The sequence below is a fragment of the Zingiber officinale genome, chromosome 3A (genome assembly GCF_018446385.1).
Source record: "Zingiber officinale cultivar Zhangliang chromosome 3A, Zo_v1.1, whole genome shotgun sequence".
Classification (NCBI taxonomy): Eukaryota; Viridiplantae; Streptophyta; class Magnoliopsida; order Zingiberales; family Zingiberaceae; genus Zingiber; species Zingiber officinale.
This window is the reverse complement of record NC_055990.1, coordinates 77470937-77543025: the sequence shown is the minus strand read 5'-3', so window position 1 is coordinate 77543025 and position 72089 is coordinate 77470937. Positions and strand designations below refer to the sequence as shown.

General features: G+C 37.0%; 1 protein-coding gene across 3 annotated transcripts; it reads left to right on the top strand.

Annotated features, from left to right (window-relative positions):
- The first annotated feature begins 13936 nt into the window (after positions 1 to 13936).
- On the top strand, positions 13937 to 70236 carry LOC122053851 (poly [ADP-ribose] polymerase 1-like). Of its 3 annotated transcripts, none has more exons than XM_042615785.1 (20): positions 13937 to 14132; positions 22326 to 22375; positions 22564 to 22765; positions 32187 to 32359; positions 32479 to 32787; positions 46234 to 46429; positions 46502 to 46660; positions 46855 to 46915; positions 47017 to 47080; positions 47170 to 47427; positions 47695 to 47932; positions 48031 to 48140; positions 48211 to 48287; positions 48387 to 48547; positions 66127 to 66318; positions 66553 to 66658; positions 68729 to 68811; positions 69554 to 69691; positions 69844 to 70026; positions 70140 to 70236. In XM_042615785.1, exons 1-20 carry the CDS (start codon positions 13989 to 13991, stop codon positions 70185 to 70187), a joined length of 2952 nt encoding a protein of 983 aa, XP_042471719.1. In that variant the 5' UTR covers positions 13937 to 13988; the 3' UTR covers positions 70188 to 70236. The 3 variants fall into 3 exon arrangements, with proteins under 3 accessions (XP_042471719.1, XP_042471718.1, XP_042471717.1); XM_042615784.1 differs by having other exon boundaries at positions 32187 to 32376; positions 32493 to 32787; XM_042615783.1 differs by having other exon boundaries at positions 32187 to 32376; positions 32487 to 32787.
- Positions 70237 to 72089: the final 1853 nt, after the last annotated feature.

The window sequence follows — 72089 nt, the reverse complement described above, 5'->3', positions numbered from 1 at the left end:
AACCAAAGCTTGGGAGCTTGGTTTCAGCTGACAAAATTAGTGGTGGTTGTTAATACAGTCTGACATGGTTGTTGTTTTGTTGTTGACACTGATTTAAGTTTGTATCAGATATTAATTAAACTCAGACTGATTAATGGTCAAGGTTGATCATGTGGAGAGGAAAAGTCCAAGTACGGATACTTGGCACGCGAAGTCGGAGAGGGCTCGGTAGCTCGTTCTCTGACCCGGACGTGGAAGTCGGAGAGGGCTCGGTAGCTCGTTCTCCGGACTAGGTCAGAGAGGGCTCGGCAGCTCGTTCTCTGGACCGGATGAAGTCGGAGAGGGCTCGGCAGCTCGTTCTCCGGACTAGGTCAGAGAGGGCTCGGTAGCTCGTTCTCTGGACCGGACGAAGTCGGAGAGAGCTCGGCAGCTCGTTCTCCAGACTAGGTCAGAGAGGGCTCGGTAGCTCGTTCTCCAGACTAGGTCAGAGAGGGCTCGGTAGCTCGTTCTCTGGACTAGGAAGGCATTAGGGTTTAGGGCTGGGAAGCTCTAAAACCAACAGAGGCATTGGATCGGTCTATTGACCGATCAAGTGATACTTTGGTTGTCTGGATCGGTGTGTCGACCGATCCAGTGATACCTTAGTTATCTGATCGGTCTCGTGATCGATCAGTAACCACACAGTAGCTTTCTGTGGGTTATCTGATCGGTTTGGTGACCGATCAGTAAAAGCGATATGATTCAGAACAACCGGGGGATCAATAGGGGGATCGGTCTGTGGACAGATCCACCTATAGGCTGATCGGTCCACAGACCGATCAGCATCATCCCAGACCGATCAGGATGTGTCCTGATCGGTCCAGAGGGTTATGGATCGGTCTGTTGACCGATCCACAACGATGTCGTTTGTCTTCTGCTGTTTCTCTGCGATTTCTGATTCATCTGATCTAACCATCTGCTGCAAGCTTTTTTAGTTACAAGTTGCAGGTGTCGTGCCAATGCTTAAATTCAAATTAACCTCCATTAGAAGAATAAGACCAAGTGCACTTTCTGTTGTGTTTCGCTGCAAATGGTGCAATTGGAGCGTCAACGTTCACTGGTTGCGATCAGTTGGCAACAGCTTGACTCTTGCTTATTGGTTCGAGCTCAGAGACACCAGTGAAGACCATGGATGGTATTGGTGTGAGTTCAGAGAACCAGATGAGGAGGAAGAGTCATTGGCGACGCCTGAGTTGGTCGCAGTGATTCGATACAGGTGACAGTGATTCGGCTCTGGCTGAAGACAGTGAGAAATCAGAGCAATAAGAAGAAGGAAGAAGAGAGGTTTAGAAGATGATTTTGAAAAACTCTCTGTCGATCAAACAAGAGAGCTGTGTGTTTGAGCTCTTGGCTGAGGAACTTCTTCTGTCTTTGCGCTTTGCTTTCATCGTGGCTGTAAGTTCATTGTTCATTCCTTTTAGCCACTAAACTCTGTAAGTCTTGTGCTTCATTTCAAATCTTTTCTAAGACTTTGTGGAGAGGTTACTCCACCGAGAAGGAGAAATACTTAGCCGGAATCTGTCTGGGGTGTGATTTACCGAAAGATCAAGGGATCGTCCACCTTACGGACACGCCGAGGAGTAGGGGCAAGTTATCCCCGAACCTCGTACATCCTTGTTGTGTTAGTGTTGGGTTGTTTCTTTTCCTTGCATCAGTTTTCCTTTTGTTTATTTCCGCTGTGCTAACAAACTTTTGTGAGGAGATTAATTGACTTTTTAGAGGAGGCTATTCACACCCCCCTCCTCTCTAGCCATCCGAAGGTCCTAACAAGTGGTATCAGAGCGAGACGCTCTTCATCCGGATTAACACCCTAAAGAGCAAGAAGATGGCTATGAAGGAAGGTTTTAGCACCAATCGTCCACCCTACTTCGACGGAGCGGACTTCCAATATTGGAAGAGCCGTATGGAGTATTATCTCAAGACCGACATCTCCATGTGGTTCTCGGTCAAGGAAGGGTTCACACCTCCGAAGGACGAAGAATGTAAGGAACTAGAGTCGTCAAGGTGGTCCGCCGAGCAAACTCGCAAAGGATAAGTCGATGCCAAGGCGGTAGTCACTCTACAATATGGGATAGCCAAAGATCAACTTGTCAAGGTAGGTCCATTTGTGAGTGCAAAAGATTTGTGGAACAAGCTCATCGAGCTCCAAGAAGGAACCCGAGACTCTCGGATCGCCAAGAGAGACTTGTTCCTAAACCAACTACAAAATCTCACCATGAAGGAGAACGAAACGGTAAGTGAACTACACGGAAGGTTCAAAAAGATCATCAATGGTCTTCATTCCGTAGATGAACGCGTAGAGAATCGCGATCTTGTAAGGTACGCTCTCAAAGCCTTTCCGAGAAATGCCTTGTGGTCATCTATGGTAGATGTCTACAAGGTCTCCAAGGACCTTTCAATTGTTAAATTAGATGAATTCTTTTGTGAAATGGAACTTCATGAACTTGCTAACAAGGGTCAAAAAGAGAAAGGTATTGCCTTAGTTGCAGGAGAAAAGAGCAAGGATGGAAGAAGGAAGAAAGAAAAGAAGAAGGAGAAAGAGATTCCTACATCCTCATCCTCCTCCGAGTCCGATGATGAAGGTGGATCATCATCAAACGAGATGGCCAACTTCGTAAGGAGAATCATGAGAAGGAGCCGGAGATACAAAGGGAAAGGTAAGTCTATTGATCAAAATGTTGATAAAACTAATGTTACGTGTTATGAGTGTAGCAAGAAAGGACACTATCGGAGCGAGTGTCCAAAACTCAAGAAGAAGGAGGAAAGGGCCAAGAAGAAGAAAGCTCTCAAAGCTACTTGGGATGAATCCTCCTCAAGCTCATCGGAGGAAGAGAAGAAGGAGAAAAGCACTCGTCAATTAGCGCTCATGGCAAGGGAGGAATCAGATTCCGGAAGTGATACATCAGCCGCAGCTTCATCATCTTCGGATGATGAAGAGGTAACTTCTCCTCACTTAGAAAAATGCTATAAAACTATTGCACATTTATCTACTTTGCTTAAGAAATCAAAAACTGAAATCAAATCATTAAAAGATGAAGTAGAACACTTGAAGACTCTTAGGGAAGATGAGGTTGATGACCTACATCAAGAGCTTCTTGAGGATGAAAATAAAGCCTTAAAGAGTGAAGTTGAGAAACTCAAGAAAATGCTTGAGAAATTCTCAACTAGCTCTAAAACCTTAGATATGATTCTAAATGCTCAAAGGGCGGTCTACAACAAGGCTGGGTTAGGATATCAACCTAAGGAGTCTAGTTTCATTTCCCTAGTGTCTAGAACCCAATTTCATAGATCACATGCTTCTAGGGTTCATGAGACTAGGAAGGGTGTGACCAAGGCATGGGTTCCTAGGTCTTTCATTGTAGATGCATTAGGTCCCAAGATTTGGGTGCCTAAAACATCTATCTTTCGTGTCTTGTAGGCATTTGTCAAGGAGGAGCATCTATCAACTTGGTTTGTTGATAGTGGATGCTCCAAGCACATGACCGGGGACAAGTCACTCTTTACTATCCTTCAAAACAAAAATAGAGGTAATGTGTCCTTTGGTAATAATGGTAACCTTAAGGTTATAGGAGTTGGAGATATTCATATATCCGAATGTCTCCAAATAAAAAATGTCCTTCTAGTCAAGGGGATGACCTTTAATCTCCTAAGTGTCAGCCAATTGTGTGATACGGGTTACACAATTGAGTTTCATTCAAGTCAATGTCTGGTCAAACACATTGACACACTTGACACGGTACTAGTAGGCACAAGGGTAGATAACATTTATCAAGTATCTTTTAAAAGTGCTACTAATACCTCTGCTAAGTGTTTCATGTCAAAAGAAGAAGAATCATGGCTGTGGCATAGGAGGTTGGCCCACGTAAACATGAAGAATATTCGAAAGCTGGCCAACAAAGGATTAGTGCGAGACTTACCAAGCATCAAGTACCAAAAGACAAAATTATGTGATGCATGTCAAAAGAGTAAGCAAACAAAAGCGTCTCATAAAGGTAAAAGCGCTGTAAGTACCTCTACTGCTTTAGATTTATTGCATATGGACTTATTTGATTGCAGTAATGTTATTTCATTGAATGGAAGTAGATACTGCTTAGTGATCATTGATGATTTTACTAGATATACATGGACTTTCTTTTTGAAAAATAAGGATCAAACCATAGATATTTTTGTTTCTTTTTGTAGAAGAACTGAAAATGAAAAATCAACAACAATTAAAACAATTAGAAGTGATCATGGTGGAGAATTTCAAAACCATAGATTTTTAGAATTTTGTCAAGAAAAAGGATATAGGCATGAGTTCTCTACTCCAAGGACCCCACAACAAAATGAGGTTGTGGAGAGAAAGAACCGAGTCTTACAAGAGGCTGCACGAAGCATGCTCAATGAGTACTCACTACCGAGCTACTTATGGGCTGAAGCTGTAAATACCGCTTGCTATGTGCAAAATCGAGTCTTGATACATAGGTTTTTAGGAAAGACTCCCCATGAACTTTGGTTTGGGAGACCCCCTACAATTAAACATCTTAGGGTGTTTAGTTGTAAGGTGTTAATCTTGAACACCAAGGATCATCTTGGAAAGTTCACGGCTAAGGCTGACGAAGGGATACTAGTCGGGTACTCTCTCATCAGCAAAGCCTATCGAGTCTACAACAATAGGACTAAATTGATTGAAGAATCCTCGGATGTAGCATTTGAAGAAATTCCTAAATCAAATGATCAATCAAGGGATGTAGGAGAAATTCAATTTGAACTTAGAAATCTAAGTTTAAATGATCAAAACATAGAAAGAGTCGAAATTGACTCCGATGATGATGAGCAAAGGCAATAGAGGGCTCAGTCTGATTCTTTGCCTGATACTGAGCCCTTGCCTGTGTCTAGTGAGACCACTCATGAGGCACCGCCAACACCAAGGCAATCTAGGATAGCCTCTAGTCATCCCCAAGACCAGATTGTGGGAGACATTCAACAAGGGGTTAGGACTAGATCATTCTTTAGAAATGAGTCTAATGAGGTCGCCTTGATCTCAGAAATCAAACCAAAATTAGTTGATGAGGCATTGCACGATCCTGATTGGATTATAGCTATGCAAGATGAGTTAGGTCAATTTGAAAGGAGTCAGGTGTGAGACTTAGTTCCTAGACCTAAGAAGACCACCATTATTGGAACCAAATGGGTCTTCAAAAATAAGTTAAACCAAAAGGGAGGAGTCGTAAGAAATAAGACAAGACTTGTAGCCAAGGGCTATAGTCAAGTCGAAGGCCTCGATTATGATGAGACTTATGCTCCCATGACTCGATTAGAGTCCATTCATTTAATGCTAGCTTTTGCTGCACATAGAGGCTTCAAGCTCTATCAAATGGACGTTAAATCGGCTTTCTTAAATGGTTTCATTAAAAAAGAGGTCTATGTTGAACAACCACCGGGGTTTGTGAATACCGAAGCTCCAAACCACGTGTACAAGCTCAAGAAAGCTCTTTATGGGCTTAAACAAGCACCTTGAGCATGGTACGAAAGGTTGCCAACTTACTTACTAGAAAAGGGTTTTGTAAGAGGTCAAATAGACCCAACACTATTTCTGCGTAGAGATGGTGAAAACATATTTGTAGCCCAGGTGTATGTCGATGACATAATTTGTGGCTCAAATAACAAGGGCTATTTGAATGAATTTATCACTCACATGGAAAGTGAGTTTGAGATGAGTCTGGTGGGAGAATTGACATTCTTCCTTGGACTTGAAATCAAACAAACTCGAGATGGCATTTATGTCCATCAAACAAAATACACTCAAGAGATGCTCAAGAAATTCAAAATGAGTGACTCTAAGGAAGTATCCACTCCAATGGCGACGAACACTTGCCTTGACAATGATGAGAATGGAAAATCAGTTGATCTAACGCAATATAGAAGCATGATCGGTAGTCTTCTATATCTCACAGCTAGTCGACCGGACATACTTTTTGCTGTGGGCATGTGCGCTAGATATCAAGTATGTGCCAAGGAATCTCATTTAATTGTAGTTAAGAGAATTCTGAGATACCTTAAGGGCACAATTAGAGTAGGTCTCTGGTACCCTCGTACTGAGTCTTTTGATTTGATAGGTTATACCGACTCCGATTATGCTGGGTGCAAATTGGATCGGAAAAGCACTTGTGGGGGTTGCCAATTTTTAGGTTCATCATTGGTTAGTTGGTCAAGTCGGAAGCAACATTGCGTTGCTCTCTCCACAACCGAGGCTGAATACATTGCCATGGGAGAGAGTGTATCACAATTGTTGTGGATGATCCACACCCTAGAAGATTATGGGCTTTCATATAAGGGAGTGTAAATGTTGTGTGATAACATCAGCACAATAAATCTAACAAAAAATCCAGTCCATCATTCAAGGACCAAACATATTGAAGTGCGTCATCACTTCATTAGAGATCATGTAGCTAGGGGAGACATTGCACTCACATATGTTGAGTCAAAGTCAAACCTAGCCGATATTTTTACCAAACCTCTTTCGGAAAATGAATTTAGTCATTTAAGGAGAGAATTGGGAATGTGTTTGGCTCAATAGGCCATTAGGACTTCATCATGATCGATAAGGACATTAAAACGACAAGAGGAATTGGGAAATTAATTTGGGCAACTTGGGAACATCTCACACAAGCTATAAGGTTTAACAAATTATTTTTGTTTGCTAGAAATGGGGTGAGATGCTAGGATCAGCCGAATTATTCAAAATGTATCATGCATCCCTTGAATAATTAGGTTGAAGAGACATAAATTGAGTATGGGGAAGACCATTACATAATTCATGTGTATTTGGTTCCTAGATCTTACTCATATATTCCAACCAAGGAAACTTGGTTGGACCTTTACCTAGAAATTATGTAACTTTGGTTGATGGACTGTTTGATACCTTTGATCGATACTTTTCATGATTTTGATTGAAACTAGGACAAGTCCTTGAAATAATGATAGCAATTTGGTTATATTTTGACAAACTTGAAACTGAACATAACAAGGTCGAAAATTTCAGTTTTCAAGCCTTGAGTTGCCTGTTTTTCTAAATGTCTGAAACTTTCGGGCTATAAATAATTTCAGACCATAATCTTTAGGAAATAGTTATGCTTGTAGATTCTTCAGGTTCTAGGTACTGAATTTAGAAGTTTTACTGGAGAAACTTCTACGAATTATCGAACACCTCTACGAATTTCAGTTACTGAAATTACTGGAGAAACTTCAGTATCAGACACTGATTGGTCTACAGCCCGATCAGGAGAAGGTGGATCAGTCTGTCGACCGATCCAAAAATCTCTCCAGACTCTTCTGTTTGTAATCTGATCGGTCCAGGGACCGATCAAGTTCGTTTTGTACGCCAGGAAGCCTACTGATCGGTCTACAGATCGATCAGGAGTTCCTTGATCGGTCCGGGGATCGATCAGGTCAGTCTGGTACGCAGAGAGGGCTACTGATCATTTTCTGATCGGTCTACAGACCGATCAGGAGGTTCCCTGATCGGTCCAGAGACCGATTAGGAGGTTTCCTGATCGGACTGGTGACCGATCAGGAAGTTCTTGATATCTCTTGATCGGACAGCCATCCAATCATTTCAACACCTGTACACCGATCTCTCTTAAATCTTCTCGATCTTTTCTCTTCTCCTTTCACGCTGAAGCCCTAGTCGACACTTTCCTACACCTCAACTCTTCTCTTCTCTTTGCACGCCGAAGCCCTAGCCAAAGTCCTAGCCAAAAGATACTTCAATGGCACCAAGGTAACTCCATACTTCCCTAGAACTACTCACCTTGGTATTTCAGTTTCATTTCTCATCATATCTGTGCATGTTGTTTTGGCTTTCGGTTGTTGGTGGCTCCGGTGCTCACTTATTTGCCCCATTGTATCACATTGTTTAACCTTAGGAAGAAACAAGTTGGTGAGGGAACTTCTAAGTCATCAACTGAGAAGTCTAAATCTAAGGCTCCCTCCCGACCTCAACCATCTGTTTCGGGAAGATTTCCAAATCATCACTTTGAGTAAGCCTTTAAACAAAGAACCTTCAAATTGCTCCCTTGTAGGTCTGTGGATCGAAAATTCATGGACGAATTTTGTCCATCTATGTCCGAAATCATTGCCTATTACAAACTTGATTCACTTGTCTATTTAGAACGAGATATTAATTATGACTTAGTATCTGAGTTTTATAACAACCTTCATCAAACTAATGATGTAAGTTATAAAACAAAAGTTGCTAAGCAGACTCTTGATTTCAGTTTCTCAGCCTTCTTTGATTATCTAGCTTGCCGTAGGTGTTCAGGAAATGTCTTTTCCATATATCCTGACTTACCAGACCCCTTACCTTCACCTTTTGATGTCTCATCTGACTCCATTTATGAGTATTTCTTCGGACATCCTAGACCGGGTGGGCTAGATGAATTAGATGTTAATTTTCCTACTTTTGCAGCCTTGAGATTATCTGTCCCAGATTACATTCTCTTTAAGATTGTCACAAACTGCCTTCTGCCAATCACATCTAAACCCTTGTCTGAGATCCGACCATATCATTGCCTGATGCTTTATGGATTGTGTCGGCGTCTCGACTTTGACATCATGTCTAGCATCTATTCTTCGATCATCTCCTATAGTGAGCCAAACAGCTTCACTGTTTATATGTCTTATGGGCATATACTTATAGATTGGCTTGAGACCCTTCAGATTGATGTCTCCAAGGGTAGAATAGTCAAGATGGTCAGGCAGGACTGCAGACTTGGGAAACGGGCATTTTCCAAGTCTGGCATCATAGGACAGAATGGGGAGGTTCGGTGGAAGGATGGGAGAGCACTAGGTGAGTTACCACGGGCACCTCCACGACAGGTTGCGGCTGCTCCTGTTGCTGCTCCTCCTCCTGCTGCTGCTGACGATGGAGAGGTAGATCCTGATCTACGCTGGCAAATCACCGAGCTGGAGAGTCGCATTGATCAGCACGATGAGCTGCTGGTTGCTGAGCTCCACGGGCTGCGCATTCGGATTGACCAGCGCTACGATGATTTACGCAGTCAGCAGTTGGCGACACATCAGGCGATTATGGGATGGATGGCCAGATACCCACCTCCATAGTATTTCCCGGGCTATCCATCCTCGAGCAGCGGCATGCCACCTCAGGGACCCACTCCTCCAGCTGATGATGCTGATGCTCCTCATGATGAGGAGGTTGATTGATACACATTGTTCTATGCTGTCATTTTGATTATCTATGTTTTGGATGTTGTTTGTTGGATACTTATATCTGACCTGGATACTCTGCTCATTTTCTTGTTTCTCTTTATGTTTCACTTCCTATTGGCTATTAATATGCTGTTCATATGTCATGTCTTGTATGTCTCTTATTTCTTTATTACTGTCTTATAATACACTTAGAGGGCATTCTAGGTGGATTAAGAAAAAGACAGTATGGGTTAAGGGGGAGTCCTTTAACGTTTTCTTACCTAATTCGCACCTTTTCGGTGTTTGACAAAGGGGGAGAAGATAACTAAGTTTAGAGATAAATGAAAGTTTGGCTTTAGGGGGAGGATCTTGATTCCCCTATCCTTACATGGTGTTGTATCTGTCTTAGGGGAGGATCTTGATTCCCCTAAAATTAGGGAAATATGAACATTTCTGATCTAAACTTAAATCGTGTTGTCAAACAACAAAAAGGGGGAGATTGTTAATACAGTCTGACCTGGCTGTTGTTTTGATGTTGACACTGATTTAAGTTTGTATCAGATATTAATTAAACTCAGACTGATTAATGATCAAGGTTGATCATGTGGAGAGGAAAAGTCCAAGTACGGATACTTGGCACGCGAAGTCGGAGAGGGCTCGGTAGCTCGTTCTCTGACCCGGACGTGGAAGTCGGAGAGGGCTCGGTAGCTCGTTCTCCGGACTAGGTCAGAGAGGGCTCGGTAGCTCGTTCTCTGGACCGGACGAAGTCGGAGAGGGCTCGGCAGCTCGTTCTCCGGACTAGGTCAGAGAGGGCTCGGTAGCTCGTTCTCTGGACCGGACGAAGTCGGAGAGGGCTCGGCAGCTCGTTCTCCAGACTAGGTCAGAGAGGGCTCGGTAGCTCGTTCTCCAGACTAGGTCAGAGAGGACTCGGTAGCTCGTTCTCTAGACCAGGAAGATGTTAGGGTTTAGGGCTGGGAAGCTCTAAAACCAACAAAGGCATTGGATCGGTCTGTTGACCGATCCAGTGATACTTTGGCTGTCTGGATCGGTCTGTCGACTGATCCAGTGATACCTTAGTTATCTGATCGGTCTCGTGACTGATCAGTAACCACACAGTAGCTTTCTGTGGGTTATCTGATCGGTCTGGTGACCGATCAGTAAAAGCGATGTGATTCAGAACAACCGGGGGATCAATAGGGGGATCGGTCTGTGGATCGATCCACCTATAGGCTGATCGGTCCACTGACTGATCAGCATCATCCCAGACCGATCAGGATGTGTCCTGATCGGTCCAGAGGGTTATGGATCGGTATGTTGACCGATCCACAACGATGTCGTTTATCTTCTGCTGTTTCTCTGCGATTTCTGATTCATCTGATCTAACCATCTGCTGCAAGCTTTTTGAGTTACAGGTTGCAGGTGTCGTGCCAATGCTTAAATTCAAATTAAGCTCCATCAGAAGAATAAGACCAAGTGCTCTTTCTGCTGTGTTTTGCTGCAAATAGTGCAATTGGAGCGTCAACGTTCACTGGTTGCGATCAGTTGGCAACAGCTTGACTCTTGCTTATTGGTTCGAGCTCAGAGACACCAGTGAAGACCATGGATGGTATTAGTGTGAGTTCAGAGAACCAGATGAGAAGGAAGAGTAATTGGCGACGCCTGAGTTGGTCGTAGTGATTCGATACAGGTGACAGTGATTCGGCTCTGGCTGAAGACAGTGAGAAAGCAGAGCAATAAGAAGAAGGAAGAAGAGAGGTTTAGTAGAAGATTTTGAAAAACTCTCTGTCGATCAAGCAAGAGAGCTGTGTGTTTGAGCTCTTGGCTGAGGAACTTCTTCTGTCTTTGCGCTTTGCTTTCATCGTGGCTGTAAGTTCATTGTTCATTCCTTTTAGCCACTAAACTCTGTAAGTCTTGTGCTTCATTTCAAATCTTTTCTGAGACTTTGTGGAGAGGTTACTCCATCGAGAAGGAGAAATACTTAGCCGGAATCTGTCCGGGGTGTGATCTACCGAAAGATCAAGGGATCGTCCACCTTACGGACACGCCGAGGAGTAGGGGCAAGTTATCCCCGAACCTCGTACATCCTTGTTGTGTTAGTTGTGTGTTGTTTCTTTTCCTTGCATCAGTTTTCCTTTTGTTTATTTCCGCTGTGCTAACAAACTTTTGTGAGGAGATTAATTGACTTTTTAGAGGAGGCTATTCACACCCCCCCTCTCTAGCCATCCGAAGGTCCTAACACCGGTCACTCGAGAGAGTGGTGGCCTTTGGGTGGTACAGTTGTCATCGATCCGGCCTCTCGACCATACAGGGGTCGTGGTGCAGAGAGGTGGGCGGGATGACCATCCATGCATACGCTGTTATTATACTTGCTTTGGCTGCTGCTGTTTGCATATGCTGTTGTTGCTTACTCATGCTGTTGTTGCTAGCTTATGCTACTGTTGCTGACTTATGCTGATATGCTTATATATGTTGAGATATATATATGTCTGTTGTGGGTGCTTAGACTGACTTACCTATTGGAAGTTTGTATATACCTTACATGTTTTCTCTATAGTTATGAGCAGTACTGTAGCAAATTAGTACTACTTCTGAACCTCTATATCTAGCCTAGAATATGGTTTCAGGTATGAGCATTTATTATGGTTCTGTTTTAGTATCTGCTATCCCCTTCATGAGACTGTATACTGTTGGCTCATTCTCTATTCATATGTTATGTTCATGCATTATCTTTTTCTTGCTGAGTTCCAATACTCACCACCCCAAAATGGTTTTCTTTTACTAGGTATCAGGTAGATGAGTCATGGATGCTTGGAGAGTCTCGGCTGCCAGTCCCACGTTACACTCGAGGATATTTTTCTTTTTTGGGTTTTGTTACTGTTTGGGTGGTACGGTAATTTTGCGTATTTTACTTTTGAACAAGTCACTGTGGATTTTTGGAGTCTAGTCTGGTGGTCGCAGGTATTTTTGTTAGTGCTGTTGCTGGTCGTATGTTCGTATTATTTCGTGTTTTCCATTGTGCATGTTTACTTTCAGCCGTGTAGGCTTATTAAATTGCGTGGTTGCGTTTATTTTGTTCCAGCCGTGTGGGCTGATGGTTATATGTATATTTTGTATATATTATTGCTTCAGATTGTCACCCGTATAGGGGAGATGCTGTCGGATTTTTGTCTGGCAAGGACTCCTCTGGGGTGTGACAGATATGAAAGAAAAAAATAAATAAATATATTTTGATATTTGATATTAGAGAGAAAATTTTAGTTTTAGGTCAAGGGTATTTTTTGAATAAGAGAATATTTTGATTGATGAAATAGGGTAATGACTCATTGAAGTGGAGATACATGAGAATGAGTTATTACCCAATTTCAAGGATTCATTCCCTTATTTGTATTCCTATTCCTATAATCCAAACATTAACAATGACAATCAATAATTCTCATTCCCATTTCCATTCTCCATCCCCTAAACCAAACACCCCCTTAGACTTCCTACCTGCCCATAAAGGCAGAGGATGGTGATAGGTAATTCTTAGTGCATTAATTAGCGTCACAACGAAATCGAATTCCTAGAATACTTCCTATGACCAAGTTTCCTCAGCCAATTCTCTTTCCTAGCTCTTTTTTCTCTTTACTTCTCTCTTAACTTATTATGCATAAATTTACAACTTTCGATCATTTAGTTAATTCACTATGCTAAGTTGTTAGTGCTTGTACTCAATCCCTGTGAATTTAATATCTTTTATTAATGATGATATAGCCATATGTGCACTTGGGGCCTCGTAACAGTCAACTTACCATTGATTTATTTTTTAATATTAGATTTGTATTTCATATTTTAAATTTATGCATTTAAAATGGATTAAAAAAATTTAGAAAATCAAATTAAAACTATTAAAATTAACATTTCGTATGTGTGGTCATATCCTAAATAATGGGATATAATGAAATAATAAGATAGATTTTATAAAATTTATGTCATACTTAAAAAATTTTGATGTTAAAATTCATTTATAAATTATTTTAAGATTTATGCCAATATAGAAAATTATTGTGTTCATTTTTTTAAAAAACTAATAATACCAATGTATATTTAATTTTACACTAATAAAATATATGTAGTAATATTTATAAAATTTTAAAATATTTAACAATGTAACTAAATAACTATCCCATATTTATTATTATACTTAATGAATTTTTATGATATATTTTTTATTTAAAATGATTTTTTATCTCGTGTTTTTACAATGAAGACAAAATGAGAAAATATTTTTATCACTTATATTTATTTAATTGTATTTGTTTCACGTCTTAGACTTAAATTAGATTTTTTACCAGGAACGGAATTATATAGTATGATGCTTTATTTTTTTAAAAAAATTCTTAGTGCAAAATATTAAAATAATAGTATTTATAAGAATTGTAGTTTAAATATAGATTAGAAGGTAAATGAGTTTAAAATAGAAAATATTAGTAGCATTAATAATTTAAAATTCATAAAAATATATTTTTTTCCATTAAACGTCCCAACCCATTAACAAAATTTATCCGTTAATTTCTCTAAACCGTCATAATGTCAATTTTGAATCTTGGGTCGGTGTCTAATCTCAACGGTATCCCGATGATCGTGAAAAGTTTAGGGTTTTGAAATAAAAAAGGAAGGAAACTTTGGGGGTTATTTGAACATTTGCTTGCCTTTAAAATAAGCTACAGAACCCTAAACTCTTAAGCCCGTTCCTGTTTTTCTCTAGGTCCGGGAAGAGCTCCTCAATCGTCTCGCTAGCGATGGCAAATCCTCCGAAGCCATGGAAAGCCGAATATGCCAAGTCCGGACGGTCTTCGTGCAAGACCTGCAAGTCCCCCATCGACAAGGAACAACTACGCCTTGGCAAGATGGTCACTGCCACCCAGTTCGACGGATTCATGCCCGTAAAATCGAAACCCTACTTTCTCCTCCCCTTCTCCCCTTCATCCTTTTCCCCTCCCTCTCCCCATCTCGTAGACTCAGAGATACCAGCATTATGGTTTTCTGCCACGTAGAGATGAATTTCTTCCTAACCCTTGTCTGCTCTTCTCCTGCTTTTCATATTGGGGAAAATGTGTGTTTGATTGTCAAATCTAAAATATTATCTTTACAATTTTCATATGCGAAGCCATCAATATCTTTTCTTTCAGTCTTTTCATTGCGAGATCATATTAGTTACTTTGGCTCGTAGCACATTATTATAGTTCATTCTATTGTATAGCTTTTCTTTATCAAGATGTTTCCAGACATGAATTTTCTCTAAAGAGATTTTAGTGGGTTTCAGATCGGCAGCTGATAGTTTAGAATATATTGAGCTGATGTGATGCGAACCTCGACGAACAATGCCGCGAGACCCAGCGACAATAAGATTGGAATTCAGTTCCGGGATCACCTAAAGGAGGTTTCGGAGGGATGGAATATTGACCCGTTAATTATAGAGAATCAAGAACTAATATTATGAGAACAATGGAGAATATCGACCCAATGATTATAACAAAACCAAGAACCGATATTATAAAAGTGCTGAGAATTACAAGTGCTCACCCGTAATTCCTGCAGAGTTGCTAAAGAACAACAAGGAGGAAAACTCTCTCAAAATATAATGTTTTCTACCCCCTTTGATATCTACTTAAGACATTATATAGAACTGAAAATGGTAGTTTCCAAGGCATGGAAAGAGAAGATAATAAATGCAAGTCTTCATGCACACTTCCTTTACAACAAATGGTAGTTTCCAATGCATGGAAAGAGAAGATGATGAATGCAAGTCTTTATGCACACTCCCTCTAGCTGTCCTCCAACTTGGGAATTCGTCCAAAATATAGGTGACATTAAATGACACACCAATTCCAACCAGAATGGTGTGTTTTCCCACCATTCTAGTATGGTATTTGGCTAGGAACATGTTGCATCATGATATTCTATTCTTCCGCAGCTAATTGTCCCATTTTAGGGTCGACTTGTATGAAGTTGATCATTCGGCATGGCATCGACTGTAACTCCATATCCTGCCCTTCCAAGATACGAGATGTCAATGCTTGTACAACATGTTGAACTTGCTTGACCTCTGTTTTCATTATCAGCTTGGTTGGCACGTGCAAGTCCTCTTCATGCTCCTCGTGGTTCGGGACGTACATCTCGACTTGCAGTCCTGTCTCATTGACTTGGAGCTGATCCAGAGTTGTATCATCCCCCCCTTCCTCAAAAGGATTCATCCTCGAATCTGAAACAACAAAAGGGGAAAGATCAGAAACATTAAAGGTAAAACTCACTTGGTACTCACCTGGAAGATCCAACTTGTATGCATTGTCATTGATTTTCTCCAGTACTTGAAATGGTCCATCACCACGTGGGTTCAGCTTGGATTGCCTTCGTTTGGAAATCGCTCCTTTCGAAAATGAACCCAGACCCAGTCTCTAGGTTGAAAAGTAATCGGCTTTTGTCCCTTGTTGGCACGGGTTGCAATTTGCTCATTCCTCCTCAGCATGTGTTGCCTTGTCGTGTCATGGATCCTTTTCACCAAATCAGCCTTCGCTTGACCTTCAAGGCTAGCAATCTCATCCACATGTAATGAAATTAAATCTTATGGAGTTAATGGATTAAAACCATAGACAATCTCAAAAGGTGAATACTTAGTAGAAGAATGCGTAACCCTATTGTATATAAATTCAATGAATGGTATGCAATCTTCCCATGCTTTCAAATTCTTCCCAATGGCAGAACGCAACAAATTTCCCAAGGTTCGATTAACGACCTCGGTTTGTCCATCAGTTTGTGGGTGACAAGTGGTAGAGAATAACAACTTTGTCCTAAGTTTTCCCCACAATACTCGTCAAAAATGGCTGAGGAACTTCACATCTCGATCACTAACAATTGTTCGAGGGACCCCAGGCAAACGGACCACCTCCCTAAAGATTAAATTTGCCACGTGTGTAGCATCATCAGTTTTATGGCAAGGGATAAAGTGTGCCATTTTTGAAAATCGGTCCACAACCACAAGAATACTATCTCGGTCATTCCTAGTCCTAGGCAAACCTAACACAAATCCATTGACATATCAGTCCAAGGGTGGCTAGGCACAGGCAAAGGCATATAAAGTCCATGTGGTTGCACCTTAGACTTGACTTTCTTACATGCAAGGCACCTAATGCAAATCCTTTCAACATCTCTTTTCATATGAGACCAGAAGAAATGTTCTTTCAAAATGTCCAAGGTTTTCACAGCTCCAAAATGCCCCATTAATCCACTCCCATGTGACTCCCTAACAAGCAACTCACGCAAAGAACTTTGGGGAATGCAAAGTCTATTTTCTCAAAACAAGTAACCATCATGCATATAGAACTTATCAAATGCTCCCTTTTCGCATGCTTTAAAGATATCAGTAAAGTCAGCATCATTCACATACAATTCCTTCATGTGCTTAAATCCAAGAAACTTTGACCCTAAGGTAGAGATAAGGGTGTACCTACGTGACAAAGCTTCTGCTACCACATTCTCTTTTCCTTGCTTGTATTAGATCACATAAGGAAACATTTCAATGAATTCAATCTAACGAGCATGTCTACGATTCAATTTACCTTGGCCTTTCAAATGCTTCAGTGACTCATGGTCCGTGTGAATAATGAACTCCTTGGACCACAAGTAATGTTGCCATGTCTCCAAAGCTTGCACCAATGCATAGAGCTCCTTGACATATGTTGAGTAGTTCAACGCTGCACCATTGAGCTTCTCACTGAAGTAGGCAATTGGCCTCTTTTCTTGCATAAGAACAACACCTATACCAATATCAGAATCATCACATTCGATTTCAAAAATCTTAGAAAAATCTGGTAGAAGTAGTAAAGGAGCAGTACTTAGCTTTTCTTTTAATGAAGGCTTTTTCTTGTGCCTCTTCCCACTTAAATCCAATATTCTTCTTGATGATTTCCGTTAAAGGGGCAGCGATAGTGCTGAAATTTGGCACAAACCTCCTATAGAACCCGGCTAAGCCATGAAAACTCCTTACTTCAGTGATGGTGCTAGGGGTAGGCCATTCCCTGATAGCTTTCACCTTCTCCTCATCAACTTCCACGCCTCTGGAACTAACAACAAATCCAAGGAAAACAACCCTATCTACGCAAAAGCTGTATTTCTTAAGGTTAACAAACAATTTTTCACGCCTCAAAGCTTCAAGCACACATATCAAATTATCAATATGGTCATGCAAACTCTTGCTATAGATCAGAATGTCATCAAAATAAACAACAAATTTTCCAATAAATGCACGTAGCACATAGTTCATGAGACGCATAAATGTGCTAGGAGCATTCGTCAATCCAAATGACATCACTAACCATTTATATAACCCCTGTTTTGTCTTAAAAGCTGTTTTCCACTCATCCCCTTCCTTAATTCGAATTTGATGATACCCACTCTTCAAATCAATCTTAGAAAATATAGTGGATCCATGTAATTCATCAAGCATGTCATCTAAGCGAGGAATAGGGTGACGATACTTTACTGTTATCTTGTTTACAGCTCGACAATCCACGCACATCCTCCAAGTCTCGTCTTTCTTTGGAACCAGCAGCACCGGCACAGCACAAGGTCTCATGCTTTCACGAACATGTCATTTGGTCATAAGTTCTTCGACTTGCCTTTGAAGCTCTTTGGTCTCTTCTGGACTACTTCGATACGTTGGTCGGTTTGGAATGGAAGCTCCCGGAATGAGATCAATCTGATGCTCGATTCCTCTTTTGGGTGGTAACCTAGGTGGCGTATCCTCGGAAAAGACATCCTTAAAATCCTGCAAAAGAGACATCACACCACTAGGCAAAGAAACATTATGGTCAGCCAAAGAAAGATAGACCTCCTTGTATAGAAACAAGATCATCGGTCTATCGGAGTTAAAAACACTTTTGATCTCTCTTTCTTTTGCATAGAAGCTCATTTTTTTTTCTTCTTTCTTTTTCAAGGTCGAACTCTCAATCTTTTCTTTTTTTCCACTCTCTTTTTTTATTCTTAGTCCACCATCTTTTTTTTTTCATTTTCACTTTCATTTTCTTTTTCTATCTCAGCCACACCTTTTCCTCTTGCTGCAACGGACTTTTTGATCTGGAGTTGTTCCTCAAATACTTGACGAGGTGTCAAAGGTGCAAGTGCAATGTTCCTACCATCCTTGCTGAAGCTGTAGCTGTTCTTGTTCCCATCATGTGTGGTCCGTCTGTCAAATTGCCACGGTCTTCCAAGAAGCAAATGGCTAGCTTGCATGGGTACAACATCACACAGAACCTTATCCGTGTACCTTCCAATCATAAATGAAACAAGGACCTGCTTGGTTACCTTCATTTCTCCACTGTCATTGAGCCATTGGAGTTTATACAGCTTTGGATGCTTCAAGGTAGGTAGGCCAAGCTTGTCCACCATTAACTTGCTTGCCACATTAACACAGCTGCCACCATCAATAATCAAACCGCATACCCGATCTTTCACATGGTAGCGGGTGTAGAAGATGTTCTCCCTTTGCAGCCCGTCATCGTCTTCTTTGGCTTGCATATGGAGAGCTCTTAGCACAACAAGAGCTTGGCCATCAACAGCAAGCTCAACATCACTAGTATCTTCAATTGATGGAGTGAACTCATTTCCTTCATCTTCCTCTTCAGTTTCTATCTCCCCATTATCCAACATGATCATTGATCGCTTGTTTGGGCATTGAGAAGCAATATGACCTGATCCTAAACAACGAAAACATTTGATGTCACGATTTCTTTGAGGTTGGGAAGATGAGTTACCCTTATCTTTGTTGCTAGGTTGTGTCTTGGCCATATTCGTCTCTCCCTTTGATTTTGAAACTGCTTTCTCAGTTGGTTTTGATGATCCCCACTTCTGCTTCCAAGGGGATGAACTCGCAGCCTCATACTTGGAAGATGATCGCACTCCTTTCTTGAGTTGTCTTTCAACTTTCATTGTCATGTGTACCACATCGTCAAGCTCCACGTAGTGATGCAACTCAACAATATTAGCAATCTCACGGTTCAGGTCACAAATGAACCGAGCCATGGTCGCCTCTCGGTCCTCCTCAATGTTAGCCCGAATCAAGGCTATCTCCATCTCCTTGTGGTAGTCTTCCACAGTCATGGACCCCTGTTTTAGACTTTGCAATTTCAAATGTAAGTCCCGATAATAGTGAGATGGAACAAACCTTCTTCTCAGAACGACTTTCATATCCTCCCAATTGTCGATGGGAAGCTCACGGTTCCAATGTCTACTCAGGGTCAGCTGATCCCACCAAATAATGGCATAGTCGGTAAAAGCCACCGCAACAAGCTTCACTTTCTTCTCCTTCGAGTAATTGTGACAATCGAATACCAGCTCAACTTTCCTCTCCCATTCAATATAAACATCAGGATCATTTTTACCTTGAAATAGAGGAATGGACAGCTTGATGGTGCCCATGTTACGATCTACAACTTCCCTTTCTCAGTGTTGCCTTTGAATATGCCTTGGCCTTTCGGGTCTGATAGCCCTAGCCCTCCTCCAAGTAGCATTGGAGACCACTTCATTGCTCGCTCCATCATCATAGTCATCATCTGGGACATTTGGAGCAAAATGTGGCCGCTGGTCGGGTCTCCGATGCCTAGGTAATGGCTCTTGCTGAAGTTGTTCGAGCTGATCCTCATGCCTATCCAACCGATCTCGAATCTCATTGAACACGACATTCATGCGCTCAAATTGTTGCTGCATAGCCCGCATGATCGTAGTCTGATCAAACCCTCCTCCATCACTTGGATCAACCCTGCCACCGTGCTCTCGAGACATAGTGAGCTGCAACTGAAATATTATGAACAAAGGAGGATCCTCACTCACTCCCTCACGTATTTGCACTCAGTTGGATGTCACAAAAACACTCGTGTTTCACTCAGAAAATTGAGTTCTGCTCACTTGTTTTCCTCCAAAAAGTTCTAGAGAAACTAAGCAAACACTTATTCAACCCAACAAACTCAGAATACCGATTCTAGGCTCAGTTGGATCGAGGTTACGATGTCAATCAAGGAACGATGGAAAGAAGATATGAAGCAAACAGAAATGATGATATGATGAAGCAAAATAGAATTGATGATAAGATAGAGAAAATCAAATCAAAGCAGCACAATGGAGATGGTAAACAGAGTTGAAAAGAAACATGCAAATGGAAACGGAATCACGGCAGCCACAGATGACACTAGATGTATATCACGAGATGCAATCAAAACAAATCAAATGATCTTTGTTCTTCATTTTCTTTTCCGCTCTCTCTTTTTTTTTGTTTTTCTTTTCTGTTCTTTTTTTTTTTTGTTCTTTTCTTTTATTTTTTGCAACAATACTAGAAAGTAGATGAAGATAACAAGATGAGTATGAACTGATTGTGATGATAAAAACAAAATAAACACTAGGAAAGATAGATAAACCTGATTTAGAACTTGGCTCTGATACCAAAGATGATGTGAACCTCGACGAACAATGCCGCGAGACCCAGCAACAATAAGATTGGAACTCAGTTCCGTGATCATCCAAAGGAGGTTTCGGAGGGATGAAATATTGACCCGTTGATTATAGAGAATCAAGAACCAATATTATGAGAACAATGGAGAATATCGACCCAATGATTATAACAAAACCAAGAACCGATATTATAAAAGTGCTGAGAATTACAAGTGCTCACCCGTAATCCTTGCAGAGTTGCTGAAGAACAACAAGGAGGAAAACTCTCTCAAAATATAATGTTTTCTACCCCCTTTGATATCTACTCAAGACATTATATAGAACTGAAAATGGTAGTTTCCAAGGCATGGAAAGAGAAGATAATGAATGCAAGTCTTCATGCACACTCCCTTTCCAACAAATGGTAGTTTCCAATGCATGGAAAGAGAAGATGATGAATGTAAGTCTTTATGCACACTCCCTCTAGCTGTCCTCCAACTTGGGAATTCGTCCAAAATGTAGGTGGCATTAAATGACACACCAATTCCAACCAGAATGCTGTGTTTTCCCACCATTCTAGTATGGTATTTGGCTAGGAACATGTTGTATCATGATATTCCATTCTTCCGCGGCTAATTGACCCATTTTAGGGTCGACTTGTATGTAGTTGATCATTCGGCATGTCATCGACTGTAATTCCATAGCCTGCTCTTCCAAGATACGAGATGTCAATGCTTGTACAGTATGTTGAACTTGCTTGACCTCTGTTTTCATTATCAGCTCGGCTGACACGTGCAAGTCCTCTTCATGTTCCTCGTGGTGGTTCGGGACGTACATCTCGACTTGCAGTCCTGTCTCATTGGCTTGGAGCTGATCCGGAGTTGTATCATGATGTGCTTGAGATACCTAAAACTTTGAGAAAACCAGAATCAATACATGAACAAAAAAAGAAAATCAGCTGCACTTCAATATATCGTTGAGATGAACTTCTGTTATTTTTTCTTCATTTCTTCCATCTACTGCATTCATTAAATTTGGAAAATTTAGTTTAAGATTAAGAAATGGGGATTTTTTTTAAAATATATATAGAGTCTCATAGGACAACTAATGACATTTCCCTACTATTTAGGCTAGATTATGTGGTTCTTATCGTTCTATCAAATTGTGTGCAAAGTCTTCTTGTGGATCTTAACCATTGGCAATTGATGAAATTTAGCGTTGAGGCCTTCTTACCCTTTTCAAATATGTTGAGTAAAATCTTCTTAGCCATCTTTAATTGCTTTGGTTGTCACACTAGAGAATTATTTGTTATGATCATTCCGTAGTTTCTTAATTCCTAACTTCTTTCCTTCTTTTACAGTCAACTTTTGAGGTCTTAACTGATGGCTATTGGTAAAAAAATTATTTTATATTCTGTTCTAGTATTCCCAACTATTGCTCGAGTAAAATTTATTGTTTATTGGTTATGGTAGTTCAGCAACTAGACATATGATTGTGCTAAATGAGTGGCTAGATCATGTGATTTGTGTTGGTAATTGATCAAATTTAGAATGTCTTTGGTGGTGATGCAATTAATTTATAAGTATGCTTCTTTCATATATGGAGAAAGTTTACACATTATGTCAATATCGTGTCAATAGTTATGTTTGCCTTTTCAGATGTGGAATCATGCTGGTTGCATCTTCAAGAAACAAAACCAGATAAAATCGTACGCTCCTTGTTGTTGAATTTATTGGCAATATTGTTTCACATGTAGTTGTTAAAACATTGTTTTGTAGTCTTGGTCAACACATGAGTTTCTCGTCACTTTCAAACATCACACAACTCTTATTCACGCTTGTTTGATGTCTCTCTTACTACCTTTTTTTTGTTCACTATGGCTTTCTTCATTGCCAGCCTCGATGATGTTGAATGCATAGACTCATTGCGTTGGGATGATCAAAAAAGGATAAAGAGTTATGTTGAGGGTGGAGGCTCAGGTAGTACAGTTGCCACTACAGTTGCAACTACAATTGCTGATAATGAGTGTTCGATTGAAGTTTCCCAAACTTCTCGTGCTACCTGTAGACATTGTAGCCAGAAGATTCTGAAAGGAACGGTTGGTATTTTTCTATGTATTTTAAAATTATGTGAAACACTTTCTTTTAAGCATATTTTTTGTTATAGTAATGCTTAACATATCAAATGAGGGATAGTTTTTCACTAATGTGGTTGGTAATGCTACAAAAGATGAAGCTACTAATCGATATTGATCTTGTCCGGAAGCCGTGGAGAGCGGATTGCCGGTGAGCTAGCTGGAATGCAACCTAAGTTGCTATGACCCAGAGGGGGAAGAGGGTGATGAGCTGTCTTCTTGGTTGACTGAATCTCTGACCTCCAAGAAAGACCCAAAAGGGGAGACCAAAGGTGGTAGAAAGTCTCTCGTCAATGGTGCCTACAAGGGTGTTAAAAGATAGACAGAGCGTTAGAGGTAGAGTCGTCAATTTGGGTTAGGCCCGTCGGGTAGGTCCGTTCCGCTAAATAATTTAAGCTGGTCAGGTTGAAATTTTATCAACCCAAGCTCGCTGTGGGTTGACCAGCCTAGGCCCGCGACGTGCTCGGGTCGGTCCGTGATGAGCTTGAGTTGGTTCGTGGGTTGAAAAATACATGTAAATCAAGTTTTATGTCAATTTATTTATTTTTATAATTTTGAAATAAAATAATACTTTTTAATCATACATAAGTACTTGTTTGTGTCTATTTATATTTAAAATACCTGTTTATGAATACATTTGATTATGAAACCTTTCCGAAGTAAAGCGTTGAAGATATAAAATTTTTTTAAAATTTTTTGATGTGCTCGTGGGTTGATCCTCTTAACCTGTAACCCGCTTTGGATTGAGTTGGGTTGGAGGTTTCCCAACCTGTCAAGATGACGGGTCGGCCTGCCCCCTTGCCAAATGGCCGACCCGCCACGAGCCGACCCGCCATGTCACACCTTGCCCTGCCCCGCCACGGGAAGGCCTGATTGATCTAGTTGTTGACCCTTTTGACCTATTTAAGTTAATTTTGGTCCAGAACTTATGAAAATGTTGAAGCATCAAACTATTTTCATGGCTCAAGTGGAGAAAAATTAACATAAGAACTTAGCTATGAGGTATTTAAACAATTATCAACTTGGACTTATCTGCATTACATCCTTTGAGCAGAGAACAAGAGCGAGATTGACTGGTGATCTTAAAGTATCTTGCTTAATTCTTGTGTTAATGCCAGCTTGATCATGATTTAGTTGAATTAGATGCTCAATATTGAGTGGCACATTATAGATGGCTACTGACTTCAGGTTCCCCATTGAAAATTCAAGGGATTTAAAAAGCTACTACTAGTTGTGATCATAGAGATGTTACACATTATCTCACATGAAGAGTATGAAATCCTGGCACCTAAGATGGAAGTTAAGAGGTAAAATTTACAGGTGCATTGTCACTACAAAGAGTTCGCACGTGAATATAATATTGAGTTAGATGACAGTGTGTTTCAGCAGAATAGTGTCATTTGATGATAATCAACATCAGTGAATATTATGAAACAATTGACCAAGTTTAGAATTAATAAGTCTAGTAGCCAAATATTTTTCTCATAATTAGTGCATCTAGGAGCAGTAAGGTTATTGCTTTGTGACCAAAAGGTCACGAGTTCGAATCCTGGAAATAGCCTCTTGCAAAAAGTAGGATAAGACTGCGTACAATGGATCCTTCCCTGGGACACCGCATGACGGGAACTTCGTGCATCGGACTACCTTTAGGAAGATAGGAAATCATCTTATAAAAATTTGATCCACATAAAAACGTCACTTACCTGACTATGATTCAATTTCAAGGGTAAATCTAACAATGCATGTGAAAGTAGGGAAGTTGAAAGGGAATAGGGGTATATAATAAAGACCTTTATAGTTTAGATTGAACTGCGACAATTCATCCTTTTTGTCATCAAATTACGGATACAAACTCTAGCATAGTTGGATATAGATTGTTGGATTGAATGTAGATGAATGAGACCAGATGTTGCTGATTGTGGTGTGGCTGGGCGAATAGACTTTGACTTCATAATATCTTTCTTAAAAAAAATAATAAACCCAGTTAGGCTAGCCCTGGGATGACCGGCCTGGTCCTACGAAATTTTTCCACCGACCATTAGGGTAAATCGAGAAGTGCCCGCAGTGGGCAGTCCATAAATCTAACATCGTTTGGTTGTGCACACAATATCTTTCTTAAAGAAAAGATAGATACGTGTAGTGGATATTAAAGCAAAATGAGAAAGAAAAAAAATACTAACAAAAGCTATTTATATGGCTTGGAACCCTTGTTTCTACTCCACGGTTTATATACTCTTGAGTGAGTCATGCCTCGTCCCCAGGGCTTAGCACAGATGGGGAGTGCATGGTTCTGTGGCCGAAAGGTTCAGGGGTCGATCCTCGGGGTGTCATTGCCTGGGGTTAACGTCTCCGCCATGCACTTTCCACCTATGTACTTGCATTTACCTTCCTCCATATCCGTGGGACCGACTCTAGGGGGGCCACTGATGTGACGATTCCACATTTTTTTTGAGTGAGTCACGCCTCGAAATATCCACTATAATTTTTTCTTCTCAAATCTTTCTGAAGGTTTAGAAACCTCATAGAAAACCAACAAAGGTGCGAACTTAAAGATGAGACCTTAAATTTTAAGCAAGAAACTATAAATGAATGACAAAATTGAGTTTCGGAATCCCTGAGAATAATAGCTTATTTTTGTTCATTGAGCTCCTCCTTGCCTCTCCTTTTATAGCCCTTCAAATGGCCATGGATAAGCTTCGAAAACTGTTTGGCATTAATGTTGGTAAGTCAAACTTGAATCTTCAGATCTTGCTGAATCTAGTCATCTCAATGACAATCTAATCCAATCAATGTGCCATCAATCAAATACTTTAGATATTCTTTTTAAATGGTCTTCTTTTTTAAATTCAAGCAGAAAATTAGTCAACTGACCAGTCGAATAAAGCACATCAGATGACTGCCAGTCAATTGAGACCTATCAGATATCAAATAGAACCATTCTCAATAAATCAAAGCCACACTCGACTAAGCCTATCAGTCCTATCAGTCGACTATTGTCAACTTCCAATCGATTGGAACCTTGACTAATCTTTATGCCTAAGTAAGAATGTAATTGGATCCCAAAATATATGTCACTCCGCTCCTACAACTTAAGAGTTACTATATGCAACTCAACTTCACCATAAAAAATCTCAAAATATTAATTTATATAACTTAATTAATTATCTAAAAAATAACTTAAATTGTAAAAATTTAAATAAGCTAAATTATTTAATATTAGTGAATTTTTTTTAGTGTTCTAACTTTTATAATGTCAAGAGAGATAAAAGAAATGTGATTACTTAAGAGAACAAAAATTTCACAAGATCATGTCAAGCTCTTCTTATGTCTTTTCTAAACTTTCATTCCAAATTTAAAAATTTATTTAATTAGATTAAGAAAATTATTAGATTAAGAAAATTATTTATTTATTATATTTATTTTATTGAAAATATATGATGATTGGAATATGCATATGTTAATCATAACAAATTATTTTTTTTAAAAAAAAACTCAATGCAATTCAATTTGAAAGAAAAAAAATAAAAAAATCTTAAATCTATTTTCTTCTTTCAACTTTTATTGAGTGAATGAAGGGGAGCCTTGGCGCAACGGTAAAGTTGTTGCCATGTGATCAAAAGATCACGGGTTCGAATCCTGTAAACAATCTCTTGCAAAAAGTAGGATAAGACTGTGTACAATGGATCCTTCCTTGAGATCCCGCATGGCGGGAACTTCGTGCACCAGTGGCTACCCTTTTTTTATTGAGTGAATCAAATTTCTATTTTTTTTATACTTATAAAATTGAATAAATTTAATTAAAAAAATTAAAATATACATCATTATTAAATAAAAGACGTTTCCAGATTATAACAAGTTACTAAAGTATAAAATTAAATTTAATTGGTTACAAATATTTTTTAAAGACTGAGTTAATAAAATTTATTAATAAATATCAATAGACAACCCAATTATATTATTATATATTAACAATCTAATTAATTATTATATAAATAATTAATCATAATAAAATGTTAATTAAAAATCATGTAATTTATGAATCATATTATTAATAATTAATTAATTAATTAATTATTGAAATGGGCTAGCATCGCACAATACAATACCGAATCGAATTGTTCGGACCTGTTAAGAGAAAACCGTGATTTAGACACCACGGAGTTATTGACTTATATAGAGAAGGATATACAACATAATTACAATAATATCCCTAGTTATTATATTATAATATTCTAATACTCCCTCTCAAGCTGGAGAATATAGATCATATGTACACCTAGCTTGTTACATATGTAGTCAATTCGGGAACCTCTCAGTGATTTAGTTGATCATGTGAGTTGACAAAACTAGTAGATATTTCTCTTGATATGATTTTCTCTCTAACAAAGTGACAGTCAACTTCAATATGCTTTGTCCTCTCATGAAAAACTGGGTTCGAGGCAATATGCATGACAACCTGGTTGTCACATATAAGTGACATTTGTGTAATCTCTCCAAACCTAAGTTCCTGAAGCAACCGTTTTAGCCATATCAGCTCTTGACTAGTTATGGCCATAGCCCGATACTCTGCCTCTGCACTGGATCTTGCCACAATATTCTGCTTTTTGCTTTTCCAAGAAACAAGGTTACCTCCGACAAATATACAAAACCTAGAAGTGGACCTTCTATCAGTGGGAGATCCTGCCCAATCTGCATCAGAGTACCCTATGATTCGAGTATGTCTTTTGTCTGCATGCAAAAGACTCTTTCTTGGTGCGCCTCTGATATATCGAATAATGCGAGTTACAACATCCCAATGTTCTTTGCATGGATAGTTGAGAAATTGACTTACTACACTTATCGCAAATGAGATATCCGGACGAGTAACAACAAGGTAGCTTAGTTTTCCTACTAATCGTCTGTACCATTCATTATAGTACTAAATCTACCGAACCATGCTCTGGGTGATTGCTTGAGGACATATAAACATTTCTGCAGGCGACATACAAGACCAAAAAACGGGAGTAACAAAACACGGAGGTTGCTCCATGTAGACTTCCTCGAGTCGATCACCATGTAAAAATACATTTTTGATGTCCAAATTGATAAAGAGGCCAATGGTGAATCACAACAATTGACAATAATAGACGTATAGAAGACATCTTGGCAATAGGAGAAAAAACGTCTCCATAATCCAATTCGAAGATTTGAGTATAACCTTTAGCGATGAGACACGCCTTAAGCCTGTCAACCATACCGTCTGGACCAACCTTCACCGTATGCACCTATTGACAACCAACAACTGACTTCCTAGGTGGTAGAGGAACGAGGTCCCAAGTCCCACTACTTGTAAAGTACAAATTTCATCGAGCATAGCCTGTTTCCATCTTGGATGGGCAAAGACATCACCTGTATCTTAGGAAGAGAAACAGACGACAAGGAAAAAGACAAGAATAATAGGAAGGAGAAAAACGATGATAACTCAAAGAAACATAGTGAGGAGAAGGATTACGAGTGGAACATATACCCTTTCGAAGTGCAATAGGAATATCAGAGTCAGGGGATGGGATCGGAGGAAATGACGAAGGACTTAGCTCCAAAGATGTGTCCACGGTAGTATCAGTGTCGGTCGGTGGCAAAGCAGGATGAGGACAACGCTGATAAACCTACAAAGGAGGAGACGAGGTTGGGGATGATAGAGGTTCCTCCGGAGGACAAAAGATAGTTGCAGGTGGAGAGGGAGAAACCTCAGACTGGGAAGCGGGAGGCCCAAAAAATGAAATCGAATCAAAGAATATGACATCAGCAGAGATGAAGTATCGACGAAAATTAGGGGAACAACACCTGTACCCTTTCTGAGACGGTGGGTACCTAAAGAAAACACACTTATGAGACCGGGGAGAGAGTTTATCAATGCTAGGATCAAGATCATGAGAAAAACATATAAAACCAAAGACCCGAGGTGGTAAAGGATGAAGAGGATGATGAGGTATTTTACCCTGGCGAGTGGAGGAAGACATGCGATTGATGAGATAACACGCAGTAAGTATGACATCACCCTAAAACTGATGAGGAGCATGAGAATGGAGAAGAGTTCGAGTGGTCTCAAGGAGATGACGATTCTTGCGTTCTGCAATCCCATTCTGTTAAGGGGTATGAGGGCACCATGAGATGTCAAGAAGGAACGAAACTAAATAGAAAGATACTCGCTTGCATTATCACTTTGCAAAGTTCGAAGAGAAATACCAAACTGGGTTTTGATTTCATGAAAAAAAGATTGAAAAATAGAAAATAATTCTTAACGCTCCTTCATCAGATATAACCATGTACAACGAGAAAAATTGTCTATAAAAATAACAAAATATTGTGATCCCAATGTAGAAGAAACATGACTCACACCCCAAACATCAGAATGAACCAAAGCAAAGGGGGATGTAGCCCGACACAGTGCGAGGAGAAAAAGAACTACGAACATGCATACCTAACTGACACGACTCACAAGACAAAGACTCTAAGTGAGAAAGACTAGGATGTAATTGTTTCAACTTATCAAGACCTAGATGTCCCAATTGAGCATGAATAAAAAGTGGAGATGCCGCCATCGAACCAACAGGAGAGAGTTGTTGAAGCCGATAAAGTCCATGAGACTCACATCCGAAGCCAATCATCCTCCCCGTACTCTGGTCTTGTAAGGAAACAGATGTTTTAGTAAAAGAAATAACACAATTAAGAGATCAAGTTGACTTATTGACAATAAATTAAAAGGAGCTCTGGGAACATAAAGAACATTATGAATGGAAAGAGACGAAGAAGGATGAACAATACTAATACCCTTGGATTCAGTTTGGGAACCATTGACCATGGTGACAATTAGTAAATAACCAGAAGCAGTGAGAGAAGAAAAATAGAGATTTATTACCAGTGATATGATCAGTGGCCCCAGAATCAAGAACCCAAGAACCTGAAGAGTGAGATATGCTAGCAAAGGAATTACTAGCGTGTGCAACAATAGCAGTGGAATCAGAAGCAAGCCTGACGATCCTCAAACCATTTAAGAAAGTCATTATAGGAAGATTGTGGGGTCGGATCTGGTGTTAACTGTGAAGTGGAAGTTGAAGAAGCAACAGAATTCTGAGCGATCTGAGCAGCGCAAGGAGGTCGACCATGCAACCCACAACACTTATCAATCGTGTGGCCCGGGCGGCGGCAATGATCACACCAAGGACGACCTTTGCCACCCTTGTGAGGCAGAGGTCTGTTGTTGTGTCGAGAGACCAAAGCTGACGAGTCAACAAGAATGGAAGGAGGCATCGTCAAGATCTTGGCCGGGGCGCGGAGGAGAGTTGCCCAGGTATTGTTCATGGTAGCTTTTGTGGGGCTGCTTAGGATCTGATCACGAACATAAAAATAATCTGTGGGCAGACCATATAAAGCCAGGGACATAAAAAATTTCTTCCAATTTTCAAGCTCTTCAACAGGACTGGCCATAGGTGGTAGCAGTTCGTTGAAGTCACAAAGAAGGCTAGAGACCGAACCCAGATAAGTTGACATTAAATCCTTAATCTGATGGGCACTGAGGATGATCATAAGATCTTCACAAACTTGATAGAGTCGCCGAGAGGTGTTTGTAAAGAGTTGTTGAGCTTGTGTCCAAACGACTTTGCAGGTTTTGTGAGTACGAAAGATATTTCTAAGAGATGGATGGATGGTGACTCGGATAATACAACACAACTGAGTGTCAACCTTCTTCCATAGAGGACGATCGACGACTTGAACATCTTCTTCAGTTTGAGTGAGATGTGTCTCATAACCCTATCCAACAAGCTAAAACTCACTGTGAGATGCCCAAGAGACGTAATTTTTATCATCCAATCCCTCGGAAGAGAGGGGTGCAGTGATGTGGTTGGTAAAGATTGAGGTATCTGACTTTGAGATGCCGGATGTATCCATTGATTAGTTTGGAAAGAACTGTGAAGAACGTCGAAAGAGAAGATGAAGAGGTAGTAGGCTACCCCCTTCTTTGGTGAAAACTCCCTGCTTCCACAACCACGTCAGCAGAAAGTCCACAGCAGCCTTAGTGATGCACTTAGAGAAGAGCTTGTTGGAGATGAAGATGAAACGACCGACTGGAATTGAGAAGAAGATACTCACTGCTCTGTCGGCCTTCTCCTCTGTTGAACACCTTGCGTTAGCAACCACGTCGGCAAGGAAATCTTCGGATGTAGGGACGGAGAGGAAGAAAGAACAGCCAGAGAAGAGGGAAGAACAGTCGGATTCCTCTGTTAGAAACCACGTCCACGGGAAGCCTTCAGAGAGCAGAACCACTGCGGCAACGAAACCCTAGATTGAAGCGGGCACTCTTCAACAAGGATCGGGAGATGAGGGAAATCCATCGCGCCTGAGCAAAACTACTTCGCCGGAAGGGAACACTGAGGAGACATTGTCGCCTCAGTCAGAAGAACCCTAAGATGAGGTCGTCACCTTCCCCAGAGCCGTCGGAGATGTCGCCGTCGTCGGAGAACAGAGGAGCCTGAGGCAGGATAGCTTCGTTGGTCGCCAGGGATGGGAGTCAGCCTGCAGATCGCACGCTTGCTGGCCACGTCGAGGACGATTGCGCGATCGTTGGGGAATACGAAGAGAGTGCTATCAGGGAGGAGGTGGAGAAGAGAAAACGCAAGAGAGCGATGCTGCAGGAAATTAGGGTTTTCTTTTAACCTGACTCTGATACCTTGTTAAGAAAAAATCGTGTATTAGACACTATGGAGTTATTGAAGAAGGATATAAAGCATAATTATAATAATACCCCTAGTTATTATGTTACAATATTCTAACAGGACCAAAGACAGGCTTTGTCGCTCTGTCACAGGTTTTAAATTTTAAACCTTGGTTAAAAGGTTTTCTATAACATAAGGAGACTAAAAGATAGACTCAAACCAGATTCTTCTTAGTAACTGTGGCTTTATTGAAATCCATTTTGCCTGCTGTATTGTTCTCTGTATTTGTAGTGTAGTTTTAGTAGTCTGCTGCTTGACATCAACCTCGAGAAGCCAAACCCCTTATGGTCATCTATGTTGATGCCCATGCAACTGAACTAGCAAACTGATGAAGGGGCAAAGGAATACTTTCAGATCTGATGAAGTTTTAGAATTTTTTTGTTAATGTAAAGCACAATTTCCACAATAACAAGTCCCCATGAAATATTCTGATACTGTAATTTCTGTATTCATTAGAGGATGGAACATTTTAGTTTTGAAGGGCTTTTTAAAGTTTAAAACTTTAAATTGGCAGATTGATAATGCATTTCTTCACTTAATTGCAGTTATTGGCTTATCTGATCTCTTCTATATCCAACTGTTGCTTGTTTAGGCTTTTCAATGAATTAATACGACTGCATGTTCTGTGACAGGTTCGTGTCTCAACTAATGCTGGAGGAAAAGGTGTTCGAGGTCTCTTGTGGCACCATGTCAGCTGTTTCATCACTATGTCTCCATCAAGCAGTATAAAAAAAGTTTCAGGGTGGGACAGCCTTTCCCCTCAAGATAAAGAAGCTGTTTCTGCACTTTATAAAAGGGATACATCTAAACATATAGAAGGAAGTAAGATATTATCAATTCATAATTCTAGTACAAGTTGCCAAATAACTGTTAGTTTACTCTTAATTTTTCCTCCTTTAATTATTGTTTGATTATGTCCTATAATTCATCAGATCAAGCAACTTCACAAGGTGTGAAGAGGAAGACTGCCAGGACTAACAATCAGAAACCAAAAGTTCTCAAGATTGATCTAAACAATGCATCAGACAGAGGACCAAGCAAAGGAAACAAAGTGCCTGATTATGATAATTCTGACACCATGGAACTGGACAATAGATTGGAAGTGCAGAGCAAGCTGTTGTGGGATATAAAAGATGAGCTTAAAAGGTATGTGAGTGTGGCTGAGCTGCGGGAGATGCTTAAAGCAAATGAACAGGATTCAACCGGATCTGAACATGATCTCCGAGATCGTTGGTTAGTTTTCATTATGTTCTGTAATTGTTTGGAAGTTTTTCTGACATGGTATGTCTTGATTCATTAAGTTTGAAAATGAGATCAAAATTTTCTTGCAATTATGTTTTTATTGTATATTTAAGGTATATAACTAACTGAATTAGTGACACAACACTTTCTCAGTAGCTAAATTGTGGATAGTTTTCTTTGTTTCTTGCTTTTCTTTAAGAAAGTTCTTGGGGGCTGATTTCTTATAGGTGCTCATCAGTTTTCTCTTAAATTAACAATAATTCAGTCACTTCACCCTTTTCTTTTAATCTTGTTTCTGGGAATGTCGAGCCTTGATTATTTTACACAAAGGCTACCTGCATCTGCCATTTCTAGTAATATAGTAAACCTGATGTCACTCTATTATTATGTAAAGATGATTATTTTAAAGTCGTTTCCTTCATTATTTGTCCACAAGTGGGTTTGCTTACATTTTAATCACCGAGTCTTGAATGCTCTTCTCATGCCTGTTGTCCCTGGTCTTATCCTTTTCTGTGATTGAATGAAATGCTTTTTATATCTAATTATTTTATTTTTGATGATTTACCTTGCAAATTTTGTTATTAACATGAAAAGAATGTCACACTACCAACCTGACATTATGCATTCTGTTTTGGTTTGCATCCTGATCTTCCTGTCCCTGCTTCCTTAATTCTCTCTAGCTATTAAGTTTTTGTATTGTTGTGTTGTCACTTGACATGCACTTAAAGCATATGCTGAGAGGACTTGAGATGGTTTTAAATAACTAATACGTCAGTGTAACTATAAAGGTTTATTATGGACTATAAAGGATATAATAGTACTTTAAAAAATATTTACAAATATTATTAATTAAGTAATACTAATAAACAATGAATTAATTAAGTGTAAAACATATAGTTACAATTAACTTAAGTTGAACGCTAAACTAAATTAACCTAGAAAATATGAAAAAGTAAAATTTGTTATATACTATGTATGGTCCATTGTATAAAACTTTAATTTAGATAGTTGACTATAGGTTTAAGGTTATATTATTTTTTATTATGAGTAATATATATATGATTATAATGTTTTTAATAATCTAAATTATTTCGTTATTTTATGAATTTTTAATTTGGTCAAATTATATGTACAAATTTATTAATACATGATGCCAAGATTTAAAATCTCGATCCATGCTGAGAATTCAGTCTCAGACTGGAACTATACGGTGTCAGTAATGTATCGTATCATGCCGATACGGTTTCGATACTTATATATATATATATATATATATATATAGTGGTTGTTGTTGTATTAATGTTATGTAATTTGATGGCATACATTTGTCAAAACTTCAAAAATAAAGATGAGACATTCATATTAATAAAAATGTGTCCATATGCTTAAATATGTTAATATTCATGTTTTTAAATCTCAAATTGATTCTAAGATAAAAAAAGTTATTATCTATAATAATTATATAAATTAACACAAAAATCATAATATATATATATATATATATATTGAATTTAAAATCAAATTTATTTAAAAAATTTATACATATTTTAAATTTTTTAACAATTATATTTTTAGAATTATTTATTAAAATTTAAAATTATTATAAAATTTCAAAATTATTTAAATATTTTTATAAAATTTTAATCTATTTTTAATTTATAAAAATTAAAGTTTGTTTTTAAAATTATTTTAAATTATCTATTTTTTACTTTAATTTTTATAATTTTAATAGCAATAATAAAAATATAAAATTATATATTATAATTATATTAATCAATTAACCGTTTCTTTAATTAATTATTCATTTATATAATATATAATTATAATTTATATAATAATTAATTAGAAATTAGAAATTATATATATAATATAGTGGTTTTATTTAAAAGTTTTAATTAACCCTAACTTTTGCTAACCTTGCGATTTCGCCTCCCATCGTGATTTTTTTTCAAGTCGTCGCTGCCTCATCACAGCCGCCTTGCCGCCACCACCTCACTCTGCCTCACCACCACCTCATCGCAGCAGCCTTGCCGTCGCCACCTCACCGAGCTAATTTTTCGCCGATGATTCCTTGTAAGTCTTCATCCCTGAATTGATTCTTCCTTCTTCCTTCTTCCTTCTGTTGCGTGCGCGTGATGCACACAATGACGCACATGAAATTGCTGTGCGTGTTGTGCCGGTCCTGCATCGGAACGGTAAAAACTGCCCGTTTCGGACGGCACGGCTCGAGATTTCAGTCACTACATGATGTTGCATAAGTTGATAAGCTATTTAATCACACATAATCACAAATTAAAATCTTGCTTTGTGCTTTTTCTGCTCTTATAATAAGATGTGGAATGATCGATACAAACACATTTATTGAGGAAGAAGTGGGAGAGGGAGAAGAGCAAGATCAGGATTGAAAGAGAAAGGTTACCTGGTGACAGCTTGATCCACTCTGATGTTGCGAGAGAGGGCGCGTTAGGCACAAGAGAGAGTCATCAACTCTAGCATTGTGGGAGAGATGGTGGGAGAGAGCAGGTCGTAATGGAGTCAATGTCGTGTGAGAGAGAGGCACAAACGTATACGAGAGAGAGGAGTATATGAGAGATTTAAAATAAATAAATTAGGATTTTTTTCTTGGGTTTTTTTAATTGAAATACAAAAGATTAAACAGGTCTAAATCAAAATAAGTTTAGTTCAATCCTAAATTGATCAAATCAAGACTAAATTAGACCCACTAAAACTAGATGATGAGCCTATCCAAATAACTCAGCCACACTCCAATTACACTCTGATTGAGTTCTTCAAAACCTATTAATTAGTTTGGTCAATCTAAATAACTTGCTTAAATAACTAATAAAATTTGAAATTAAATAGCAATGAAAATTTTAGTTGAAAGAAAAACATAGTGTAGCAATAATTCTTATTATTTAGAAATGATAAGCACTCAATTTCAATATTTTTAATTAGCTCAGAGTGGAATCACATTTTTCCTTGTATCTTTATGGGTGTTTTTAACCATATATTATGCTAAATGAAAAAAAAATTATGCTATCTTTCCAATATAAAGATTAGGTACTACAAACAATAAATGTAAATTGTATAAATTGTGCTTTGGGATGTTCTTTTATGTTTTGAAGCTATTTATGTTGAAGTTTGAACCAAAGCATAATTTCAAAGTTTGAGTGTGTCAATCGGCAAATTCCGCCCGTTGACTCTCATCAGCATCACTGTAAAGGGCGAAGACTCTCATGGCAGTCTCACAAAGGTTCGTGAACACCGCGGGGGCTGCATGAAGGCCGCGGAGGCCTTGCATAGTTGCGAGGTCTTGTGAGAGGCTTCGCGGAGGCTACCTCACCCAACCTCTATCCAAGACCACGTGAGACCTCGTGTCTAGGTAAGGCCTTCGTGCGGCCTCGCTACCTCGCGCGAGGCCCCTTGGTAGATTAATTTTTCTCAACATTTTCCCCATTCTCATTTCCATTTTTTTAACTATTATTTTTTTAAAATTATTAATTCTTTTTATTATTTAATTCAAATATTGAAATTTGTTTCTTTATTAATTTCTTTCTCTCTATCTGTCCACAAAGATAAATATAGAAATTAAGAGAGATATTTTTTCTAAGGATAGAGAAAAAAACCAAAAGATAGAAAAAAATTTAAATATAATATATTTTTTAAATACTACTACAATTAAATAAAATTATTCTATATATAAATTTAATTTTAAGTGGATCAAATTTAATTAAATTTAAACCTATTTAATCCTAATTATCATGTCTACTTGGGTGGACTTCAATTAACCCTAAATGACTTTTACTCAAATTAATTTGTAAAATATTGATATAATTAATTATTTATTTTTAAAACTATTTAGGATATAAAATTTTAAATAAGATAAAATTTGGTATTTAAATTTTTTTATATGTTCTAACTTTTATAATGTCATTAGAGATCAAGGATTGAAATCACTATTTAAGAATTATAATATATATATATACACGCGTGCGCATACTCAATATATCAATCATCATCTATTTGCCATTTTACTTTACAATTAAAAATTTATACAATATTTTTACATATTCTCAAAATAAAAAATTATATTAATCCATAAGTAATTTGAAGTTTTCAAATAATTATAACATAATCAATCTTAAAATTCATCAAAACATATCTAAAGATGTCTAAACCGAGGATGGCCATCATAAATGTAAAATATGCCTCTGCAACGAAACTTGAATGTGAAGATCAATCTTTATCACTATTAGTTGTATATATGTGCATATATTAGCTAAGATAGCTGTCCTTTACTTTAATTATAGTTTTCTAAGATAGATTCTTTCCTAAAATAGATTCCTAGCTTTGTATTTAATTATGCCTCACTCTTCAATAAAAGTAGGAATTCTTTTTATCTCAAATAACATAGTATCAGAGAGCATTAGAGAATGAAATTAGGGTTTCATCTCCGTCATAACCTTCATCAACTCATCGCCCATCAGCCGCTGCATATCAATGGATCTTCCTCCCTGGTTGTTTCGCTAATTGTGGGGTTCACAACTCCTGGCCAGACGCGCCCGTAGGCGTCGACGTGTGGATTTGTCCGCGTCTTGTTGGTTTGAAGCTTCCTTCAGATTCTTCTCTTATTTGACTTCCTCTGGGATAAAGTCTTATGACCGATAATAAGTCTTCTATTATGACGGATGTGGTGCTTGTAATGTATAATATCACTGCCTAAGCTAAATGGTTCGAACTACTTGAATTGGAGTAAGATTGTCTTTATCTACGAAGTATTGATAAAGATAATCTTTCTAAAGATGATTCGAAACAGACATGGCTTAGAGAGGATGCTCACTTGTTCTTTCATATTTGGTATTGTATTGATAGTGAGGTAATTGATTTGATCAATCAGTGTGAATTTGTTAAACAACTGATGAATTGTTTGGAATTTTTGTATTCTGGAAAAAGGAATCTTGTTGCTTTGTGACCTAAAGGTCACGGGTTCGAATCTCGGAAACAACCTCCCGGGATCTTGTATGGCAGGAGCCTCGTGCACCGGGCTATCCTTTTGGAGAAAGGAATCTCTCCCACATGTATAAATAAGGTTTGTAAAGCCCTTTACTCTGTGAAAAACAAGATCAACATCTAATTAATTATTTTATGGTGTTTGAAGACATGAGAAGCTTAATATACGGTTGCCTTTTAGCCCTGATGTGAAGGTTCAACAACGCTAAAGAGAACATATGACTATCATGAGCTTCCTCGCTTGCCTATCTCTTGATTTTGAATCTGCTAAGTCACAAGCTCTCTCAGGTTCTGAGGTCTCCTCTTATGTATTTAGTCACGTTCTCCGTTTAGAAAGTATTGCACCGGTTTTGCTTAGTAGTGCTTTGGTAAGTCGCATTACTAATTATGTGTGTGGGAGATCAACTAGTTATAGTGGAAACAAAGGACGTGACTCATAGGATTTTGAAACTCAAATGTCGAATTTTGGTGGTATTGTGCGCAACTACTGTAGTATACTAGGCCATACGAAATTTAAGTATAGAAAGCTTTAGTACAACAAAAACACTTGCCCCATATTGTGTCCACTAATGATGCCTTTGACAAATTGGTCCTTATCTCTACAGATGACTTTGCTAAGTTCTCATAATATCATGAATCAATCAAGTCTTCATCTTCCTCTATCATTGCTATTGCTAATTCAGGTAAACACAATGCATGTCTTCTTTTCTTATCCTTCAAATGGGTCATTCATTCTGGTGCCATAAATCATATGATAGATAATTATAGTCTCTTTTCTACTTTTTAGTCCAAAACTAACTTCTAACGTTACTTTAGCTGATGGGTCTCGATCGTGTGTTTATGGGTCTGACACTATCAATCCTATCCCTTTACTTCTTTGGTTCTCTGTCTGACATTTACCTAATTTATCTTTTAATTTGCTCTCTGTTAGTCAACTAACTTGTAATGTTAACTATTGTATTTCATTTTTTCCCAATTTATTTCAGGATCTTTTGATGAAAAAGATTATTAGTAAAGAACACGAGTTTGGAGTGCTTTACATTCTCGATGCATCGCTCCCAAATTCTTGGCTTGCTCGAGTGTTATTTCTCTTTTCGACGCTCATTGTAGGTTGGACTATCCATTTCTTCCTTTGCTCATGAAGCTTTATCCACAATATAGTAATATGTCTTCATTAGATTGCAAGTCGTGTCAATTTGCAAAACACCACCGTTTTAGTTTGAGTCCTAAAGTAAATAAATGTGCTACTATTTCTTTTGAATTAGTTCATTCTGATATTTGGGGTCCTTATCATATTGTGTTGAAGCATTGATTTAGGTATTAAGACACCTTATTTCTTGTCCTCACCTATTTTGACTCGTCAAAAGAAGGAGGATGATTTGTTGGTGTATTCTATTACATCCCCTCGCATTTGTCTCGGAAACAGCTCCTGTTAAGTCTCCTATAATTCAAGTATACTCCAGGTGTCACGCCTAGAGGAGTCCCTACCAGAGGAAAATCCGGCAGCATCTCCCCTTTATCGGTGACAATCTGAATTATATATACATCAACAAGCTATATACATCAGCCCACATGGTTGGAATATATACAACCACGCAGTTATATATATTAAACAGCCCACACGACTATACTAAAAACACAGTGGAAAACGAAAGAAAAGCCCGCACAAACCCAATAGATACAATGCGTGCTGGCACGGCTTAAACACAAATACAACACCAAAAACAATGAAATAGCCACATGGCTAAACACCAATACAATGCCAAAACAATAAAAAATATATGAAAGAAAACAAGAGCGAAGTAAAACCGTTCTTTGAAGTGACGTGGGATTGGCAGACAGGATACTCCAAGCGATACGACATATCTATGTGCTAACCTGAAAACAACAGGAAAAATAAGGGGTAGTGAGTATAACATACGTATCGAGCAGACATGCATAGTAAAATATAACTATCAGTAATAATCATGCAGTACAGTCTCTTGAACAATAATAGGTAATGAAAAACTGAACATCGGAAGAACTGTACTCACCAGGGCCTCCTATCCTGACATAAGGGTAGGAACCACACCAACAAATACAGGGTCATTAGACCAAATACATAATGTCTCATGTATGCATGTCAATCATATGCAACCACCAATATGCAGCATCCAAAATGCAGCAATTACAAACAATAAATGCAATCCATGCATATGATACAAATGACATGGTCACCCCTGACGCCAGTCAGCCACCTTACACGCGATGGTGAGGTCGAGTAGGTAGGGCTATGACAACTGTGCACTTTGTCATCACTACTCCTGAGTGACCGAGTGGACAGGATGTTGTCGGAGTACACCTATCCTCCTATCCCAAACATAATAGGGAGCCTAAGCTCTCATCTCCCTGCGTCATAGTCAAGAGGAGGGATCCCTGTCCGCTACCACGCTATAGTCACCACTACCCATGAGCGGACCAACGGAGCCTTGACAGAACAAACTACACACACCCTGCCTGATATACTACTAACCCATGAGTGGTTGTGTGCAGATCATATAACTGGCGATGTGCTCAACAACAATGGAGCCGATAATCGCTCAGCATGCAATCATGCAAAAATGGTGTGTAACACTAAAACATGTAACTCATGAAAATATCAGTCTTCAGATAATGTGTACCAAAAGGAAAACCAAACATGTAACTCCTGAAAATATCAGCCTCAATATAATGTGTACCAAAAGGAAAACCGAGTCCATAACAATGATTTAGGTATCATAATCTAGGTACACATGCCAGGAAATAAATTTAGGTACACATGCCAAATAATAAATCTAGATACACATGCCAAGTATGTCTAGTAGCTAGACCTGTATCCGGTACTGCTTTGTATGTCACTACTTCTATGAACATAAGTACATATGACAAAAATCAAGAGGACAAAAGCATAAATGCATAACAGATAACAATATGGGCATACTACGGGTATCAAGTAGTGACATACCAAGGCAGATATAAACATAACTATTACTACTAGTTATAATCTACTACGCATATCAGAATGACAATATCAAAAGAGATAAGTCAAAGATACCCGCCTTTATACGTAGATCGTGTCAAACCAATCCCATGTCGAGACGCTCGCCTCGAATCAAAGTCGATCACATAATGTATTTAGCTAATACATATGTAGCAAATAGCTAAATAAAATCCCCAACCTAATTAGGGAAAATCCTAATCAAAATAATTAACCTAATTCATTAATCCAATTAGGTTTAACTCAATCCACAATTCCTTCACTTCAATCCTACTCATGAGTTAATTAATTTAATCATGGTCATCTTCTAAGATCAATACACACTTAATTTATCCACAATAATTCAATGATCCTAACATCAACCATGCATCCATCTAAATCAATCAACTACTAAATAACCATCATGAATCAAACCAAACTCACCCAAGCTGTATACTTCGTCGTTAATTTGTCGATAGAGCACCCGCTGCTGGAAACTGTGGCCGGAGCTAGATAAAATTGATGATCTCCGAATCAAGCTTCCTAGATCAAGTTCAACACATCCACATCTAAGCATTAACCTCAAATCCAAATCCACAAATGTTAAACCAGAACCATACCTTCCATTGATCTCTAGGTTCTGTTCGTATCGCTAATACCTGCAAGTATTCCAGCCAGAACAAGGATTTTGGTCGAAACTACATCGATCAGTCAACAACCAATCATCATATCACAAATAGAAGATGAGATCGAATCATGACTTACCCCTGATCCAGATCAGTGAAGAGGAAAAAAGACTCGGCACCCGGATGCTAGGGCACGACGATGGAGTATCTGTGCCGGTGCAGCAACGACGTCGAGATCGAGAGGGTGGCTGGAATCTTGGCAGTATGGTAGCCAAGACTTGATGATGGTGAGGCGTGCTCGAATAGGAGACTGCTGCCGGTTGTAAGCTCGCGGGCGTTGGCACAATCGCGACGACACAAAGGAGAATGGCGATCGGCATTCACGAGGGGCAGTTAGGGCATGGATCAGCCACAGAGAAGGGGGCGGCGATAGCTTGCCGGAAGCGGAGGAGCAGCGTCGTTGGTGCTCGCGGTGATCCGGTGGCGCCGTGTGGCATGGCGTGGTCGGGAGAGCTCGGCGTCGGCGATCGTGTGGTGACGGCGAAGGATTGGGGTGGGGAAGATGAAGAGATCGGGGAAGAGGAAGATAAGGAAGAGGGAAAGGGGAGGGGGTCGACGTGAGAGGGAGGGAAAGAATCGGGTGAAGAAGATGGGGCGGTGCACGGACACAGTAATAGGTATTTGAACTTTGATTTAGGTAAATCAAAACCTAAGTTTATTTCTCAATCAACTCCCATTTTTGGTTATTCCAAATAGGCTTTTTCCCAAGCCTATAAATTCATCCCCTTAAACTCGTCATACGAGATTCGAAAAATTTTCAGAAAATTTCTAAAGATTCCTAAAAATTCCATTAAGGTTATTCGTCTATTAAACTTTATTATTTTATTATTATTTTGTTACAGTATTTTACACCATGTGTCAACCTTTTGATTCATGTCTTGCACCTACTCCTTTATCTTCAGATCTAGTCCCGCGTGATGATCTTCCTATTGCATTACGCAAAGGTAAACGTTAGTGTATTTATCCCACTTTTTTTTGTTTCTTATAACGATTTGTCGTCTTCCTCTTATTCTTTTTTTGCTTCACTTGATCTATCTCTATTCCTAAAACTGTCTATGAGGCCATATCTCCTCTGGTTGGAAAGATGCAATGATAGAGGAGATGAATGTTTTAGATGACAATGACATTTGACACTTGGTCGATCTACCTTTAGGGATACAGGCTATAGGATGTAAATTGGGTATTTGTTAAGGGTTATGCTTGTCTTGTCGCTCAATTACTAGATTGAAAAACCGTTTAGTCACTAGGGGCTATACTCAGACTTATGGTGTGGACTATTCTAGTACTTTTTCTCCTTGTAAAATTGACATCTGATCGATTATTTATTTGAATGGTTGTTACTTATCATTGACCTTTACATCAACTTAATATCAAGAATGCTTAGGAGGAGGTGTATATAGAGCAATCTCTAATTTTGTTGCTTAGGGGAGTCAAGGCGAGTTTGTTGTCTTTTAAAATCTTTGTATGGTTTAAAATAGAGTACAAGAAGCCTGACTGGTATCATTCTGTTAGTTATATATGTGGATGATATTGTTATCATTGGAAGTGATAGTACAAGAATTTCATCTCTTAAATTTTTCATTCACTCAATTTCGCATGAAAGACTTGGGTGCTAAAGAATTTCTTAGGTGTCGAAGTTACGAGAAGTTAAAGCCATGTAGTGTTCCAATGACTCAGAACATATACTTCACAGGAGATTCTTTGATCTCTAATAATTTGTTAACGGACTCGACCCCTATTTCCCAACTTAGTATCAGTTGGTGCCACAAAAAATTTTACATTCTCTGCATCAGATTCGAGTCCCAAACTGTCAACTAGTCACGTCTGTGGTCGTCCTCGACCACGACTACAAATAAGGCTGACTCATAAGTGTCACCATGCTAGCACCAAGTTAATGGATACCTAATAGGTATAAAAATGGCTAACATAACTAAATAAGGTAATGAACCCAAATAAGTATGATAACCACTAAAACATACCTTATTTTCCTATAACTTAGAGATGCCCTGCCATTGCCTAGTCCTAAAACTTGAAAAGTCACATCAAGAAAACAAATCACGAAATCCAAAACACGAAAAACAGGCCTTGTAAATCTATGGCTCTGATACCAATAAATTGTCATGCCCCGAGGGTAAAGTTGTCCGACGAAAATCGGACAGCAACTCCCGGGAACTATTTGAACATCCTTAGAGATATTGAAGGTTGATCAGGAAGTTAAATTGCCTTATTATACTCGTCTAGATATTGCATATTCGGTTAGTGTTGTCAACAATTTATTATTTGGCAGCGTTAGAGTAAATTTTATGTTACTTGAAAAGAGCACCCGGACGAGGTATCGTATATGCAAATCATGAGCACATTCATATTAAATTTTTTTAGATGCATATTGGGCATGTTCTAAAATGGATAGTAGTTCTACTTCAGATTATTGTATCTTTATTGTAGAAAATTTAGTCTCATGGAAAAGTAAGAAGCAAAATGTTGTGTTACAATCCAATGCAGAATCAGAATATAGGGCAATGTCATCGTCTATGTGTAAGATAATATGGATATATCAATTCTTAATTAGTACCAATGATAACCAAGTTGCTCTTGATATTACATCGAATTCTGTGTTTCATAAGCCAACTAAGCACATTGAAATTAATCGTCATTTTGTTGTGAGAAAATTCAACAAAATTTAATTTCTACAGGATATGTGAAGACTAGGGAATACCCCTTGGGACATCTTCACAAAAGCTTTAAGTATGATTCAGGTTGATTATCTTTGTAAGAAGCATCTTTACTCCAACTTGAGGCGAAATATTAGCTATATATATTTGTATATAGTAACTAATATAACTGTTAATTATTAACTATATATATTAATTAATATAGTTGTCAATTGCCTTAATTATAATTTTGATAGATTCTTTTCGAAGATAGATTCTTAGCTTTGTGTATAAATATGCCTCACTTTTTATAAAATTAAGAATTTCTTTAATCTCAAATAACAATCGCCATTGTAAATATAAGTTGGACTTGATACCTTGTTAATAAAATTGCAATTAAAACTATTAATTATGTGTATATTAATAAAAATATAAATTTTAAATTTATACATTCAATAAACAGTTATGGTAAAAGATTCAATAAGCATCAAATATTTTATAAAATAATATCAAAATTTAAATTAAATATTCAACATTTCAAATATAATTTAATAAAAAACATTTATAGCAATTAAATATTAGTAAAAATATTTTTTAATTAATAAATTTTATATTTAAAAAAATATTGGAATTGTATCGACACGACATGATACGATACCGAGGCCATGAATTGAAACTAAGATAAGGATCAAAATTTTAAACTATGGACCAAAGATTTAATTATTTTTTTTTTTTTGTAAGGAAATAAAGCTTTTGCCTAGTTAATTGTATATCCAAGATGATATTGTTGCTTATCAAAGAAGTTATAGTTCCATCAATTTAGTTTTATTTTGCTATAAAAAAATGAGAAAAATTAAATTAATATGAATATTTGTATCTTGTTAAATGATAATAATAATTAGACGAATAGTCAACAATGTTTGGCCGAATGATTGATAATATATTTTTTACTAATTTTAAAAAGAAAAAAGAGAATATCATGTTTTGTTTTTTTTAAATTTTGGATGAAAAAGATTACAATAAGAGATTTGATCTCATTTTTGCAAAACTAATAATTTTGTTATTACAAATATTAAATTAGATGAATGCAAATTTGGCACACGTCTATTTTTGAATGTAGAATAACATATTGTGCATGACAAAGCATTTTCTTTAGTAAGATGATGAGTTTCTATTTCCTACAAAGGAAACAAATAGAAACAATTATCCGCTTTCATCTCAATAAAGAAAGCAAGTAAAAGAATATTTTTTTTAAAAAAATTATACTTTGTTTATAGAAATCTAAAGATAATATGAGATATAATGTGCACACTCGACGTTGATAAAAGTAAATAAGTACTGAAATTGTATCAATATTATAATATGGAACGGCGAATGTATTTGTCTGATCAATGATCTGTTTTAAATTTTAACTATACAAATAAAATAGTTTACTCAATAACCAAAGCTGAGTTGCCACCTCCCCTTTGTTGAAGATTTTCTGCTTCCGTCCCTACTTTTTCAGACTTGTGGATCTTCATTAGGTATGCCTTATTTTCTCTTTCTAGATTTAGTCAATTCCGCTTTTGCCAGTTGACAAGACAAGACACATTGGTTACATCATCACAGGCTATTTTGTGTTGGCACAGGTGGCACAACTACAAGAATCTCATGTCTGTACAGTATTGGTTTCATCCAGAGGTGTCAACACTTTAAACCATGACATTCAATTGTTTTGGGAATTTCAATGTGCTGTGATATAAGAAAAAAATACTCAGCAAAAAATAGTCAGCAAAGAATGAGGATCGTACCAACTTAATTACTTAGTATATGTTGGATAGACCAAGATATTAGTAATTAGAAACTTAGAACTTAGTCGTGTGCATTGCCATTCTTGTAAAATGCTTTCACCAGCTTGTTATTCAGGTTTCAGCACTTAGTAGGCACATGAAAGTCTGCCTATAATATCTTTCACTGTTTTTAGACATAAAAGTGTGAACAATTTCATTCCATCTGTCTATTGGATGACCAGGCTATTTAGTTGTTTCATATTGGTGTGCTGTTGCCTCAATTTTTTAGTCCTAAACAGGTGTGTGCTTTTTTAAAATATTTCTAGTGCTGATGGGATGCTATTTGGTGCATTGGATAAATGCCCACTCTGCTCTGGTTCTCTGCATTACTCTGGAGGTCAGTATCATTGTCATGGTTATTTGTCTGCATGGAGCAAGTGTTCATACTCAACAAAGGAACCAGTACGCCTTAAGGAAAAGTGGAAAATTCCTAGAGAAACAACTAACAAGTATCTTATAAAAGTATGTATATTTGTTGCATGAAAAATCATCAGCTGTAATCAATGCTGACTCAACTTTGTTCTACCTCTGAAGTGGTACAGGTCTCAAAAACCCAAGAAACCCGAAAGACTTCTTCCTCTCTCCACTAGTAAGTCTGTCATTGGGGATACATCTGATTCATCTCCGCCATCTAATGATGAAAAGTTGGAGAAATTAAAAGTTGCTATTGCTGGGAAATCCAGTGGAGATTTCGTAAGCTATTATTTTGTTTTATTAGTTATGTCCACTTGTTGATTTCTGCTCTTGGCAAATATATACTTTTTAACGGACATTAGAGGTTGTATTTAGGTGGTCTTGTTGCCCAAGTGAACTTTGTTAACTGTTTTTCACATACATTGGGTACTGATTTTGCACCTTGTTAAAGTAATTTCTATTTTTACATCTAGGAAGAACTGAAGCCAAAACTTGAGGCAGCTGGAGTAAAATTTCATATGAAAATCATGAAAGGTTATTTTCCCAAGTTTTATTAAAACTATCTGCATGGCACTCTTTTGATATCAAATATATTCATACTTTGAACAATCAGTAACTTTTTTTCATCAATGTAGATACTAGCTGTTTGATATGGAGCCGTGAGGTGAACAATGATGATTCTCAAATAAAAAAAGCAAGGTTATTGTAGACTGCATCTCTCTCACTTTTTCTGTCATTATGGGTCTGTCCAAATCAAAATTTTGACAAGGCTTTATCCTACTTTACAGGAGGATGAAATTGCCCATTGTTAGGGAAGATTACCTTCATGGATGCATTAGAAAGATGAAGAAGCTTCCTTTTGATTCGTACAAGATTGAGGTTGCTTCAGAAACCTCAAGAAGTGGTGTTGTCACTGTAAAAGTGAAAGGAAGAAGTGCTGTGCATGAGGCTTCTGATTTGCAGGATACTGGTCATATTTTAGAAGATGGACAAAGCATCTATAACACTACTTTAAATATGTCTGATCTGTCTACTGGTATAAACAGGTAGTTTCATTTGTTTTAGAAAAAACATGTCCGGCGTAGCTTCTATTTTTTATCCAAACAAAGATTTTCTATCATGATTGGTATGATAAGTTGGCTGCGCATCATCATTTTATGGTGATCTCTGCTATTAAATTCCTTTCCTTAATTACCCTCTGCTACTTGTTTCTTTATTTCCTTCCAATTTAGATTCATCATAGAAATTGTTATTTCTTATTTTTCTTTGGCTTGTAAATTAACTCTTACTGTATTTTTTTTTTGTTTGTGAAGTTACTACATCCTTCAGATAATCCAAGAAGATAATGGTTCAGACTGCTATGTTTTCCGGAAGTGGGGACGAGTTGGCAATGATAAAATTGGAGGAATAAAATTAGAAGAGATGTCAAAATCAGATGCAATTCAGCAATTTAAACATTTATTTCTTGAGAAAACAGGGAATCCGTGGGAAGCATGGGAACAGAAGGCTAACTTCCAGAAGCAACCTGGAAGATTTTACCCACTAGATATTGTGCGTGTTTAGTGGATGATGACTTGTTTGTCAATTCCTTTTTGAAGCTAGTCCTGTATTTGTCTGTTTAGTGGGCTTATAAGCTTTTTCATTTTTAGGATTATGGTGTCAAACAAGCTCTTAAAAAGAATCCATCTAATCTGAAAAGCCAGCTTGAACCCCGGTTGCTCGAATTAATGAAAATGCTTTTTAATGTTGAAACCTATAGGTAAGTGTTGTTCATTCGATTGTCCATATTATGGGTGAGTGTCTATAATTTTTCTCCATAAACCTTTTAGGTCTGCGATGTTAGAATTTGAGATCAATTTGACTGAAATGCCACTCGGAAAGCTAAGCAAGGAGAATATTCAAAAAGGTGAGCCTTTTTGCTAGTGTACCATAACAGTATAACGGATATTGTTGCATAAAAACCTGATAGCGTTCATGGTCTGCTAAGTTCCTTTTTGCCTTTCAGGATTTGCTGCATTAACAGAGATACAGAACTTGATTTGCAACACTACATATGCTCCAGCTGTTAAAGAAAGCTTGATTGTTGATGCTAGCAATCGATTTTTTACCTTTATCCCCTCCATCCATCCTCATCTGATACAACATGAAGATGACATCAGGGCAAAGGTGGGGTTTTAAGCATATAAATGCTACTATCATTTCTTCATACTTTATCAGAACTGCATTTGAGCATGTTTGTTTTTTGTTTTTTTTCGACATCTATATATATTTTCTGGTTGGCACTCATTACTGTTTTTCTTTTCTTTATTATTTTGGAGGTTTAGATCTTTGTCTTTTTTGCTAATAATGTAAAGTTTATTTTGATCCAGGTTATGGGTTGGTTTGATGCTAATTTATTTTGTAGGCCAGACCAGTACTGACTTGGTGTTGGTCCATGCTGACATGGCATAGGTTGACATCGGTTGACACTGATCATGCTAAACCTTGATTTGGGAAAATCCAAATCCTTCAGTCCCAAAAACGAGAAATATACGAGTTTCAAATTTATTGCAGATAGATTTCAATTGTATAATGGGATAGGGTACCTTGTTAGCTGGAGACTATTAAAAATTCATTAGTTGAACCCTTGCTAATACCAAAATCATCTATCACCTAACATTTGGGTGGTGGCATGCAAACTAGGAAATTAATCCTAAAAGTTTTAGATTTTTGAAAAGTTTAGTTTGGTAAGGGATCTTTAGGAGAAGAAGTCTATTTTAGGAACTATTTTAAGGTGATAATTGGTTAGTTTTAGGGTGTTAAATAGATTTGGTAAGTATTTAAAAGAGATACTTTTGGTTAGAGTTTAATCTGGATTTCTTTATTTCATAATTTAAATTTGATTATTTCCTAGTTTGTTTTAGGTTAAGGTCTATAAAAGAGATCTAGTTCTTTAATGTAAGGATCTAGAGCGTTAAACACGCAGAAAGCGCAGCGAAAAAATTAACTAGATTTTTTCAGAAGATTCATGCGATGGAGAAAAACATATACTAAGTTTGTTAAAAGGGAGTTATACTTTTGTTGCGTAAACACAAACTCCCGATAGTAAGGATCTCAACACGATTACGTGTTCGTGCCTCTTTAACAAGCCTTCCCTCCATCCCACGAATTCACGAAGTGGAGAAGGAAAAATCAACTAAGGTTGTGCTAGCAACCACAAGGAAGATTTCGGCCTAAGAGGAAGGAGAATAAGAGGAGGAAGAAAACAAGTTTTTTTACCAAATGAATCAAAACCCCCTTTTGTATTCATTTACCAATGAGTCTTAATTGGTGTTAATTCTCCATTAATCCAAGTAAGACCTCTATTAATCCAATTAAGTCTTGTTCTTTTCCTCTTTCTTGGTGAATTCGAGTTCACCCAGTGTGTCCAACTGATTGATCCTCATCAATATGAATTGACTCCATGAGTCTAATTCAAATTGGACTCAATCCAATAGCTGGATCCAATTGAGTCTAACCCAATGAGTCTAATTCGGATTAGACTTAATCCAATGATCCATCATATGAACCCATCTCCAAATCAAACTTGTCCTTTGTGTGTGATCCAATAGGTTCTCGTAACATTGACAATGTCTTTAAAACCATTTTAGATACATAAGCAATGAGTGACATCTAGCAATGCATCATTGCTACCCAAGTGGCGAGATCGAGATCCGACTTAACCTTTCCGTGTCTATTATCTTGTATGACTCAGTCCTTCTATCCTTGTTATCTAGATTGATCAATGAGGAATAGACCGTGCCATCCTCTTATTAATCATTATGTTTCTTAATCTCTAAGTAAATACATTCAATCAAATAAGTTCAATATCGCATATTGAGCTTATTTGAGCATGACCATGCATTCTTGTGTCCTATTAATTAAGGGGCGCACAACTTCCGTTATATAGAAGGGATAGATCTCATTTACATCACTCATATCCTTCCGCATAACTTATTGCATACCCAATAATCGACTTTATAGTTCACCTCATAGTATAAAATACCGAGCCGTTCCGCTCGATACGTACGGTTTTTACCGTTTCGACGGGGGACCGACATCGGCACTAGACCAGTACAGCAATCGCGCTGCCTCATCGCCTCGCCAAAGAAGTGTGCTCGCCGCCTCGTCTTCGGTAGAGAATAAGTGTGCTCGCCGCCTCGTTGCCTCGTCTTCGGTAGAGAAGAAGCATGCTCGCCGCCTCGTCGCCTCATCTTCGGTAGAGAAGCGTGCTCACTGCCTCGTCTTCGGTAGAGAAGAAGTGTTGCGATTGGAATCGTGAGGAGAGGAGTCTCGACGGCGGAATCGGGGAGAATCGCGATTGTGAAGAATAGGGTTTTATAAAAAAAGTATAAACAATATACCGTTTTTAATTAAAACCTTATATTTAAATAAAATATATATTTATATGTTATAACTTATTAATGTTACTGTTATAATCATTGTTATATTAATTTTTTATAAAATATATTATTTATATATATATACAAATATATCATTATTATTTTATATATATATATTATATAAATCAATAATTAATTAAATAAATTCTTAATTAACTAATATAATTATAATATATAAATTTAAAATATTTATAAAAAAATGCAAATATTTAAATTTTAAATTCATATTTGTAGTTTAATAAAAATCAAATTAAAATGATATGCATAAATATGTAATATATTATTTAAAATATATACAATTTGCAATTAATTATTATATAAATTATAATTAACTAATATAATTATGATGTATAAATTTATATTTTAATTGAAAATTTTGAATTCATATTTATAATTTATTGAAAATTAAATCTTAAATTAATTTTATAATTAAAATAGTTTAAAATTTTTAAAAAATATTTGAAATTTTAAAATAATTTTAAAAATGTGTAAATAATTCAAAAATTAAAATAAATTTAATGTTTGAATGTAATATAATCATGGTAAGCTTCCGAGATTAAATCTTAAGAAATAATCTTGACAGTTGTCCAGTGACCTTCACCTGGTATCTTGTCCAGTGACCGTCACCTGGTATCTGCTCGTCATGCTTAACGCATACGAGATCAGGGCAAGTACAAAACATAACGTACATGATAGATCCTATAACAGATGCATAAGAAATCTGATCCATGCGATCCCTTTCTTCCTTAGAAGAGGGGCATTGAGCTTTCGAAAGGCTCACACCATGGATATTGGCATGAATCCTTTCTTGGAATTCTGCATGACAAAATAATTAAGCACCTTGTCAATATTTATACTCTGACTTAAATCAAGCAATCTCTTAGATCTATCTCTATAGATCTTGATGCCTAAAATGTTGGCTGCTTTACCTAAGTCTTTCATTGAGAACTAATTCCCAAGCCAAGTCTTCATATACTGTAGTGTAGGGATATCATTTTTAATGAGAAGTATGTCATCTACATACAATATGAGAAAGATGACTGCGCTCATACTAACCTTCTTATAGACACAAGGTTCATCTTCATTTTTTTGAAACCAAACGGTTTGATTGCATCATCGAATTAAAGATTCCAGCTTCTAGAAGGTTGCTTTAATTCATAAATGGACCTTTGCAACTTATATACCTTTCCTGCATCCTTTGGATCTACAAAATCATTAGGTTGTGTCATGTACACATCCTTGAGTAGATTTTCATTTAGAAATATAGTTTTAACATTTATCTGCTAGACCTCATAATCATGGTAAGCTGCAATAGTAAACATGATTCGAATAGACTTGAGCATCGCAACTGGTAAAAAGATTTCATCATAGTCTATTCCATGGATCTGCTTAAATCCTTAGCTACCAATCACCCCTTATGAGTATGCATATGACCATTCATGTCAGTTTTCTTCTTAAATACCCACTTACATCCAATGAGTTTGATCCCTTCAGGTGGATCAACCAAAGTCCAAACGTGGTTAGTGTACATAGATTTCATTTTGGATCTTATGACCTCTTGTCATTTCTCAGAATATGGACTCATTACAGCTTCTTGATAGGATATAGGCTCATTAAAACCAACAAGCACTATATCACTGTGATCAGATAAGAGAAAAGAATATCGACGACAGGTCCTATCAGATTTGTGTAGAGCTTGCTCTACTTGAACAGGTTGTTGCTCCTCAACTTCTTACGGTGTATCAAATTGATCATGATTCACAACATCTTGAGGTACCTGTTAAATTTCCATTAAGGCCTCAGTGCTAGTCTTTGTATATTGAATTTCTTCAAGATCGACTTTACTCCCACTAGCTCTTCTAAAATATAAAATATTTTTCTAGAAAAATACCATTTTTAGCAACAAACACTTTGCCTTGTATGAGATTATAAAAATAATATTCCTTTATTTTCTTAGGATATCCTACAAAATAACACTTATCAGATTTGGGTCCTAGTTTATCTGAAACTTGACGTCGAATGTAATATTCACAACCCTAAATCTTCATAAAAGATATCTTAGGACTCTAACCTGTCCATATCGTATATGGTGTCTTATGACTGCGCTAGATGGAACACGGTTGTGTGAAAGCAGCTGTCACTAGAGCATATCACTAGAAAGTAGGAAGATCTGTATGACTCATCATTGATCATATCATATGTACCATATTTAATAAAGTATTATTTCTTCTTTCTGATACACCATTCCACCGTGGTGTTCCAAGTACTTAAAAATATTCTTGACCATGGTCACTTTCATCTAGATTTGACTGGTATTTGCTCATCATGCTTAATGCATATAAGACATTTGGGCGAGTACAAAGTATGACGTACATGATAGACCCTATAGCAGATGCATAAGAAATCTGATCCATGCGGTCCCTTTCCTTAGAAGAGGGGCATTGAGTCTTTAAAAAACTCACATCATGTGACATTAACAGAAATCCCTTTTTGGAATTCTGCATGGCGAAACGATTAAGCGCCTTGTCAATATATGCACTCTGACTTAGATCAAGCAATCTCTTAGATCTATCTCTATATATCTTGATATCTAAAATGTAGGCTGCTTCACCTAAGTCCTTCATTGAGAAATAATTCTCAAGCCAAGTCCTTTATGAGAAGTATGCCATCAATATACAATATAAGAAAGGTGATTGTGCTCTCATTAACCCTCTTGTAGACACAAGGTTCATCTTCATTCTTGATGAAACCAAACGCTTTGATTGCATCATTGAATCGAAGATTCTAGCTTCTAGAAGCTTTCTTTAATCCATAAATGGATCTTTGCAACTTACGTACCTTTCCCGTATACTTTGGATCTACAAAACTCTCAGGTTGTGTCATGTACGCATCTCCAAGTAGATTATATTAATAAATGCAGTTTTGACATCCATTTGCCATATCTCATAATCGTAATAAACTGCAATAGCAAGCATGCTTCGAATAGACTTAAGCATCACAATTGGTGAAAAAGTTTCATCATAGTCTATATCATGAATCTGTTTGAATCCTTTAGCCACCAATCTACCTTTATAGGTATGCATATGACCATCCATATTAGTCTTCACTTTGAAGATCCACTTACACCCAATGGGCTTCATCCCTTCGGATGGATCAACTAAAGTCCATACTTGGTTAGTGTACATGAATTCCATTTTGGATCTCATGGTCTCTAGCCATTTTTCAAAATCTTGCCTTGTACAACTTTTTGATAAGATGTAGGTTCATTGAGACCAACAAGCACTACATCACCGTGGTCAGACAAGAGAAAAAAATATCTCTCAGGTCGACGACGGATCCTATTAGATCTGAGCTTGTTTTACTTGAACGGGTTATTGCTCCACAACTTCTTGCGGTATAACAAAATCATGATTCACAATATCTTGTGGTACTTGTTCAATTTCCATCAAAGTTTCGGTGTTAGTTTGTATATCTTGAATTTCTTCAAGATCGGCTTTACTCCCGCTAGTTCTTCTAGAAATAAATTTCCTTTCTAGAAAGATACCATTTATGGCAACAAACACTTTGCCTTGTGTGGGATTATAAAAGCAATATCCCTTTGTTTCCTTAAGATATCCTACAAAATAACACTTATTTGATTTATGTCCTAGTTTATTTGAGACTTGTCGTCAAACGTAAGTCTCACATCCCCAAATCTTTATGAAAGATATCTTGGAACTCTTCCCAGTCTATATCATATATGGTGTCTTTATGACGACCTTAGATGGAACGTGGTTAAGTGTGAAAGCGGCCATCTCTAAAGCATGTCCCCATAAAAAAGTAAGAAGATCTGTTTGACTCATCATCGATTGTATCATATCTAATAAAGTATGATTCCTCTTTTCTGATTCACCATTCCACTGTGGTATTCCAGGTGGAGTAAGTTGAGATACAATTTCGCACTCAATGAAATGGCCATGAAACTCTTGGCTAAGGTATTCCCTAGCTCGATCTGATCAAAGCATCTTAATACGCTTTTCAAGTTGATTTTGTACTTCATTATTGAATTCTTTGAACTTTTAAAGGACTTAGACTTGTGTTTCATAAGATACATATAGCCATATCTACTGAAATCATCAGTAAAAGTAATAAAATATTGACAACCTATGAGTCCTAATAAATCATTAGCTCTTTCAATGTGCCCACTAAAAGGAGTCTTAGCCATCTTACCTTGAAGACAAGATTTGCATGCCTCGTTCAAAATCAAATAAGTCCAAAAGTCCATCCTTATGGAGTTAGGATATGCGACTCTCATTTATATAATCCAAACGACAATGTCAGAGATATGTTTGGTTTAAATCATTAGATTTGAACCATTTTGTATTAATGTTATAGATTGAGTTTTCAAAGTCTAGAACATAGAGTCCATTCAAAAGATGTACATTACAATATGACATTTCATTGAAATAAACAGAACAACATTTGTCTTTTATTATAAATGAGAATCCTTTCTTGTCCAAATAAGAAACAGAGATAATGTTCTTAGTTAAGGCAGACACATAATATCATTCTTCTAGTTCTAAAATAAGCCTAGTGGACAAAGATAAGGAATATGTTCCTACGGCTATAGTAGCAACTCTTGCGTCATTGCTTACTCGTAGGTCCACTTCGCCCTTTGTCAATGATCTACTATTTCTCACCCTGCACATTAGTATAAATGTGAGATGCACACCCGGTATCTAATACCAATGAAGAAGAAATAGATAAATTGACTTCTATAACATATATACTTGAGGCAGAAGTCTCACTTCTCTTCCTTTTGACTTCCTTTAGGTACAGTTTGCAGTTCTTCTAGTATTCGGTCTCACCGCAATGGAAGCAAGTTCCTTCCTTAGCAACCTCACCTTTGGGTTTCAATGCATGAGACTTGCCTTTTCCTTTGGCTTGGGTTTTACCCTTACCTTTGGGCTTCCATTTACCTTTGTCCTTTGACACCATCAAAATGGTACTAGGTTTGCCTTTGTAAGGTTGAGTTCAGTAGTTCTCAACATGCTCAACATCTCATGCAATAGTTTGTTAATTTCATTCATATTATAGTTCATGACAAATTGGCTGGCAACGATTGTAGAATAAGGTCAGTGGTCAATTTTTTACCATGAAAATCCCAATCTTTGTAGGTTGTCTACATTTCCAATCATTTTGAGCACATAAGGCCCTACGGGACTTCCTTCTTACATCGTGCATTGAAATAGAGCCTTAGAGATCTCAAATCTCCCATGCCTTGCCTATCCTTGATATAGTTTTCTAAGATGTTCAACCATATCATAAGCTTCTATGTTCTCATGTTGCTTTTGAAGCTCAGAGTTCATGGTGGCAAGCATAAGGCATGATACATCCAATGCATCATCTTAATGCTTCTTATAAGCATCCTTATCAGCTCTAGTGACAGTAGTGGGGGGTGTTTTTCAGAAATGGGTTGCTCTAGGACGTGTAATTTCTTTTCTTTCTTGAGAAATATTCTCAAGTTTTTATACTAGTATAGGAAATTAGCTTCATTGAACTTATCCTTACCAAGGATAGATCACAGAGAGAGTATTTGATGTACTAGATGACATAGTGATCTACAACAATAAAATGTAGAAATAAGTATCGTATTCAGATCATTTAATTGAGTCTTTAATTAAATGATTCTCCTACTGAATTATAAAGCTCGGTGGGAGCAAGTCATGGATGTGGTTTTACCTACACTACTAGCTCCAAATTCAATTGCGATGGCATGCATTTGGGACAAGGTCCATATTTTATCTCATCTTGCGTTACCTTTGGCTAATCGCCCAAGACTCCTATAATGTTGTTTGCAACTTGTACCAATTACATCAAATGTAACTCTTGTATAGCTAGATGAACAATATTGTTTGTTCATTTTTCCAACATGTGGGATGTCTCTCTAAGTTCTCAATCTAACTGAGGTAACCTAGTTAAGTCACACCCAAAGTTTAATGGATAATACAATTGTCATGTCGCACTCCACCAAGATAAATCGAGTCAATTTGTTTTGGCAAAACTTGACTACAATTTATCGAGGTAGTAGTGAGTACCAAACTTTGATAGACATATGAAAAAGACCTAATTATGATTAAACTGCACATGCATCGCATACATTCATGGTATATCATGACATACATCAACATATACGCTAAAATAAAATGTGACATGGTTATGACCCCATTAACTATGATCTTCTCAAACCAATGAGAAGAACGAAAGGTCAACTTAGGTAAAAGCATCTTCTCCAAGTGCTTTCTTTGTCGTCATGTGTTGTTGTCCTTCTCCATTTTTCACCATCGTCTAGTAGACTAGTTCTTTTCTAATTTGTACATTACAAAATTTAAAAAAACCTCGAGTTACATTCGAGGGTAGTCTAAATTTACAACAAGAATGAAAAAGAAGAGAGGCACAACACGCAGGTCGTATTATGAATTACAACATACATACATCCAATCACATCGGGGTTAAGAGTCATAATCATGCACCATGTCATATAACATTCACAATATCTTTATAACATAAAATCTATTATGATTTTAACAAAGAATTATGCACCGCAACGCCACGGCAACACCTCCGAAGCAAAATTCTTTTGCATACTCATTGTATGAGTTCTGCCATGCGAGATCTTGCTCCACAAAACTAAACGTTCCCCAAAATGAAGACTAATAATCATGTAAATCATAGTAAACATCTCATACAATTTCTATATCACTTATAAAAAATCTAACTACAACTTAGTGTATACCTTCGCAATTGGCTCTGATACCACTGTAAGGATCTAGAGCGCTAAATACACAAAAAAAACAACAGAAAAAACTAACTAGATCCTTTTAGAAGATCCATACAAAGGAGAAAAATATATACTAAGTTTGTTAAAAGGGAGTTATACCTTTATTGCGTAAACACAAAACTTTCGACAGCAAGGATCTCAGCATGATCATGTGTCCGTGTCTCTTTCGGTATCCACACGAACAAGCCTTCCATCTGTCTCATGAACTCACAAAGTGGAGAAGGAAAAATCAACTAAGGTGATGTTAGCAACCACAAGGAAGATTTCGGCCAATGAGGAAGAAGGAGAAGAAGAGGAGGAAGAACACAAGTTTTTTTACCAAATGAATCAAAACCCCATTTTGTATTCATTCACCAATGAGTCTTAATTGACATTAATTGCCTTCATTGGCATTAATTCTCCATTAATCCAATTAAGTCCTCTATTAATCCAATTAAGTCTTGATCTTTCCTCTTCCTAGGTGAATTTGAGTTCACCCAATGAGCCTAACTCATTGATCCTCATTAATCTGAATTGACTCCATGAGTCTAATTCAAATTGAACTAAATCCAATAGTTGGATTCAATTGAGTCTAACTTAATGAGTCTAATTTGGATTAGACTTAATCCAATGATCCATCATATGAACCCATCTCCAAATTAAACTTGTCCTTTGTGTGTGACCTAATAGATTTACATAACGTTGGCAATGTCTCTAAAACAATTTTAGATACATAAGCAATGAATGACATCTAGCAATACATCATTGCTACCTAAGTGGCGAGAATATCGAGATCCAACTTAACCTTTCCGTGTCTATTATCTTGTATGACTCAGTTCTTCTATCCTTGATATCTAGATTGATCAATGAGGTATAGACCGTGTCATCCTCTTATCAATCATTGTGTTTCGTGATCTCTAAGTAGACACACTCAATCAAATAAGCTCAATATCGTATATTGATTCAATTAAGCATGTCCTACTAATCAAGGGACGCACAACTTCCATCGTATGGAAGGGATAGATTTCATCTACATTACTCACGTTCCTCCGTATAATTTATTGTATACCCAGTAATTGATTTTATAGTCCATCCTGTTATAGGTGACGTTTGCCGTTATTAAAGTACACAACTCTTATGTAGGGAACCACAGTGACTTCAGGTCTAAGGACTATTCATACTAATAGTCACTATAAAAATATTTATGATACTCATATAACGATCCATGAAACATCTTATATCTCATAGCAGGTCATAGTCTCTAATATATACCTATGTGTCAATATAATATCTCATATTCATGACTTGTGGGATTAAGTCATCAATTTACTTATATGCTAGTCTCAATGCATTTATATTAATGCTTGATTAGGAATAGTTAAGAGTAGTGTTCTATATATATGATATATCTACAATACCCCGCATTCAATTCAACCAATTAATATGTTGTAGATTAAAACCTACTACCCTAGGACGTTCTTACACTTATTTATTCGACACTGAACTGAAGTAAATATAATAACCAACTTTGCCTTTTTATTAATTAATGAAATATGATACGCGCCCTTATTAATCATCTCATAATTGGTACTAGGGTTAATACTAATATTTAATGCATGACATTTTCAATTTTTTTTCTTAATATTTGTGAGTTCGTTGTGTGAATAATTCTCTTACATGCCACATCAATTTCATCTCAAATCTCTAATTAAGTCTCGGGTTTGATTTTGGTGCTGCATCAAGTTGTGATCATTGAAGGGGAGCCTTGGCGCGATGGTAAAGTTATTGCCATGTGACCAAAAGGTCACAGGTTCGAATCCTGGAAACAATCTCTTACAAAAAAACAGGGTAAGGCTGCATACAATGGATCCTTACTTGGGACCCGCATGACGGGAGCTTCATGCATCGGACTGCCCTTTATCAAGTTGTGATCATTAAAATTCTTTTATGTTTGTTGAATCTGCTGGTGACAATTGCATTCTTATTTGCACCCATCGAACAGCATGTACGGAAATAAAACTGCAGACATCTTGTACAACAATAAAATAGCAGACATACACATCTGTTCACAGAAATAAACAGCTGTGTATCTAGAGTAGGAAATCCCTTTGATTAAGGGGTTTAGTTAGAAAGATATAATTAGATATAATTAGTTTCCTATTCTCTCTTCTTATTTTTTATTTTTATCTATTATAATTTTTTATATAACACTAGGTGTTCCCATCCGGATATAGATGTATTTTTTCCACATCAATTCTTTCTTTTCACATGGTATCAGAGATTTAAGCCTTGATTGCTAATGCACTTTTTCCTCTACTTTTTCATCATGGTCAATTTTCAAACAACCGTTTTTAGCAATCCCAGCAAATCTATTGTGTCTGAAGACTACTGCAGTTCAGTGTAGAAAATTGGTGATTTACAAAAGTATTCGGGCCTTCAATAGACTCAACGGGAAGAACTACTTGAAATGGTCTCAGGTTTGTGTGTACCTCAAGGGTAAAGGGAAACTTAGCCATATCCTTGGGGCGGAACCGGCCACGACTGATTTAGCTTTTGAGGCATGGGATGAAGCTATGATTATGTCTTCGTTATGGGATTCCATGGAACCATCCATCAACGACACATGTATGTTTCTCACTACTGCTAACCAAATTTGGGATTGCATTACCCGCACTTACTCAAAGGCCTGTAATGCTACCCAAGTTTATGAACTTAAGGTCAAAGCAGGTGCTGCTAAGTAGGGAGATAAAGCAGTCACTGAATATGCCACAGTTGTTTGCGAATTGGCAAAACATTCTCGTGTTCCCTTTCCTATTAACAATAAAAGAAGTTATACTCCCTTCATTTAATTCATAGTGACATATGAGTCCTTTTAATATTTCCAATATTTTTTAGACTCGATGGTTTGTCTCCTTAATTGATGATTGCACTCGAGTTACATGACTATTTCTCCTCAAACAAAAATTTATTGTCAGCATTATTATTCCTAATTTTTGCTCAATAATTCAAAATTAATTTGGAGTGAAAATCAAGTGTTAAGAATGATAATGCTAGAGATTACTTCAACCAAATCTTGTCCTCCTATTTTCAATCCCAGGGGATTATTCATGGTTTATCTTGTGTTGATACACCCTAACAGAATGGAATAGTAGAAAAAAATGGACATTTACTCAACATTACTCGTGCCATTCTCTTCCACAACAATGTCCCTAAATCTTATTGGAGAGAGGTTGTTCTTAATTCCACATACATGATAAATAGACTTCCCTCACGTGTCGTAGACAACAAGAGTCCCATGCAACTCCTTTATAATTTCTATCCTCATTTTCGAACAACAAATGAACTTACTCCTAAGATTTTTTTGGTGCACTGCCTTTGTCCATATCCATGGTTCACAACGAGGTAAACTAGTTGTGCCATCAAATGTGTCTTCCTCGGATACTCATCCACTCAAAAAGGATACAAGTGTTACCATCCTTCATCTCAAAATTTTTACATCTCGGTTGATGTTACCTTCTTTGAACATACCCTATTCTTCTCCAAGTCCTTAGGGAGAGATTTCAGTGAAAGAAAATAGTACTTGTGAGTCATTTGAACCCATTAATGTTCTTGATCTTCTTCCTACCTAGGTCTGTATTGAGGCACCTCCATCTTCCTTTCCCGCTAGTATTTCTCGTGATACTCCAAGTCTCAAGTGTATTCAAGGAGAAAGGTTGCTCCAGAAGTGATACAAGTCCAAGAACCTTAACCACAAACCTCCGACCTTGATTCGAGGATTATGGTAAGATCTGACGCGCTTTTTCAAATCACTGAATCATCCATTGACTTAACAGATAGTCTTGACCTTCCCATTGCTTTAGAAAGGATACTAGAGAATGCACCAAACACTCTCTTTATCCTTTATTTCTTCACTATGTTTCTCTTAAACATCTCTCACCCGCCCATAAAAAATTCATTGCAAGTCTAAATACCATGACTATTCCCAAGTTTATTTTCGAGGCATTATCAAAAGGGGAATGGAGGGATGCCATGAGAGAGGAAATGAATGCATTAGAAAATGTTAGGGGATACCATCAAAGTCTCATATTGAAAATATATGGAAAAGATTATGGGTTAGCCTTTTGGGTAGAGTACAAAAACAAAGTCATAAGGGCTTAGGCCCAAAGTGGACAATATCATGTCATTGTAGAGATATGTGTATATCCTTTGGACACAACACATGGTATCAGAGCCATGGTCCAGACCAGATGCCATGTGGGGTAGCCTTGAACGAAGTTGTGGGGACGGTCGGAGCAGGTTAGGGTGATCGGATGCTCGCAGGGAGGTCAAGAGCAAGTCAGGGTGACCGGATGTTTGTGGGAGGCCGATGCAGGTCAAGAGTGACCGGATGTGCATGCTTGCGGGGAGGTCCGGAGTAGGCCAGAGTGACCGGATGCTCACGGGGAGGTCCGGAGCAGGTCAAGGAGGTCCGGAGTAGTTCAAGAGTGATCGGATGCTCTCGGGAGGCCCGAAACTGATCAGGGTGATCGAATGCTTGCGGGAAGACTCGGAGTAGGTCAGGATGATCAAATGCTTGCGGGGAAAGATATGGAAAAGATCAAGGGTTTAAAAGGATGGAAGATATTTTCATTAGAATGAGACCTTTTTGGTAGAGTCAAAAAACAAAGCCATGAGGGTTAAGTCCAAAGTGGATAATATAATGTTATTGTGAAGATATGTGTATATCCGTTAGACACAACAGAAAACAATAAGACATGGGAGGTTGTTGATAAGCCAAAGGGGAAGAACATTGTTTATTGCAAATGAATTTTCACATTGAAATACAAAGCAGATGGATCCTTTGAGAGATATAAAGGTAGGTTGGTGGCAAAAGGTTATTATACTTACACTTATGGGTAGATTATCCGGAGACCTTCTGTTGCAAAAATAAATACTATCAGAGTTTTACTATCTTTGGCTGCACACTTCAATTGACAACTTCTACAGTATAATGTAATGCATTTCTTTATGGAGATTTAGATGAAATTTATAGGAACCTTCCACCAAGATTTGCAGGGGATACTGATAACAAAGTATGTAAATTGTGGAAGACTCTTTATGGTCTCCTAGGGCATGGTTTGGAAGATTTGCAAAAGTCATGAAGAAGTCTGGGTATAATCAAACCAAGGGGATCATACTCTTTTCATTAAGCACTCAACTGCAGAGAAGGTGACAACTCTTCTAGTCTATGTAGATTATATTATTGTAACCAGAAATGATGAAAAGGAAAAACATGATCTAAAGCAAAAATTGACAGAGGAGTTTGAAATAAAAGAACTGGGCAAACTAAAGTACTTCCTTGGTATTGAGGTAGCATACTCTTACAAAAGGAATTTTTATTTCTCAACAAAAGTATGTGACTGATCTATTAGCCGAAACAAAGAAGATTGGATGTAAATCGATCTATAGTCCAATGGATCCTATCACAAGATAGGAGAAGCTAAGGAAGAACCCACGGTTGACAAAAGGATATATCAGAGATTGGTTGGTAGACACATCTTGCTCACACTCATCTAGACATTACATATGCTGTGAGTGTCATTAGTCAATTCATGCATGATCCAAGAGAATCTTACCTTCAAGATGCTTACAGAGTATTACATTACTTGAAAGATAGTCTGGGAAATGAAATTTTGTTTAAGAAAAATGAGATGCTAGCTTTAGAAGTCTATACAGATCCAGACTATATAGGATCTCTAGTGGATAGAAGATCAACTATACGATTTTGTACTTTCCTTGGTCGTAATATGGTGACATGGAGAAGCAAAAAGTAAAATGTGGTGGTAGAAGCAGAATTTAGGGAGCTCAAGGATTATGTGAATTACTTTGGTTGAAGATTATTATGGATGATTTGAAAATCAAATGGGAATGCCCCATTGAATTCTATTGTGACAATTAGTCAGCTATCAGTATTGCTCATAATCCTGTTCAACATAATAGGACTAAGCATATGAAATTGATAGACATTCCATAAAGGAAAAATTGGAGGAAGGATTAGTGTGTATGTCATATGTCCCTTTAGAACTACAATTCGCTGATGTGTTAATAAAGGGATTGAACAGTTATGGATTTCATGAATTTATAATCAAGCTGGGAATGAAAAATATCTATTACTCAGCTTGAGGGGGAGTGTCGAACAGCATGTACAACAATAAAATAGTAAAAATACGTAGTTGTTCACAGAAATAAATAGCTGTGTATCTAGAGTAGGAAATCCCTTGATTAAGGGGTTTAGTTAGAAAGATATAATTAGGAATAATTAGTTTCCTATTCTCTCCTTATTTCCTATTTTTATCTATTGTAATTTTATATGTAACACTGGTTGTTCCCATCCGGACATAGATGCATTTTTTCCACATCAATTCTTTCTTTTCACGGCAGCTACACTAACCTATTTCTCATGTGCTAGCAACCATGTGAGAAGGTCACTGACAAGTGATGAAACTTGCTATAATGTTAATTGACCCCTCACAAACCCCCCTCGCACTTCAAGACAGACTAAGAGTTTCAGAGCTAGTTCAAGACATTTTACAAGTATAATAGTGAAAAAGGAAAGGGAAAGACAAAGTCACTTTTCTATTCAATCAATTGATCAAAACACAAGACATGACAATTTCAAAATCAAATAAGCTCAGTTTGTGCCTTTATGAATTCATCCTTGTGCTTATCTTTTCACATTTTATGGCTATTGTAGAGATTAGCACATAATCCTTGCCCCATGATCAATCTATACATTTTCTTATGCATCAAAAAGGACTAACAAGAAAGAAAATAAAGTCAAGTCTCAATTTCTCAAACAATAGGAGAAACAAAATAAAGTAATTTCTCATGTGTTAGAAGGGACGGCCAAGCAAGAAGATACTAAAGACATTATGATCGAGACTGATACAATGACATTGTTATTTGTTATTCATTGGAAATGACCCCCTAATTAAAGATGCCGAGTTGAGTTTTCTTGTTTAGTGATGAATATGCAAACTAGGAAATTCAGTTTTAAAAGTTTTAGATGTTAGTACGGACTTTTTGGGTCAGGTTCATCCTACTTGGAATAATGCTTGGTACTATGGTTAAGAATGGCTATATGATCGCCTTAGCAGATAAAAGGGACCACATAGTGGTTACATATGACTTCAGATGCATGCAATTTTTGTGTAGTCGGAAGAAAGTTGGACCATTTGAACCAATAAAAACTTAACCAATCTGGTATAAAATTCTAAGCTACCATGGACAATAGCTTCTGACTTGTAATTGTTAAATAGTTTTGTAAATGTTAAACACTTAATATATTAATTTAAGCAATATTACACATATACAATCTATTTTACATTGTTGATTTATATTGATTATCATATGATTTATATATATTATTTTCTATGTGTTGAAATATGAATTGGATATGCCAATAAATATCTTTATTTTCATATGTTAGGTATTTTTATCATTATAAATGATTTTAAATATTCTTTATGTTGACCACATATTCCTTCAAATTTTGGATATGCATTATGCAGTTGGTCTAGCTATATATTGTCTATCATTTGTCATTTGGATTTGGAATTTTTTAAGATACTCTCTTGGTTATTGTTTATAAGAATGCTAATGTTATTCGCAGACTATGTTACTCATACTCATATTGGCGGTTAAGAAATATAAATATTAATGCATATACTATGTAGTATATAATGTAAATAATATTATAAAGTAAATATAATGGTATATAATTTTTGTAGATATAAAGAGTATAGTTTAATGTTTAGGGTGTATTTATATATTATTTCAATATGCCATAGTTCCAGGGGAATTTTGAAAAATTCTAAAAATTAAAGAGGTGAGGGTTTGAAATATTCCCCAATTTAACCTAATCAACTAATGCAACACATTCCTTCTATACAAGCCTTCTATTTTTCCTATCCCCTCGAACGTCTGCCCTTGCCCTCTCTTACTCGCTCAACATGAGCAATTGTGTTTTCTTCCTATTCCTTTCCCAATGACGAGAGCAAAGCACCTCCTCACGGGATTGTTGAATCTTTCCTTTCTCCTTATGGGTGATGTCGTTAAACTCCCTTACCTTCTCATGTGATTTGGGCAACTTGTGAAGTGTTAGATGTGCTTCCTTGGTCTCTTTCTTCCTTTGCTCTCACAGGCAAATTTGGTGGCTCTAACTCTCGTTTAATACCCATACTTGTATCAAGTCAGTCAACACAAGAATAGGTGAATTTGTTGAGTCCAAGTAATAGAGTTCACAAAGCCATGCCAATAGAACGACAAACTCATATGTTCCGAAATTAGGGTTTGGTCATTGGGATCATTGAGAATTGAATGGCTTAGCTTATACTGGATTTCGAAAGGATTGATGAAATATTTTTTTCATTGTGTATAATAAATTTGTCTATTTATTTTAGTTCATTTTTTTCTTCATTAATGTTATGATGTTTGAAAAAACAACCATGTAACTTGGACTAAATGATCCTGTAACAAATATTTAGGTGAAAATGCTTGAAGCTCTAAAAGACATTGAAATCGCTTCCAGACTGGTGGCTTTTGATAGAGATGATGATATGTCTCTCGATGAAAAATATGAGAAGCTTCAATGTGCTATTACTCCATTGTCACATGATAGTGAAGACTATCAGCTGCTCAAGAAATATCTTCTTAATACCCATGCTCCAACTCACAAGGTGTGTGTGTGTGTTTTTAATCAAAATGAACTTTTCTCAAAATGAACTTTCTTGCTTTTCGAATCCTAGTAACAACCTCTTGTAAAAAGCAGGTTAAGACTGCGTACAATAGATCTTTCCCCGGAACTCCACATGGTGGGAGCTTCACGCACCGGGCTGCTTTTTATCAAAATGAACTTTTCTTTGTATGGACATCTCACTGTTTTTGTTTGATTTCTTTTCTGTGGTTGACAGGATTGGTCCCTTGAGCTTGAAGAAATTTTTGTACTTGAAAGAGAAGGAGAGTGTGATAAGTTCGCACCATTTAAAGATATGAAAAATAAGATGCTGCTGTGGCATGGTATGCTGTTTTTTTTTTAAAAAAAAACTATCTATTAATTCATGAGCAATGTTCTTGCCAGACAAGATATTACATTTCTCAAAAATCCAAAAATGGATTTTGCCCCTAACTCCAGCCAAGTTAGCTACTATTTGTGCAGTTGAGTTATAATCTCTCTTTACATAATGATAATCATTAATAATCAATATAATAAATAGCTAAGGTTATAAGAAGTTATCAAATTAAGTATAAATATATGATAACATTCTTTGATCCTTGATTCTTAATTTGTATCAAGCCATTTAGCAATGCTAAATTTGTACATGTATATAGCAATTGTCTTTGAAATATAAATAGCTAGCAATAGGTATCTTAACATTTGAATCTTGCAATATAAATCAACCACCTGTATCTTTGTTGCTTGAAAGAAATGATCCATCGTAAGGTTGCTATAATTCATCATAATGAATTAATGCCTGTAACTGGGAATATAATTGGAGATGATTAAACTGAACCATCCTTTCCATACATTCATAGTCTTTAGTTAAGGATAAAACTCTGGTCCAAATAATTTGGGTGAAGAAGAAATAACTTATCATCACACATTCTATTTAACCATAGATGCCCAAAGGAGTCTACAATGGAAGTTAACAAGATAGTTTTAGATTATCTGTTAATGTAGCTATCCTCTAACATTCACAAAACAGAAGCCCTTGAAAAAATTGAAACTTCACTGGTGAAGAATATGATAAAACATATTGCATGTAACGAAGATAATGTTCTATAGAATCCCTCTCCATGCCACATAATAACAAAGGCTATCATAATAGTGCAGAATATTGGAAATATATTTACTGGTAGGAAGTCTTTGTCTCAGCGTTGTCCATAGGAAGAATTTTACCTTTTTCCAGCTGTTGGTAACTATCAAATCATTTCCCAACTCTTGCAAGCTTCAACATTTGAAGTAACACTATGCGTTCAATGCATGCATGGTATTCTGTTAATATTTGTCAAAGTATCTTAAATCTAGCTACTGCTAAACTTATGAATTTTCACTAGTTTAAAATAGTTTTTTCCTTGACTGATTAAATATTTCCTTGTAGAATATCATCACATACCTTTTTCAAAAACTTGGTTATTCTGTGTCACCGAATGGTGACAGCTGTGTTTTTATGTTGGCAATTTTTTTTAGCTCAAGGATAGAATGTTATATTATATCATAAACTGTTGTTGATGATTTTTTTTAGATATGTTCTGTGGCTTGGTTGTTGTCTTCTGTGAAGTAGTGGATCCCACCCACAAATCTTACATCTGTCTTATACCTTATACCATACCACAGTTGTATTCTTCACTATGGTTTATGGTTGTTACTCCCCCTTCCAACAGAAGAATTACACTATCTTTCAAAATCTGAATTTTATTGAAAGTCTTCTATCTATATGTTCTTTAGGAATTGTTGAATTTGCCCTCGGGACGTAGTGCAGATGGTGGGCGCATGACATTTCTAGCATAATGGCCAAGAGTCAATTCTTAGGAATTGACGACCTAGGGTTTACCCCACCATGTGCCTAATAGTGTACCTGCATTTACTTCCCTCCATATCCATTGGGCCGACATTAGGGGGCCGTTAAGGTAGCGGATCTACCCCTTTTTTTAGGAATTGTTGAATTTTTGTTTGTCTCGTTCATGTCTATTTGCATGCAATATGTTTCTAACTTGTTTTTTTGTTGGAACTTGGAAATGGATTTTGAGTATATATGCAACTAATTTTTGTGCAACGATAAAGTTGTTGTCGTGTGACTTAGAGGCAATGAGTTCGAGTTTCGGAAGCAGCCTTTTGCAAAGTAGGGTAAGGTTGCATGTAATAGACCCTTCTCCGAGATCCCGCATTGGCGGAAGCTTTGTGCACCGGTTTCCCTTTTATGCAAACTAATTTTTGCTCTACTTTTCATTAGTCTTGTGAGAAATTATGCAAACTAATTTTTGCTCTACTTTTCATTAGTCTTGTGAGAAATTATGATCCACCTTTGCTTTCTTATGTTGTCATCAATTTCATCTTAACCATAACTGTATATGCTTATTTAATGACAGGTTCACGTTTGACAAACTTTGTGGGAATTCTTAGCCAAGGACTGAGAGTTGCACCTCCAGAAGCTCCAGCAACTGGCTACATGGTGTTCTCTCTTTTTTTTGTTTTTCCCTTATCTTTGTGTGAATGTGGCGCGTGTGGGTGTCGTGTGTGTGTTGGCTATATGCCTATGCAGGTTCTTGTGTGTGCAACTATTCTAGTTTAGTATAGTTTAGCATAGTTGGCCATGTCGGGTTTGCTTAGGTTTCACTATTTGAACAGTGAAAGAAAACTAAAGAAGGGCTCTTGACTTATAGAATTGGTTAGACATTTGGGAGTTATTGTCTATGTAAGGGGTGTGCAACTATTCTAGTTTAGTATAGTTTAGCATAGTTGGCCATGTCGGGTTTGCTTAGGTTTCACTATTTGAACAGTGAAAGAAAACTAAAGAAGGGCTCTTGACTTATAGAATTGGTTAGACATTTGGGAGTTATTGTCTATGTAAGGGGTGGTTTGATTGAGTCCATAAATTATTTACCTTTTTCTCTATATGCAATTTTAACTTAGTTATGCCTTCGCTGCTGTCTATTAAATTGATCATTTATGTGGCTTGGGTGGTCTTTCTGATTGATGATTAGCAATAATATTTAGGGTTATGAATATGGATGGCTGTCTCTTTGAGATGTAAATATGCTAGTGTCAAGTTATATTGTGTTTGCATTTACATTTATGTTTGCCATCTTAAATTTGCAAGTACAGTGACATTTATTTTACGAGTAGTCATTTTATGAGCACCATGTAGTGATGCCTACTGCTATTTGTTATAATAGTCTCTCTGATTTTGGCAGTTTGGCAAAGGTATATACTTTGCTGACCTAGTAAGTAAGAGTGCACAATATTGCTATGTGGACAAGAATGATCCTGTAGGTTTAATGCTTCTCAGTGAAGTTGCTTTGGGAGAGATCCACGAGCTCAAGAAGGCTACGGTGATTTCCACTCTTAATTCATAGTATTTTCGTTACTGCATCAAACAAAAATAGAAGTTACCATACCGCATTAGATTTAAACCTTGAGTGAGTGATCTTTTTGATGATTTGAATTCCATTCCTGCTCTCACATGTATTCTTTTCTCTTGTAGTATATGGATAAGCCGCCAAAAGGGAAACATTCAACTAAAGGATTGGGAAAGACGGTGCCACTGCAGTCTGAGTTTGAGATGTGGAGGGATCAAGTGGTTGTGCCCTGTGGCAAGCCTGTTTCATCAACCATCCGAGCATCAGAGTTACTTTACAATGAGTACATCGTTTATAATATGGCTCAGGTTTGCTGCTGGCACTTGTTTAGATCAGCGTATTGGTCGACCTCAGTTGCAGTCTATTCTGTATATCTTGTCAATACATAGAAATAGCTTATCTGAATCAAGTATTATGACAGGTCAAGATGCAGTTTTTATTGAAAGTTCGGTTTCATCACAAAAGGTGAGAAAGCTGGGTGTGGTGTTAGTCTGATGTCAAGATACCTTACTTTGGGGGGACCTGGGGTCAAAGTGTGCTGTTCAAATTTTGGCCCTCAGTATTTGGTGCTTCAACTTGTTACAAGTATCAAGATTTTGCCACAATTCGACAGTATTTGCTACTCAATGGACTTGGTTGTAAATAAGTTGCTTGAGTTGATACCAGCATCTGTAAATATATGGCCACTTTTGCTGTAAAAATGGTCATTTACTAGTTTATTAGTATTCTCCTAGGTCCAGTTTCTTCAATGATGATGTTTTAATTTTCTTTTTAAGATTCTGAACTTATTTGTTTCTTTAGTATGTGTTTGCTTAGGAGGAACTACAGCTCATAATTGACGGCTCGATGTTTTTTGCAACGTCTGACTTTTAATTTTTACCGTCTAATATAGTTATGGTTCACGGTTTATATCATTTAAAAATATTATTATTTTTAAAAAAATATTTTAAAATTATAAATTTATATTAAAAAAATCAATGATCAGAACCGTGTCCTACGGTCGGTTGGAAATTCTTTGAGGTCGTATGTTTATATATATATAAGTTATATATTTTAATTAATTTTATATGTGTAATGATATCTTTTATATATATATGATTTTTCTTTTTACTTGCACGCCCACGAATTAAGATGGAAACTCTCTTATGTGGGTGCTCGAATCTATGTGTCGCCTATTGTGGTCATGTACGGGCTGTTAATATTCTCTCTATATACCATTTTATGATTAAATAAATTAACTTCTTGGATAAATTTATTATTGAATATATTATTAAAGTCAAATAGTTTTTATAAATTTAATATTAAGTAAATAAAATAAAATCATTAATTAATTAAGAAAGTTAAATAAGATTAATAAATTTAATGGGTTAAAAGTAGAATAATTTCGTACCATAGAAAGCTTCCTACATTAAAAAAAATTAAGATAAATAGATTTAAAAATTAACTGTATTTAGATTGAAAAATTGATTTTAATTGAGAAAAAAATAGGTTAATTAATATTAATATTACTAAATATTATTACTTAAACAAATTATAGTTAAAAAATATATTTTTTTTTAAAAAAATAATTTTTGTAATGAATTGTTAACTGTCAGTTTAAATCAACAATTAAATCAGTAGTTTAATAGTTGATTTATCGGTTCATTAGGGGTTTAATTCATAATCGGTCCAAATTAGATTGCGTACAATAGATTATTTCCGGAAGCGTCGTATTGATAGAAGTTTATGCATTAGATTATTTTTTTTAGGTAAACGTTGTTGGGAGTGTATTAAGTCATCACAAAATATCAAACTAATATAGTGTTATCACAAACACACACCTACACACATTTACAATTACTTAATACTGCATCCCCTCATTCACGCCTCACATGCGCACCATGAGGGGGGTTGACTACATGCCATGAGGGAGGTATACCACATGACAAATGTTATGCTACACACTCCATGAGCACATAATATAATGTTTTTTAAAAAAATTCTTTAAACCCTAAGCTCTAAAAAATATTTTTTAAAAAAATTACACTAGATTCTCATGGGTATGCATCATCAAGTGTGTAGCATAAAAAAATTCTTATATATATGAGTATTGTTATGATGCTCACCTCCCGTGCACACGACTCTTTATACTTTCGGGCGCTCGGATCACTTCCAGACGTTTGATAACTATCATTTTATTGCATTAAGTAGGATCTTATACTCATGTTTTTGTGTTGATGGTGTGCTTAAATCTATATTTATATCATATATTAAGAGTTTGGATTCATTTTAAGCTTTGATACAAAATTATATTTTATTTTTGGTATTTTGGTAAATCTTTGAATGTGGTATTGTAGGTGATCAAAAGGGTCATGGACTCAAGTCAGATCGA

What these genes read in the sequence shown, in the direction of transcription:
- LOC122053851 (XM_042615783.1), top strand. Translation starts at nt 13,989, where the DNA reads ATGGCAAATCCTCCGAAGCCATGGAAAGCCGAATATGCCAAGTCCGGA. An exon ending in AGTTCGACGGATTCATGCCC is followed by an intron (nt 14,133 to 22,325) that starts GTAAAATCGAAA and finishes TTGCCTTTTCAG; the next exon opens with ATGTGGAATCATGCTGGTTG. An exon ending in CTGTCTACTGGTATAAACAG is followed by an intron (nt 47,428 to 47,694) that starts GTAGTTTCATTT and finishes TTGTTTGTGAAG; the next exon opens with TTACTACATCCTTCAGATAA.